Source organism: Diabrotica virgifera, chromosome 3 (genome assembly GCF_917563875.1).
Source record: "Diabrotica virgifera virgifera chromosome 3, PGI_DIABVI_V3a".
Classification (NCBI taxonomy): Eukaryota; Metazoa; Arthropoda; class Insecta; order Coleoptera; family Chrysomelidae; genus Diabrotica; species Diabrotica virgifera.
Window position 1 is genome coordinate 142,905,394 of NC_065445.1, and position 60,948 is coordinate 142,966,341.

Genomic DNA, 60,948 nt, shown 5'->3' on the forward strand with positions numbered 1-60,948 from the left:
ATTTTATTAGTCGAGTTCACTCCCGGCACTATTCAAATTCACTCCCGAGCGATTTTACAATAAAGTATGATTAACGGATATTATTTTTCTGAAATTTAAACATTGTTGCCAAATAGTGTACTTTTATCTACCCCCGTAAGATATATGTGTTTCCGCACCGTTTTTAACTAATATTTGTGGGACAGTCCAACTATTGAATTTTTCTATACCAACTTTGACCCAGGTGAAACATGCATCCCTTAAGTTCAGTGTCTGCAAAAGAGATTTCAGTGTCGAGATTTTCAATCAGATACCTACTTATATTAAACTTCAAAATATAGATACCTATCGTTTTGAAAGTGTACGATGGAAAAGTGATATGGGAAAAATCTTTATAGATAATATGTAATTTGAAAGAACTCCAAATTACCGCTTTACCAATTTTGAATTAATAAAAAAAAATTGTGTTAGATGTCAAATTTAAATTGTTAAATAGCAACTGTAGGTATACATGTAATTTTCATAAATCTATTTTATTTTAAATTGAAATTTTTTAATTTTGAAATCTTGTATTTATCGTTTATTTAATTTTTTTTTCAGAATTTCTTAAAATAAAAATATTAACGAGTAAACAGTTTATTTTAGAAATTAAAACAAAGCTATTTGATGAAAAAATGATATCAAATATGTTGTAAAAAAGTAAGGGGGGCAGTTATACCAATTTCATCTTTACGAGTACTCTAATGTATGTATTCAATGAAACTTACTGACCAAATATTAACAAGAACATAACAATGAAGCTCTGTTTTCTTGAATTATCACAAAGTTGCATTTTTAAAAATCATCCCAATTAGATGTGTTTGATGATTTGTCAACAATGTTCAGATTTTAAGGTCTAGTACTTATTTATATTAATGACAGCTTAAAATCGCCTGGGAGTGAATTCAAACATTAACCTTTTACGGAGTCAGGTAAAATTCATATTTTGGGAGTGAACTCAACTCGTCCCGTTTGATTCTTGTCCTGCAAAACAATTTAAACAAAAATTATTTTGGTATTAAAAATTACTTAGGTACCGAATCTTAGAGACAATGACGGGCAGGATGATTCGTTTTATTTGCCTAAAAGGGCATTCCGGTATAACGGGAAACGAAATCGTCGATATGCCTGTTAAAGAAGCTTACCATATTATCGGAGATAATAACATTGCAGGAGATACTGATATAAATAGGTATATTTATAAAGATATGAATAGAAAACATAAGTATGTGTAACAGAATATTGCTAATAATTCAAATATCAGAGTCACTATTATTGCATATAAATATACCTAAACAACTTCAGAAAATAATTACTCATCTTTCATCATCATAGCCATTAACATAGCAGATGAGTTGTGGACCATAATAAATGTGCTTCAGTAGATCAGATAGTTTGATTAATGATACTTCTCTACTGGTCGCGGTCGTCTGATACATATAAGTACTGCCTGAGTATACTGTTTGTTGAGAAACTGTTTCATATCTGCCCATCGCTATGCAGATATGCCGCTTTGGTATTGACTCTGAGGCCTTCCTTGGACCACCAACTGCTCCATTTTGTAATCGCTTCGATGGCTATGACCAAGAACTTTCGTGCGCCGAGCCGTCCATGGAATCCGAACCAGTCGTCTCCATGTCCACATTTCAAAGCGTCTATGCGTCCGTCGTCTATCTGTTTCTTGGACTGTCTATGTCTCGCATGCATAAATGAGGCCATGAGAGCCAGAGTGGCCTAACTGATTTGAATATTACTTTACATAATCAAAGAATATGATCAGAAGCTAACAATATCCGATTGTTTTAGCAATTGAGGCGTTCTTTGAAAAAACCCCAGTTGTCATTATTTACAACATTGGAGATATTTAAAAAAAAAGTTATTTAATTGAACCGTATTAAGTTTACGGAAATTCTCAAATTAGTGATTTATTATTTTGATTATTACACACAGTTTACAATATAAATAACATTATTTTTTCCTTTTGCTTATTTATGAAGGACATTTATTCATTTGACATATGGGGTTTTTGCAGGAATTTTTCATTAATTTATAGGAAAAACGATATTTATAGTAATAAACCAATATAAAAAATGAACGAAAAATGGTGTTTACTTATAAAATCACACAACACAACTATTCGAAGGAACTTTAACCTATAAAAACCTACTGACAGCCAAGCGATAAAGTTTCCCGCAAAAACACCAATAGTCATTAACAACTATGGTTTTGAAGGGAATTGCGCTTGACATATGGGGTTTATGCGGAATCGCCTATATTTTGATCGCTTATATTTTGGACTACTGTGATTTTAATGGAAGTTTCTTACGCAAGGACCGTAGGTAATTAGTCCTTCAATCCATAGATGGCATAAGTCCATTTCCGAAAAAAAAATGACAACTGGGGTTTTTGCAAAGAACGCCTCAATTGTATGTTGACCAAGAATCATTATTGGTCAACATTGATAGCTTCTGATCATTTTCTTTTATTATGTAAAGTAATGTCCAAATCAGTTAGACCACTCTGGCTCTCATGGCCTCAAATGTAAAATATAATATAAAATATGGAGAAGGCCACTGTTGAAACGAGTCTCTTCTTGTTTGTTTTAAGTGCCGATAACGTCATACCCCGTTTACTGCACTCATTGCTGGTTGTATGTGTCTTCGAATTTCGGGTTTACAGCTGCCTGTATTGTTAACTAAAGCTCCAAGATATATCATAGAAGAGACTACCGCACCCCGCAATAGTTTGGGTTTCAGGAAAATGTTGGCGATCAATAACCATGAGTCCAAGCACTTTCTACCTCTATTTTTTTTTAAGTTAGTAATTTCTTCTAGAGTAGAGGCTAGAAGTATAAATATGTAAGATGAAGTTAGTTTTCAATCCTAATAGCAAAATTAATAATATTGAAAATATTAAAAATATTACTAAAAGATTTTTAAATTGAAAACTTATTGGTACATTTCCCTGGTGACACCTCCAAGGCTTCTACAATTTGCAAGCCAAATGGATGCTGCAGTGAAGACAAAGGGAAGGAATTCTACACTATGCAATTCACATCCCCCGTCTGCAGCTCGGTAAAGTTCCAACGGAAAATGCACCTGGTTACTCTACGGAGTAATACGACTATAAAATAAAAATGTATACCATTTTTATTCAGTTGCAATGCGAAGGCAAAACAATCTTACTTTTCAATTAGAATACGGAGCGCAGTCCAGTCCTCTGAATCGCGATTTTCGGCTCTTATTGGAGCCTCATCGGAAAGAACGTAGGCACTGTTCTCCATACCCCAATTGACTAGCGTCGAGAGTGTTTCCCACCCATTGCAACCGAAGTGAAGGTATTAGGTGACTAGCGTCATCTGGCAATTGAAAGATGAAGTTAGTTTTCAATCCTAATAGCAAAATTAATAATATTAAAAATATTACTAAAACATTTTTAAATTGAAAACTTATTGGTAAATTTCCCTGGTGACACCTCCAAGGCTTCTACAATTTGCAAGCCAAATGGATGCTGCAGTGAAGACAAAGGGAAGGAATTCTACACTATGCAATTCACATCCCCCACATATTTTTAATATTTTCAATATTATTAATTTTGCTATTAGGATTGAAAACTAACTTCATCTTTCAATTGCCAGATGACGCTAGTCACCTAATACCTTCACTTCGGTTGCAATGGGTGGGAAAAACTCTCGACGCTAGTCAATTGGGGTATGGAGAACAGTGCCTACGTTCTTTCCGATGAGGCTCCAATAAGAGCCGAAAATCGCGATTCAGAGGACTGGACTGGGCTCCGTATTCTAATTGAAAAGTAAGATTGTTTTGCCTTCGCATTGCATCTGAATAAAAATGGTATATTTTTATTTTATAAATATGTAGTTTCGTCTGCGAAATGCATGTTAGATAGGCTTGACACCGCCTAGGTTTACTCCTCTCTCCCAACCATTCAAAACTCTGAATAGATGTTAAATAATAATGGAGATAAAACGCATCCTTGGCGCGCCCTTCTCCAAAGTGCATTTGTCTATTTGAATACATGCCAAGTTATCTTGATACAGTGAGTAAGGTGAGTCAAGTGTTTAGGTACACCCATTGTCGTCAGTATGGTCCATAGTTTGTCCCAACTAACATCAAAGGCTTTTGTATAATCAATAAAACATATTACAACTATCGATATCTGATATTATCTGGCTTTTTTATGATTCTTACATTAAGGATTTGTTCTCTATTATTTCTTCACAAATCCAGTCTCCTCAGGTGCTATTATTGCCAACTTATGAAGTTTTCTATAGTCCGTCTCACCTTGACTTTACAGTATAAGGACCATAAGCAATGCAACACCTTATGAGAGTTTTTATCGGGGTGATGCCGTTTTATCAAAAAGAATTTGCAATCGAACATTAGAGAGAGTAAATTAAAACAGTTTTAGAAAGGCAATCTACAATTTTAGGATTCATATGCGTAATAACTATTGTATATCGAATAAACTTAAACGCATATGAATCCCAAAATTGTAGATTGTCTTTCTAAAGCAGTTTTACTTTAATCTCTCTAATGTTCGATTGCAAATTCTTTTCGATAAAATCTACATCAACGCGCTAAAAACTCTCATAAGGACTGCATTGCCTATGTTCCTTATACTGTAAAGTCAAGGTGAGACGGACTATAGATGACGTTGCAGGATGTAGAGGGATCACCTTACTGGTGTGTGATATTAGAGCTTCAATCATTTGTTGGACCTTTCTTATGTGGATGTATGATTACGGTCTTTCTTCAATGTTCAGGGCTAAACGCCTGTGTACCTACCAGTTTTCATTAGATACAGAATCGATGTAATATTCTCACTCCACATACCGGAAGATGCTTTAAGACATGAAATGATAAGACATGATAATGAAATCATAGTCTGCTGCTTTGTTTAGCTTAAGTCTTTTCAGAGTAAATTCAACAGAGAGTGATATATCCCTGTTGAAGGACAGTGGAGACCTGACATTCAAGTACATACGAGGTGTGCACAGTCATCTGATCCGTATCGGCGTATCTTCTTTATGTGCCATGCTCGATTATATCGGGCGCTGGCTATAAAATTGGCTATAGTAATTTTGTTAACGGCAGCACGAAAAATGGATAGAGGATTTGGTAAAACCTCTCAGGTTTCTAAGCCATGAGGATCTTCTTGCGTCTACCCTGTCTTGTATTATTAAATGCGTATATTATATATCTCGCTGAGTGTCGCATAACATGGCCTAAATATTCAAGTTTGCGATTTTTAACTGTTCTGATAACTTCGGTAACTTTTCCCATCCGATGCAAAACAACTTCGTTACGAAATCGATCCAGCAGCGGGACTCCGTGCAATATAGTATTCTACATGTAGAAAAGTTTCTGTCGCTTTGGCAAAGAATACACGTAAATAGAAGAGTACTGCCATGTAACTTTTCAGCATAGGATTTGTGTTCCCACTGAGTAGAAGCTATGGCGGATTAACCACGTAACAACGACTACGGAGCTTGCGCGATCTCCTCACCACCACAGCCGCAACAGCCCTCGTCAACAAGCCTGCTTCTAAAATATGGGAGAGTGGAGCAACTTTCTTTAGATAGGTACATATTTTCTTACCTAAATGCCATGTGGTCGTGTGCGTACAATAATTGCCTTAAATCCCTTAAATTTTTGTATTTTATAAAATTATAGATCAAAAACTACTGATGCAACTAAATTTTTTGTAAAAATTAAAATATTATTATTTTTACATTTAATAACTGAATTTTTTTGAACTACATAAACAATATTGTGATTCAAATTTTCAATTTAAATGTATACAAATCTACAAATAATAATATAATTAAAACTAAAGGTTCCAAACTAAGGCCAGAAGACAAACCAAAAGAACTCTCCTCTTATAAAATATTAATAAAATTAATTAATACTCAGTCACTGGTAGAGAAGTTTCAAAAAAAATTCTGAGGTGTTTCGATGAAAAAACAATTCCCGATCTCGTTATTATGGTAGAAATGCTTTTTAGCACATACACTAAAACATTCGTCTTTTACAATTTGAAAATTCGAAATTAAAAAGTATTATTTTGGATTTTCATATTTTAAAAATCAGTACGTATAAACATTTACTAAAATTAAAACTGCGAGCACATCGGTGCAGTTTCTGACTGTAGTGACTGTAGAGACGATGAGAACAAATATTAATTAATTTAGTTCTTGCTGATTGAAACCTTCACTTATTAGATCGTACGTCGATGTAAATAATATAAAATTATAGTAATAGACGAAATAGAAATTTTCAAAATTTGGTAAAAAGTATCATTGAATACTTTTTTGGACAGGACAATTATTCAATGAAATAATTTCGAAAATGTTTTAAAAAGTTTAACAAAAAAGTCTTGACAAAGTTGAAATTTTTGGTCGAATGTTTTTGAAATTTTTTTAAAAAGTTTCGTGGATAATTTTTTTGGACAGGAATAATTTTATATATACAGCGTGTCTACTTAAGTTGGAAACATATGGGAAACTTTTTTGTTATTCATTTTACGAAAAAAAGTTATTCTTTATAAAAAGTTCTGCATGCTCTAAAACCTAAGATTCACTCATCAGATATCAAATTTTGTCATTATTATACGAGGTATGTCAAAAAATATGAACTTCGTTTAAGAGTAAAGTACCTTTATTTGTTTCAATATCGAAAATTCTTATTATGAAAAGTTGTTTGGAAATAAAAACTAAGATCAAATATGCAATTACATGCTTCTAATTGGAAAAAAGTATTTTCCAAATTTTTCTCATATTTATTGATACTAACTTCGTTTTTATTTATTACACATACGATAACTCTTTTATTACTACTTTTACGAAAAAAAGGTATTCTTTATAAAAAGCTCTGTATGTCCTAAGACCGAAAATGCAACCATCAGATATTACATTTTATTAATTTTATACGAGGTATATATTCACTCAAGAGTAAAGTACCTTTATTTTTCACAATATTGAAAACGGTTATTAAAAAAGTTGTTTAGAATTAAAAACTATGTTTCAATATGCAATTAAATCCTTCTAATTGAAATATTGTGAAATATAAAGGTACTATAATCTTGAGCTAATTTCATATTTTTTGACACACCTCGTATAAAATTAATAAAAGTCGATATATCATGGTTGTGTCTTAGATTTTAGACCATGCAAAGCTTTTTATGAAGAATAACTTTTTTTCGTAAAATGAATAATAAACGAGTTATCATATTTGTAATAATTAAACACGATGTTGGGTATCCATAAATTTGAGAAATTTTTTTTTCCATTAGAAGCATGTAATTGCATATTTGATCTTAGTTTTTAATTCCAAACAACTTTTTATCACAAGAATTTTCGATATTGAGAGAAATAAAGGTACTTTACCCTTGACCGAAATTCATATTTTTTGACATACCTCGTATAATATTGAGAAAATTTGATATCTGATTATTGAATCTTAAGTTTTGGGGCATGCAGAACTTTTTATAAAGAATAACTTTTTTTTGTAAAATTAATAATAAAAAAGTTTCCCATATGTTTCCAACTTAAGTAGACACGCTGTATATGCAATAAAGAATAAATACCTTTAATATTGAAGTTTTCATACTTTTATAAATTTTTAAATTATAAATGTAACAATTTAATATATTAAAAATAAAATTTTATTGTGAAAAACAGTTTGCAAACCAATCGCATCAAAATTTTATTTGATCTGGATGCAAAGTTTAATTGCTCCGTTCGTATTCATTTCCCGCAATCCTAATAATAGTTTGCGCTGCCGTACCATTGGCTATGGTTTGAGTTTATGCAGTCGTCCCAGTGATGTCTCCCATATCACTGAGTCGTCCTCTACACGAGTATTTTGAAGTCCTCTAAACGTGACGATTTGTCCCAATTAAACGATTGTTCTATTACCGTCTACATTCTTTGAGAATACGATAATAGATTACTACAATAGAATACTATAATGCACGTAGTCGAGATGCAGTTTCTTGAGAAGTGTATCCGTTTAAGCCTAACCTTCGACACCATACAAAAGAGTAGAGAACATCTAACTAATCTAGTTTTCAAACTCAAAGTAATATAATATTGTTTCCACATAACAGTTTCTTCATCTTCAAGAATGCAGCTCTGGTGTTCTCTATACGTATTCTAATTTCTTTGCTCATATCCCAGTCCTCATTTAGATTACAACCAAGGTAGATGATACTGTTAGTTCTCCCCAGTATCGGCGTTTAAACACTTACAATACGCCCTCCAAATATCTATAACCTTGTACAAAGTTCGTTAGGGATATTATTAAATAAAACTATTTACCTTTACAATACATTTATTTCCAAATATTTACTGAGTAAGGTAATTCACTTGTACAAAATAAAAAAGACTGTTTAAAAATCCTATCCTATCTACGCTACATTTCCAATTTCAAAATATTATATCTAACCATAGATTTACACATTTTTAAATATTGTTCTACGCTCTTCTACTTAAAATTAAATTAGACACGCTACAGTTTTTTCTCAAATTAATCTTGTTAACTTCTTTCGAATTACTGAAGGACACTCAAAACAATATTTTCCCTCTGGCGCTGCATACCAGACACCTGCCTGTGTCTTCAAAGTCTTTTTATATAATTATATTCCATATTATGACTTAAACGAGTGTAGAAAACTGATTTTTGGAAATGTCGCGGGCTTCTTTCTGGAGTCATCGGTTGACGGCTTAAAAGCAAGAATAAATGACGGATAAGAATATAACACAATAATGAAGGAAACAAATAAGTAATTTTAGTACGATGCAATGCAATATTTTTAGAGTTTTAATATTATGCAGTAATAGTATAAAGAACTAATACATTAACTCGCTTTTTATCAAAACTAAAACAAAGATCTATGTTGTGATGGGTGAAGTCGAGTTCGCTCCGCTTCGTTCAGGTATATTTTAGAAGGGTACGAATTGGCTCCCGCATGAATGCGGGTAGGCTCTCATATAATCGCGGAAACATTAGACATTGTTGCCAAATCGTGTAATATTTATACTGCTTAGGAAATTTACATAGTGATATAGACTTTTTATAGGAAAATTATACTTTTAGACAAATAGTTTTAGAGTTTGTTTTAGTTCAACATTGGCATATGTGGCAATTTTAACACAAATTATCGGTGTCGGCCGGTATGCGCTCGACCGTTTTGCGCTCTTACCTGAAATCGGCCGGTTTGCGCTCTACACTCTAATACCCGAAAGTTAAGTTAGGACCGAAGGGTTAGGTCTTCCTCCTTTCCCATAGATATTTCTAGGAAGGTACCTGTTTCTAACAAAAAGAGAAAATTTGAAAGAAGTGACAACGCTGGGTGATATTTTCGACATGTTTAGGTAAAATAAATTTTGTCTATGGGAGCCAATTCGGACTCTACCTTTTTTAGTTCAGGTAAAATTCTTACCATTGGGAGCGAACTCTACCCCGTCCGTTGTGATAATTGGAGATTAAAAATCTCTTTTTAAATTGTACGTTTGTAAACGATTCACAAAATTCAAACTTACTGTTTAAAACAATAGGGCTTTTCAACGATTATCATTTGTTTCGAGCTTCTGTCATATGTTGTATAATCTGTTTAATATTATACACAGATATCACATGTGACAGAAGCTCGAAAAAATGACAATCGTTGAAAAGCCCCATCAATTCATACGTTCACCAGCTCTCAACAGCTGATTCTAAGCGCAAAGCGACTTAATGGTTGTAACTAGCGGCTTGCAACCAGCATACAATAACCTTTTTGTAGCATTTGTCTCAACATTTCATTTCATGTTTGACGTTTCTACGAATCTAGACTCAATAATTACATAAATACTACTATAAATAAATATTATCCTTCAGTACCAATCTGTACTTCCACTGTAAATCCATTTTTTAGATCAATCGAAACTTTTAATTTAAAACTTTTAAAAATTAAAACTCAATACTTGATTGATGGATTCGACCGTTACTTGATGGAAGTTCATTTTATCTAACAATAAAACACTGAAAACGTTTGTTTTCTATACCTCCACAAAATTTATTATAACTAAGTGACTACAGCTGTTTCGGCAGAGTGCCTTTCTCAAGTGATATAGTTTACAATGTGTTTGCCTTTTTAAGTCTTCAACTGAAGAGGTTGAGGAGTGGGGAGCTGTTTGTCTCGAGTTGGTCATTCAGAATTATATCTGTATTTTTCAGTTTATTAATTTCCATACATTCTAAAAAAGATAGCTTAAGGCCTTTATTTTGAATATGCAGAATTTGAAACTCTTCATTGAAAGAATGATTATGATCTAGAAGGTGAAGTGCGTATGTAGAAGTGTCTGTTTTTCTATTGTTGAATGCCCTTTTGTGTTCTGCTATCCGTTTGTCAAAAGTTCTGCCAGTTTGACCGATGTACGTTTTCGGACAGTCACCACAAGTTAGTTTGTACACACCACTCTGTAGTTGCTTTCTCTTTCGGCTTTTATTGTTCTTAATATATTTGCTTAAGTTGTTGTTAGTTCTGAAAGCTGGTGTTATTCCTTTCTTTTTTTATGTATCTGGCTATTTTTGTTGTTATCTTGCCAGTATATGTGAGAGAGCAGAAGGTACTGGGTTCTTTCTGTGGTGGTGGATACACTAATTTCAGGGCTTTCTTATGGAGTTTTTGGTTTAAAATTTTGTTAACTGTTTGTTCGTTATAGCCGTTGTTTACTGCTATTTGTTTAATGATGTTTAGTTCTATCTCGAAAATATTTTTTGTCATGGGAATTTATGTCAGTCTATGTATCATGCTATGGTAGGCTGCTAATTTGTGTTGTGTAGGGTGGGATGATGAATTGTGTATAGTTGTGTCAGTATGGGTAGGTTTATGATATACGGAGAACTCATGTTTGTTGTGTAGTCTGCAAATCGTTACATCTAGAAAGTTTATGGAGTTATTCTGTTCTGTTTCTATTGTAAACTCAATATTATTATGAAGTGAATTAATATATGATAGAAATTGGTCAAGTTGTCTGTTAGTTCCTGTAAAGCATACTAGTATATCATCCACGTATCTCCACCAATATAAGAACTGTTTAAATACGGGATGTTTAGAAATTGTTGTTTCAAGTTGGTTCATAAATATATCTGATAGCAATGGGCTTAGAGGATTACCCATAATAAGTCCTGCACTGTTGTTTGTGTATATTTGATTATTGAATTCAAAATAGTCTTGATTTATGCAAATTTCAAGAAGGTGTAAAATTTCAGATGCAATGATCGGATTTGTACTATTATGGTCTAAAATATTCTTCTACTAAAACAAAAGTTTCTGTAGGAGGAACACTAGAAAAAAGATTTTTTACGTCAAATGAAATTAGTCTGGAGTTGTTGGGCAATTGAAAGTGTTGTATTTTATTAACTAGTTCTAGTGTATTTTTTACGGTGAGTTTAGGTGAAAATTTAGTGTATTCTGTAATAATATCTGACAGTTTTTTTGAAAGTTTATATGACGGAGCTGTATAAAAAGAAACTACAGGTCTTATTGGGTGGTCAGGTTTGTGTAGTTTAATAAAAGAGTATAATGTAGGAGGTTGTGGGTTCATAATGTTAAGGTATTTCTGTTCTGTTGGATTTAGTATTGATTTTGAATTTTCAATGGCTAGTTTAATTTGTTTTCGGTATTTTTCTGTGAGGTCTTTGTTTAGTTTTGTACTGTTTTGGTTAGTTAAAAATTCTATTGTTTTGTTATTATAGTCTCGTTTGTCGATAGCAATAGTAGTGTTACCTTTGTCTGCTTTTGTAAATATTATGTCATGTTTTATTGATTTATTTTTAATTGAAACGGCTATTTGGTTTTCTTTGAAACAGCAATTATTAGTTTCACTACATACATCGGTAATAGATTTTGCAATGATGCTTTTTTTATGTTTTTGGCAGTTTTGTTTAACGCTACTTCACATTCTACACCTAAATATTCTAAATTTTTTTGATTATTATGTTGAGGCTTCTTCAGTTGAAGACTTAAAAAGGCAAACACATTGTAAACTATATCACTTGAGAAAGGCACTCTGCCGAAACAGCTGTAGTCACTTAGTTATAATAAATTTTGTGGAGGTATAGAAAACAAACGTTTTCAGTGTTTTATTGTTAGACTCAATACTTGGTTTATTTTATTGGCTTTAGTATCTTTTTCTGCATGTGCTTTGTCCGTTCCAAACTTCTGACTTTGTTTACGGCAGATCTGAATAGTTCGGCGGTAATCCGAAGCAGTGCCGCAAGTTTTTGAGGCACATGTGTCTCCTCCTCTCTGGACTCCTTCTGCTGTTTATTTTCCCTTGGATAATTAGCAGAAGTATTCCATATTTACTGTGCCTTATAAAGTGGCCCAAGTATTCCAACTTTCTTTTCTTTATAGTTACTCCTACCTCTCTCCTTACCTATCCGGCGTAGTACCTCCTGAGAAGTCGGATTTTGAGAGGCAGGGTGAGGCTGTTAGAGGTGAAAAAAAGGTTGACTTTAGTACAAATGAAAATTTCTTTATGAAAGTTGTGTTAGATCCATCTGAAAAAGTGGTAAGATACATGTCCATCTAGCTCCGATCCCTGGTTGTATTGTGGGAACCAGCAGAAACAGTTCCAGTAAATGCAAGTTATTTAAATTATTTGCATTTACCTACTTTAAAAAATACATTCTTTGTAGAACTCTGCAAATTATATTATTATATGTACAGTACGTAAATCGTTCAGCTAGACATAGGGAATATACATTGAGAGAATTGTGGCAACTGCGCTAACCTGTGTTAGCTGAAGCTTCTGTTTGAGTACGAGTTTTGGGCTTTTTGGTGCAATAGAGCTGTTAGAACGAATAGAATAAGTGAGTTTTGCAGCAAGGCTGTCCATAAATAAATCAAAAACAAAGTTTATGATTACTGAGTTAAAAATTTAATTTTTACTTTACTTTAATTTTTAAAATATTTTTTATTTAAAAACTAATTTCAAAACTAAACAGTTTTCCCATTTCCTTAAACCAAAAATATTCAGCTACTACATTGTCATATTTTGACGTTTATTTGTGTCAGTCGAAATGAGTTATCAATTTTGAGGTTAATGCTCCTTAATGCTAACAACCATATTATGGTCATCGAGAGAGCTCAGTTGCCACAATTATCTCAATATACTGCAATGTATGGATTTATGTATCTAAATATATACAATGTATGTTCCCTATGTCCAGCTGTACGATTTACGTACTGTATAATTAGACTACCATCAAATGCATAATAGAATGTAAGTTTCAATAAGACAGCTCTTTAAGTGATTAATTAAACCAAACATAAAATAAACAATTATTGTAATTTTTAACTGACTGTTTCATCTGATTGAATTTTTATTTGAATATACAATGCCAATCGTTTTTGTGACTTACTGCGATCCGAAGTCTCACCGTCCGATGGCGACATATCGCAAGAGTTTGACCCAATATTTGTTTTTGGAAGCGAATCGCGTAGCGAAATCAAAGGGCGCTTGTTGTCAGCCACGCTCAGGTGCCCCAAAACCGGCTAGCATGAAGAATAACGTGACAAAATCCACGATTTCGTATTAGCAGACCGTCGATTGAAAGTGCGCGAGCTATCATCATCATCTTGGTGCTACAGCCCTTAGAGGGCCTCGACCTTCTCAAGCTTTCTACGCCATTCTGTTCTGTCCCTTGCTTGCATTTTCCAGTTGCCGACTCCGATCTTCTCGGCATCTTGTGTTACCCCGTCCATCCACCTCAGCTTTGGTCTACCCCGTCTTCTCATTCCCACGGGTTGCGCTGTTAGAATCTTTTTTATCATGTTCGATTCAGGGGCCCGGGCTACATGTCCTGCCCACTGCAGCGCGAGCTGTATCCTACATGAAATTTTCTTCTTCTTCTTTATAAGCAATTGGCTGATTGATACTTCTATGGAAGGTTGCCATATCTTTTGCGCTGTCATCTGATACTTCTTCTAGCGATTGGTGATTTATCGCTTGTTATTTTGACCACAAGGTTCTCCCCCATTTTGCGTATGTGGTTATTCAATTATATTTCTCTATTCAGTGTCCATTCGTTTATACACTCTGTGTTAAATTTTATTCTAATGCCTTCAGTCCTCTTTCGATCTCTCATCGTATTTCCTGTAATTCTGTTCAATACTCTTATCTCTGTCGTTTTCAGTAGTCTTTGTATTGTGACTGTGCCGGGATCATATCATTATCTATTTTATCAAAGCTCGAGGAAAATAATGTATTACCTTTGTAAGCTATTTATATTTCAAATATACTTTCCAAATGAAAATAAAAATTAGGTAAACATAAAAATAATGCAATTAGTTTTGGTTACCAACCTAAACAAGTACAAATATTTAAAATAAAATAAGAAAAATGGCGACATTTTACAAATATTAATACTGATTTCACGTATAGCATGATAAATTATGGTTTAAGAAATTTAAGATATAATTAATAATGTTCTCATTTTGTCTACTATAGATTGTACCCAAGTAGCAATTTGTCGACGCGACAACGTTGTCTACCGCGTGGCAACGTTTTCTTACAATGTTGTTACTACCTAGAAGACGACCCTATTCTGCACTGATTTGGTGGACGATTTTTGAGTTGTCTTGACGTTGCCTAGGCAACCTCCTGTTTAAGCAACATCGTTTCGTAAGCGTTGCATAAGACGACTGAAGCGACTATAAAAAGCACCTGCGCGTGCAATGGTTGCTCAAGGAGTCAGACTAGTTATGTTTTTTTACCTATATTTTTAACACCTGTATGGTGAATGCGAATACCAAAAAGTAAACTGTTTTGACATCGTATTAAGTATTTAAATTTATATAAATACATAAAGGACTTATTACCTGATGTGAAATTTATAAACGCATCTCAGATTACCGTCAAATATGGATATTTCACCTTTAAAAAACACACGCGCTCCTTTTTTTTATGACATTTTTGACAAAAAATATGCAAATTTAAAAAATCAAATTTTAATATAAAAGTCAAAATTTATGTTAAAGATGTTCTGTATAAATTTAATGTATTGATGGTGCTTTTAAAGGTATCAGAAAATGCCTGCATTTTTTATATTCTGTGTTTTCATTTTCTTTCCATCCCAAAAATCTCAAATAAAACCAAAATGGCGCATTAAACAATATTACCAATATTACTAAAAAATACCTTATTACCAACATTAGACGGATAAGACAACTTAGAAGTCCAATCGCCAACCAAACCCGGCCGCGCCGACTATCAAAACCATTTTAGAACGCACCCTCTTATTGGGTGACAGAAGTCATGTGACCAGTGTCAAAAGTGTATCATTCTCCTTAACAGCGTTGCCACATTTAGTAGATTTATACTTTTTTGGTAGATTTTTGATTTTTTTAAAAATTCTAGTAGGCAATATTTTTTAGTAGATTTTTGGTATATTTCAACAGAATTTGATCCATTTTTTTCGAATCATGAGGAAACTATAATAGGTATTTTTGAAAAATGTAAACGCAGAATGAAATACTGCATTATTTAGAAAAACCAAAACGTTTCTTTTGAACGAGATATTTGGAATTAAAAGTCACACTAATTTTTTTCTTTTTTTACCCCTGTAACTTATTAAAATAAACATTATAGAAGTTTTCAGGGACTTTCGGTCCTCGGTAATAACGTAATCTTTCTTTCTGCGTTTAAATTTTTCAAAAATACTTATTAGTTTTCTAAGGATTCGCAAAAAATGAAAACATTTAATATACATTGAACATTTTAACAGACGACATTTTGCGCCTATCCCCTTAAGTTAGCTGTTGTTTTTATTATAAAAAATCCCAAATATATCCCAAAAATCCTTAAGTATATTTCAGTTTTTGATTTAGTAGATTTTATCTAAAAAATGGTAATTACCAGTTGGTGGTTTGGAATAATTAGGTTTCCAATTTAGTGGAATTCCTCTTGGGACATTTAGGACGGATGTGCATATCACTGTATTACTGTATTTACATGGCCTAAAAAGAATCTACTGTGTATCTTTTTAGAACTTTTTGTGAATCTTTTGTGAAAACAAAACTAGTGAAAGAGTAAAAACTGACCTGGCAACCCTGTCTGCCAAAGCTGATACAAAGATTAAGGTTATCAAATCTCAAATCTGCTGATAAAACAATGGAATGGAAACCAGCTATAAAAAAAAACAAATAAACAGGTTGTTAAATAAATCGAAAATTTCCATCAAAATAAAATATATAATAATAAGAAAAAATAAGGTTATAAAGGAAATTCTTTTTCTCCTCTGGAAGTTGCTGCAAACGTGTCACACCTCTAGAACAACACCTAGGGTCGTGACGTGACAGACAACTACTCAACTACAGAGTCCACTACAGAGGCGGCCAGGGTGTAAATTAGTTTAGCATTATAACATTTTTAAGTCGTTGCGATTGTTGAAAAAACTGAACTGTGATATGTAGTTGTCACAATGGTAATAAATTAGTTGCCCGTATAACTACAGGTTGTAACAATGTCAGTCGGGGTAGGGGACGTTGGCCGAAACAACTGAAAATACTCTTGGGCAACGTTGTATACAGTGCATTTGTTTGTACTGACAACCAATGCGTCGAAAAATTGCTACTTGGGTATCTACATGTCGGGGATTAATACTTACTCTAATTTATTTAATTTTTCAATCAATGGATTGTAAACAAATTTCAAAACTCAATTCAAAAAATAATACTAAATAGGGAAATTCAAACGCAAGAAATAAAAAGAAGTTTTCCACCTACGTCTACCGAAAGTATACTTTTCCGGACCTGATTGTAGGGAGCAAAGTTGTACTTTTCTTCCCTAGGGAGGAAAATATTTTTCCTCCCTAGGGAGGAAAAGTAAAAGTGACGTCATGGTATTTCATTCATGAAATATAACTTATTAAAGCCCTGTACAATATCTATTTTCTATTACGTAAGTATCTATACATTTTAACGTTTATTTATAAAACATCTGTATTTTGCAGAATGGTAAATAACCGTAAATTGTTATTTTGATTTAACAATGTTTACATTAATAATTTGACTTATATTTGACAGTTGACAGTTATATTGTACCTAATTGTTAGTTTTAGTTTTAATACATTTTGTTGGTTAGTTACATAAATGAACTAAGTAAAAATGAAAAATGACTTGTTATTAATTTGAGTAAGGTGGAAAAATCATATGTATAACATGGGAGTAAAGTGCCTTTTCCTCCCTTGAATGATTACTGCCCTCCGCTACGCGTCGGACAGTAAACTTCATTCTCGGGAGGAAAAGTAGCACTTTCCTCCCTTGTTATACAAATAGCTATTACCGAATGCATGGGCAGCATTCGGCAAACTGAACTATATACTCAAAAATCAGAAAATTTAACTAGATCTTAGATCTAAAGTTTTTGATGCATGCATTATTCCGATATTAACATATGGGGCACAAACATGGACAGTCACAAAAAAGAATATTAATATACTAAGCATGGACGTATAAATAAAATTTTTATACGTCCATGATACTAAGTCACTCAACACGCGATGGAAAGAGCAATGCTAGGCATATCACTTAAGGACAGGAAAACAAACACGCTGGACATGTAGCTAGGAGCGATCTAAACAAATGGCACAGAATAATTCTAACCTAGAGACCATACCCACACAAAACACCCAGACTCAGACCTCCTATGAGATGGACAGATGATCTGAAACGGACTGCCGGAAAAAATTGGCTACAAGTAGCGTACAATAAAAAACAATGGAAAGGAAGACTTAAGAGGCTTATGTTCAGATGTGGACGTGAATGGCTAGACGAAGAAGAAGAGATTCAAAAAGTATTAATTTTTTTTTGAAGTTTTTTATGTCCCACAAATATTATTCTTTCATAAATCCTGTAAATTTTAAGTAAAAATACTTAAGTGTACTCTAAGTAAAAATATAGACATTTATAAAACTTCTTTTAAGAGATACATAAGAAGATGGTATAGCTGGACTCCTTCACAAGTTGGTATTTTAGGTAATGAAACTACTGATACTGCTGAAAAGAAAGCAATTACAACCAAATCAGACATCAAATCCGTTCAACTAGCATCTGATTCAAAACCACTTTTCAGGTCCCACATCAAAAAGTCCTGGCAAAACTAATGGAAGAGATCAACCTCGAAACTATACAAACTACAACCCACCGTCGAAACCTTTCAGCTACCTAACCTAAGTAGAAGAGTCAAATTAATCGTGTTGGTCACACACGGCTGACACATGGACACCTCATGGCTTCTGAGAAATCACCTGTCTGTGAATAGTGTAATGACTCATTCAGTCGTGTGATGGATGACCGAAGTTAACTTTAACGTTTGAGTTAAAGTTAAGATAACTCTCAGGAATAACGATGCCCATAACTATTTAGGTAAAATTCGGTGTGATGTATCGGTCAGAGTTATGAGATAGTTATTTGATCAACGTTATTTTAGAAATACAATAGTACAATTTGAAGTGAGCGCGAGAGATAGCTCGGAACATACTGCAGGATGGGTAGATGACCGTAAAAGTAAATCCCCATCGTCGGCCACCGTCGATGACCGAACAGCAAATAGCTGTTCGGGTTCGGTGGTGTTTCAAACAGGTTGCCAGATTGGTGTATTTTCCCACAATTTTGGGGTAATTTGAAAGCGTGGAAATTTTTGTAAGCAGAAATTGTAGTGAGATTTTTTGGGGGCGCAAAATTATGGAGTATTTTAAGGGGTCATGGTAAATTAAATTTGCGAATCTACATAGAACTGCGTATATTATACCGGTGATTATACTCCCATAAAATGAAGACCATAGGAACTATTAATTATTTCCAGGGCCCTCGTTGATAAGTAGTATAATTTTGGTGTACTGTTCTCTTCATTTGACTACTAATTTATTAAAATGCGGCAAAAATTTAAATGTGGGGTATTTGAGCTTCAATTTGAGGGAATTTCACTAATTTCAGTTTCTAAGTGGGGGATTTATAAAATATCATCTGGCAACTCTGGATAGAAAGCTCAGTAGATACTTAAAATAAAATTTCAACTAATATCTCTCGATTTGATTTTTGTATCATTTTTAAAATTGTATTACCCTTCTATTCTTATTTATTAAATTATTAGCTTCTAAATTCACTTGATTTCTGTCTAAAAACAAGTCAAAAGATGAACCTAACCTTACATATCCTTACATAACTACAAAGTTATCTCATAACTTGAAGTTTAACGTCGCGTTATAAAGTGACAGTTGATATACCAGATAACTCAAGAACTGTCAAGAAATAACGCAAGTAGTTAAGTATGATACATCACACCAATTCGAGGATTATAACATAAATACAGGATAACTTTACGTTAACGATAACTTCGGTCATCCATCACACCGCTGATTAACTGTTCAACATATATTCTTGCACAGTGTATCGAGTATGAGCAAGAACAAAGAAAATAGTCTACAAGGTCTTACGAATGTGCTCCTCCACCAATTAGAACATCTTTAGAGTGTGCTATAGTGGGGGAGCATTAGACGCTAAATTTGCAGTTATTAAAGCGTCATGGGGACCTGAAGCGTCATTGGATTGTGAAGATGAGGTCGTAACACCAAAAAAGTTAAGTTTTTCATTTTAGTGCGGATTTTCCATTTTTTAATTTAATTTTCAATTTCCAAAAATTGTTTTTTCCGATTATAGCGCCATCTATCCCCCATTATATTTCATCGTAAGGAATCCAAATCTTCAATAAAAAATGAGGGTTCCTATTTAAGATTTTAAAGTTACCCCCTACCCGGGTCATGTTTGGTATCATTCCATAGATTTTTGAAAAATATTGAACACGTATTTTTCAGTGTTTCGATCTGATGTTTTAGTCCAGAAAGCCACTGCGCATCCGCTAGGGAAAATATTCCGATTCGGATTTTTTGCACAATCTTATTCAAAAAGGACCCCTTTTAACAAATTTGCATGTTGCCAGGACCAAACGTGGGTCAAAAATTTTTTAAACGTTTTTTTTTTGTTTTTTCCTAAATTTTTTTTGCATGGAACAAAGTTTTTTTAGGTTTTTTGGATCATTCCAAACAGAAAAGGTCTTTAGTGACTTTTCTCTAAAGTTGATAGTTTTTGACAAATAAGCGATTAAAAATTGAAAAATTTCGAAATCGGCCATTTTTAACCTTCAAAAACTATGTGAAAAACTTAAAATTTGAATGTTGCCAAGGTAGGTAGATATTCTTTAACCCTTAAGTACCCCGTCTCTCAGACGGCATCGCTTGTCGAAAGTGGGATATTTCCCTTCCTAGAAAATTTTGAAGGTCACCCGTTTATGACTTTTCAAGTTTGGTTGTTCTTTAGTAATATTGAATTCGGCAATTTGCTGGAGGTTGTTATTCGAAAGATATTTATGGTAGGGGAGCAAAGTATGCTAAATGTGCAGTCACTCGAGCGCTTTGGAGACCTATTGGGTTGTGAAGAGTAGGTCCTAAAACCAAAAAAAGTTAAGTAACATTTTCCATTTTAGTGGGCGCTTGCCATTTTTTAATTTAATTTTCCATTTTTAACAATCGTTTTTTCCGATTATAACGCCATCTATGCAAATTCGAAAAAATGTTTCGAATAAAAGTTACTTATTTTTTCGTAAGGAATCCAAATCTGCAATAAAAAATGGGGGCTCCTATTTAAGATTTTAAAGTAACCCCCACCCAACCTCCGTGGGGGGTCGTGTTTGGTGCCATTCGATAGATTTTTTAAAAATATTAAATAAGTGTATTTTACAGTTTTTCGATCTGATGTTCATTTTGCGAAATATCGCGGGATTCGTATTTAAAATATTAAATTTACCCCCCACCCCTCTCCGTGGGAAGTCGTGTTTGATATCACTCGATAGATTTTTAAAAAATGTTGAGCACATATTTTTTAGTTTTTCAATCTGCCATTCATTTCGCGAAATATTCGCTTTTTTCTTGTGAAACTTTGGAACTCGCCCATTTCCTTACGCCCGACTCAAATCGTCAGATTTTTGAAATATATACTGTTTTGCATGTACTTAACTTACCTTATCTTAATCTGACAATTCCGAGTTTTTTTTAAGGATAGATTTTTTTTTTCGGGCCCACCTTAACGAACTCCCCTGTGTTAAGAGCCAATATATGGTAGAGGTACATATGCAGGGTACCAGGTTTCTCCCCATATGATAATCTGACGCGCTCGAGTAACTGCAAAAATCCCCGCTTGGGCTCCCCTACCATTAGGCTCAAAGTGTGATTTCCGTCTAATAGACGGGGTGTTAGTGTTTGTGTCCAGTTCGTCATTACACATAATGTGCCCCAGTTCGTCAAAAAACATCAAATAAGGGAATAAAGACCCTGAGGAAACTCTTTTGAAATGGTTTGATGAGGTAGAAGACGACATAAGCGAAGTGAAATCAATTTGTGATGAAAATGTGGCCACTAACTACCATTGCTACACTGTACTAACTATAGTACCTGTCAGTTTTTTTTTGTTTTAACATTTTTTAAAAACCTTTTTATTTGTGTGGGTTAAGGGACATTCAGACATATTGGGTAATAGTATTGCGGATTCAATAGCTAAAAATCCACTAAAGCACCCTCATATATTGATTGAAGAACTTAACACATGTGATCTTTTTGCATATGTTAAACAGCATAATTAAATGTAAATGGGATAGACGTTGGATTCAGTTGGGTGAAAGTACAGGCACTAATTTGTTTAAATTACAACCAACAGTAGCTGTTAACCAATTTTACAAAGTTGTTGCACTAAGTAGAAATACAGTATCGACCATCCTAAGATTAAAAGTAGATCATGGATGTTTTCCGAAGCATCTACATAAAATCGGAGTTCTCCCAACAGGCAGATGTGACTGTGGAACTAGCATAGCTAATCTTAGTCACATATTTTTTAACTGTCCCTTACATCTTAATTCAAGTATGTGGCTGCTACAAGAATTGCTGAAAGCAGGTTTAACTACTCCCCTAGATTTAAATGTACTATTAAGTGAAGATAATATTAAAATTTTTAAACTAATTATGACATTTCTTCAAAAAATTTAATTAAAAGTGTGAATATAAAACTAATCGTTTGAATGGATAGGTATTTCCTTTGTATTATGTAATGTATGAATGAGATATTTCCTGTAATTAATTATATTATTTTGTAACCTATGTATGTTCGAAAAAAAATATATATATAAAAAAAAGATTAAAAAAAATAAAAAAAAAGATAAATATATACAGGGTGCGGCAAAAGTCAGTTCCCCGATTTGCACAATCGAAAAATATCGGAAAATGAAAATGCAAAACGTTTAATTAAGTCGTAAATTTGGGTTACAAAGGTGCATATAAAAATCTAAGCTTTATTTTCGAACTGGTGTCCATCTTCCTCGATACAACGTTCACAACGGCTCGCAACGCTACGGCATGTTCGGTTGAGGATTGCCTTGTTCTGACGGAGGTGTTCAAATTCTTCCTCAATAATTTTGTCTTCAACTGTGGGAGAGTTTGCGGTCGCCTAGCATACACACTATTCTTCAGCAGACCCCATAAAAAGAAATCGCAAAAGAAAAACGCGTTCTTATTTCGTGTATTTGCCGCCCGCCTGCATGTTTAACTCGTTACTAACAACGCACCGACACACACAACGAACAGCAACACGTGACAGGCAGATGAACGAAACTCAAGGTTAACCCTACAAACAGTATGGGACACCTAGCTGTTATGCGAGGCCGATTGTTAGCATGTACTTATAGCGCTTATGCACGAAACTACATAGCGGGAACTGACTTTTGCCGCACCCTGTATATAAAAAAAAATAAAAAAATATTTAAAAAAATCACTAAGAGGTTCTAAATCTCCGAAAGGATGAATCGGATTTAGTTCCTACCGTAGTGAAGGAAAAAAAATTAGCATAGTTGTATTTATTAACATAGTAAGTAGACATTGTTATTTGTAAGCTTTATTTTTTTATTATTCTTTATTTTTAAGTGTATACTGGACAATTTTGTACTTATGAACGAATAATAATTTTATATAGTATTTTTAATACAAAAGCGATATTACGTAGGTCATAACGTAGTTAGTGTATACGCCATTGATTTAAGATGTTAGTACTTAAGGGTTAAACATCGATTGATGAAATCCCGAAGAGTTTTTTGCAATACAGTATTCAAAACTCCTTTGTTTTTTAATTCCTAATCACGCGTCCGCGACACTATTTTCCACCGTTGCATGTGTATACAGTATGGTGCAAATGAAAGGAATAAATTCGTTATTTCGTAAACCGGCGACTTTAAGGAAAAAACCAGAAACAGGTCGATTTTTATTTTTAAGTTATGATATTGTGGCATATTTGGTATACTAGTGACTTCATCCGTCTGGGCGTGATGACGTAATCGATGATTTTTTGAAATGAGAATAGGGGTCGTGTGGTAGCTCATTTGAAAGGTTCTTCAATTTTCTATTCAGTAATGTAAACATTTACATAATTATTTATACAGGTTGTTTAAAAAATTTTTATTAAATTAAATTGTTTGACAAAAAAAAAGAACTACATAGAAGGACACCCTGTCTAAATAATTATATAAATGTTTATATTACTGAATAGAGAATTGAAGAACCTTTCAAATGAGCTAGCACACGACCTCTATTCTCATTTAAAAAAATCATCGATTACGTCATCACGCCCAGATGGATGACGTCACTAGTATACCATATATGCCACAATATCATAACTTAAAAATAAAAATCGTCCTGTTTCGGGATTTTTTCTTAAGTCGCCGGTTTACGAAATAACGAATTTATTCCTTTCATTTGCACCATACTGTCGGTGGAAAATAGTGTCGCGCACGCTTGATTAGCAATTAAAAAACGAAGGAGTTTTGAATACTGTATTGCGAAAAACTCTTCGGGATTTCATCAATCGATGTTTCAAGAATATTATTGTTTATTATTATTATTATTTAATCGATATTAAACCTACCTTGGCAACATTCAAATTTTCAGTTTTTCACATAGTTTTTGAGGGTTAAAAATGGCCGATTTCGCAATTTTTCAATTTTTAATCGCTTATATGTCAAAAACTATCAACTTTAGAGAAATGTCACTAAAGACATTTTCTGTTTGGAATGATCCAAAAAACCTAAAAAAAACTTTGTTCCATGCAAAAAAAAATAATTTTAGGAAAAAAACGAAAGAAAAACGTTTAAAAAATTTTTTACCCACTGTTGGTTCTGGCAACATGCAAATTTGTTAAAAGGGGTCCTTTTTGAGTAAGATTGTGCAAAAAATCCGAATCGGAATATTTTTCCTAGCGGATGCGCAGTGGCTTTCTGGACTATTTATTTCGCGTGATTATAAAATATTTATATTTTTTTGTGAAACTTTGTGACTCACCCATTTCCTTATGCCCCGCTCAAAACGTCAGATTTTTTTACACTGTTCTTCATGTATGTACTTAACTTACCTTTTCTTAATATGAATATTTCGAGTTTTCTAAGGATAGATTTTTTTACGGACTGCCCCCAACGCACGCCCCTCTATTGAGAGTTCATATATATGGTAGGGGCACATTTACCTTGTACACATTTTTTCCCCATGTGATTTTCAGACGCGCTCGAGTAACGCACAAAATCTCCGCTTGGGCTCCCCTACCCTTAGATATCCGTCGAGAAACGAATTTGTATTACAAAATTTAATTTTCTCTTTATAATGTAATGTAAAGTTTATAGTTACAAAATTGATCCAGTGTCAATAACCTTGTAGTTGAGACACAATATACTAAATAGAAAAAAAGGGTAGCAGTTTTATAAAAACGTAGTTAAGTCCCAATTTGTCTCAGGTAGTGGGGGAGGATCTTTACACCCAACCTCATTGATTGCTTCCTTTTAACTGTAGAATGAATGAGTATGGGTGTGACTGCGAATTGATGAAAGCACAAATGCTTGGAGTTGCTCGTAGGTATCCTTTTGCTGGTTCATGTTTGATTGGGGGCACCCCGGTCGCCCCACCCGCACATGGGCTGCACGGGACGGTCGTCTTCACCGACCGGTCTTTGTGCGTGGCGGAGCAGCTGGGTGGCCACTTAACCTACGGAGTGCAGGCAGAGGGTGCCCGGGAAGAGTTATAAGTAAGGTCGACGGGTCAGACATGCTCGCCAAGAGCGGTTCCAGACCTGTCGGCTGGAGGAAGAGGAAGTGAGTTTTTGAAGATTCTCACCTCTCAAAAAAAAGTTAAGTCCCAATAATAAATTATTTACTGCTTCTTATCACATTACTATAGTTTTGCATAAGGAATAATAACACAATGTACATTGTTTGATAATATCATCTTAAGATGGTTAGAGTAAAAGCAGTGCTTTGTGTTTTATAATATAGAAGTAGTAAATTGGAGATTTATATTTCAACAAAATTACGATATTCTGTGAAAAATTATAAAATATCTTACACATCTATGTATATTGCCAACATTACTCAAAAACACAAGGTTCAGATACTCCAATAAAATCCACATTAAATATATGTCGCCAGGTTTCCTACTCACAAATAAATAAAAACTACCAAACTAAAAAGATCTACTTTTTCTACCAACCCGGCGTTGTATTCGCCAATCTCCGGATCCTTCGGGTATTCCTGTCTTGATCTCTTATCTTTTTCTCCATTTCGGCATCTGTTAAAGTTTCCAAAAACGGCGCCCATTGATCTGACTCGCTGGGAGTTCTGAACGGAACTTCAACTGTCGGAAGCGGAGCTTCACTGAAAGCGTAAGTCCTCTGATGCCACGAGAGTTGACCACGGATAGAGTATGCTATGGCTGTTACGAATTCCCCTCCTAGACCCAGCTCGGAACATAATTTGAGAGCGAACTCTTCGGCGTTATTTTGTTTTTCACTCATATCCCATTCCACCTAAAAAATAACATGAATACACATGTAATGTTTCAGCAACATAAAAATTGTTTATTTTATTCTACTTCTTGTATTTCCAACTATATTTAAAATGGCAAAAGTTATTCAAAGCTCCAAAAAGAATGACCCTTACGATATTTCAAATTATAGACCAGTGTCTGTCCTTATGAGGGACATGTGATAGAAGGCAAAAATACTCATTATTACAACTTATTATGCAAGGTAAAATCCGAGGAAAGCGAAATGTGGGAAGATGAAGAACATCCTGGCTTAAGAACTTAAGGTAATTGTTCGAATACAGTAGTGCAAAGCTATTTAGAGCGGCAGTCAACAGGGTCCACATTGCCATGATGATTTCCAACCTTCGATAGAAGATGGAACTTAAAGAAGAAGATCTGTCCTTAGCGTAATTTCCAAAGTAATAGAGAAAGTTGTATACAAGAGAATTTTAAATTTTATAGAAGAATACAATTTATTAACTCCAAACCAACACGGATTTAGACAAAAAAAGTCGACACTCACAGCCGCATGCAGCTTATTTGAGCGTATTTATGATGAATTAGATAGTAGAAAACACGTGGCAGGACTATTTTTGAAGTTATACTTCTTTACCGGCGATAGAGAGTGATTTTTTTTATATGTTAAAACCTATCAGCCCGGCGCATGCGCATTATAACTTTGTTCTGATTGGATGTTCAAATGACATGTCAAAAATTATCCGATATGGCAGCTGTGGTTTGGAGGTAAAGGTAAAGGTAAACAAATGTATAATATATTAGTTTTATTGTTGTGAGGACAGAAACAAAAAAGTTTATAATATTGTAGTGACTTTTAAACAGTTTTTAAAAGCAACAGGTACGTAATAATTGTTAATGTAGCACGAGTATAAACCTACCTATTTGATCTGCCAAAATACATAGTATGTAATACTTTTATTTATATAATTTGATTACCATCAAAATTTCTATCAATATTCACCTAATATATTGTTTTTTTACTCTATGTTTTGTTGTATTTTTTCAATTCTAAATCATTTCAATTCAAAATTAAAATAATTTGATCAATTTTCAAAATATCAAAATATCACAAGTTTAATCCGTTTAGTTAGTCGATCTTCGTAAATAATGACATATAGTGTCCGTGGCTAAGCGGAGAAGGCCAATGAATTCCAATACCAACCGCTCTTATCAGCGCTGGTTCGAGTCCCAATAGAAACTTTCTTTTTTGTTTTTTTTAATACATTTTATGATTGTAAGTATATTTATTATATAATTGTATTTTCAGAAAATACGTATTTAGTTAAAAAAAAATTCGACAATTAATGTTCAGACATCATTTGTGGCTTGTTTAATGTGTTTGTGTGTGTTTTATTCTTTTATTATTTTAATTTTTGGCACTGTTCTAATAAAAATGTTTGAGAAGTAGTAAGTATAAATTAGTTTAATATTTAAACAAAATATAAATGAAAAGTATATTAATTTCGTTTAAATCATATAATAGAAGTATAACTTCTTACGTGCGTACAAAGTACACACATTCTTTTTTTGATTTATCACAAACTTTTGACTGCTCAGACATAACATTTATTCCCAATAAATTATATAATGTTGGTTTTAGAGGGATATTTCTAGTATGGGTATTAAATTTCTTAAGTGACAGGAAGAGTGTTGTTAAAATTAAAGAATCAAGCGCAGATCCATACACTACAAAGGGGTACCACAGAGATCCTTGCTTGGACCATTATTATTTCTAATTTTTATTACCAGATCACATAAGGGCACTTATGATAAATATCAATATGTGCCGATGATACCTCGTTAATAGTCTCCGCACGTACAGTTGAGAAATTAAAAATGGTAATGAAGACTGTTGTTGACTGCTTTATATGCTGGTGTAATACTAACGGAATAATATTAAATATTGACAAGACAGAAATCATTTATTTTCAGTCATACAACTTATCTACCGATGACTATATCTTAACTATCCATGAGAGAAACAATAAATTATCTTCCACTTACTTTTCAAAGTTTTTGGGTGTTTGCATTTATTGTAGTAATCTCAAATGGTCAGAGCAAGTGAATTCAGTGAACATGAAATTAAATAAAGCTTTTTATGCTATATCTAGAATTAAAGAAACACTACCCATTTCGGCATTAATGAACGTTTATTATAGCTTTGCTTGCAACCACATGTGCTATAATGTAATTTTGTGGGGAACTCAATAGATAGTAACAAAGAGTTCATTATCCAATAAAAAATTTACGTAAAATTTTTAGTTGGGTAAAATGCTTCAGGATTTTATTAATGGATATTCGAAGAATATTTGTGACCTTTGACAACATCAAAATTTTCCTTTTTTCATATTGTTTTTCGGAGTTGAAAATTGCACTTTTTGCGTTTTTTCATAACTTAAATCGTTTATAACTCGAAAACGGCATCTTAGAGAAACGTCAGTAAAAACTTTTTTTTGTTCAGAATGATCCAAAAGCCGCAAAAAAACTTTTTCCGGAGCGAAAAGACTGACGGATTTCGATAGAACTTCAAGGCACGATTTTATCCTCTGTGCCTTTGAGAGTACTGAAAGGTGAAATCAAGGAGAGTAAAATATGTATGTGAAAACTGCGGTTTCCTAGGAAAATCTGGTAAAAATTAAATTTTCTTTTGTAAAGAAAATTCATAAGGGCTACTGGTGTCCTAAGGGTGTTAATTATGACATACATGTAATGTTAGGTAAGTGTCCGTAAAAAGGCTTAACAACAGGTCGTGGAAAGGAAAAATTTGACCTTTTAAAAGTTGCGAAAAATTCGATTTTCAGAAAAAAGAACGGTTAACTCTAAATGCCCCTTCTCTTTTTGGTTATCTCATATCACATTTTCAGTACACAAAAGGCATTAGGGATAAAATCCTGGTTGAACTTCCCTTTTATTTTTTTTGTACAAAAATATTCTCTGAGGAATATCTTTCCATGGGTCTAAGCCACACCTATCTACTCGACTTTATAAACCTAACTATTTCTTCCCCTATTAATTTGAAAAGTAATTCTAATTCTCCACGAAAGACCTTCCTTCAGCCATATGTAGACTTTTCAATTCATTTTCTTTAAAAATTAGAAGGGAGGACTCATCTGCATTTTTTATTCACCAGGATTCATTAGCAAGGGGACAACTGATCTTATTAAAGTATTGAACACATTAATTTCAGTTCCTCTGATCAGCAGTACGGACTTCAGTAGCTTTACATTGGCAAAGTTAAACTTATTCCCCGCAATAATTATTTCTGATCTCCTGGTTTACTTTGTTATACGAGACAAACTACGATCCTAGATACTTAAATCTTAATTTCTTAGAACATATTTCCAAAATTAATATTTCCAGCTTCGTCTAACTACATCACACATTCTAAGTATTTGGTATTTTACTAGTAGCCCGATCAAAGAACACAAAACTTTAACGAAAACCTCAAAGAAAATAAAGGAAAGATGAAAATTTGGGAATACGTAGTTGAAAGTGTCTATTATTATATAAGAAGAAGTTTACAATTCTACATCCCCTCCATTTTACAAAACCGGAGAGGAATACCCTCCAAAAAAGAACTTACTTTTTATTAGCTACAACTCTGCTTACACTAGGTCTAAAGACTTCATTCATACACCATTTCTTTCACTTTTTTATAAGCCATATTTTTGCTAAGATTTTTTTCGATAAAATACCTACTTTTTTAGTTATTTGCGAAAAACCGTCCAAAAACATATTTTTCTTTGTTAAAAATGAACATAATAATATTCACTCGCAAATAACTCGAAAAGTATTGACTTAGTGAAAAAACTCTATAGGACAAAAGTTGTTTAGAATTAGGCATTTTAAAGAATTCCGTACTTATTTTGAATGTATATTTTTCACCCCCGAGATTATATATTTCTGTAAAATGGAGGGTATGTAGAATTGTAAACTTTTTCTTAATATTAGACAATAGATTATTACATATTATTATATTATTAATAAGACAATTTCAACTACCTATTCCCAAATGTTCATCCTTCCTTTATTTTTTTTTGGTCAGATTGTTCTTTGATCGGGCTATAGTTTATTTTAGTCCATTTTTTTACGGTATTTGCTCTAAATTTTAAAGAACCGCTTGTATTGACATGAAATTTGGCATACGTATAGCTTGCATGTTAAAGAAAAAAAGTGATATTGTGCCGATGTGTGCTTTTGCCCTGGGGCTGACTTTCACCCCCTCTTGGGGATGAAAAAATATATGTCCTAATTAAGTCCGGAAATGGGTAAACTGACTAATTTTAAGTAACTTTTGTTCTATAGAGCTTTTTCGCCAAGTCAAGACTTTTCGAGTTATTTGCTAGTGAATATGTTCATTTTTCAACAAAATAACCACATTTTTAGACGGTTTTTCACAAATAACTCAAAACGTAAGTATTTTGTCGAAAAAAACGTTCTTACCAAAAATATAGCCTATATAAAATTACAAAAAATGGTGTACGCGTTAGGTCTCTGGATCTCGTAGAACCAGAGTTATAACCAATGAAAAATAGATTCATATTCACCAAATTTCAAATGGAATATTTCGACGTGAAATATCCAAAAAATTAAGCACTTTTTGGGGAAAACCCATTATAACTTTTTTAAAGTGTTTAAAAAAAGCTTTATTTATGTTTTTACAAAAAGTTTCTAGCATTAAATTTAAGCGAGTTACGCTCAAAATAAAGTTGGTCACTTTTGTTTTGGCAAAAAAAAATCGGGAAGACCACCCCCTAATTAGCAACTTAAATGAAATAAATAATTACCGCTCCACAAATTATTTTACTTTTATGTTGTGTCTATATGATCTGTAAGTTTTATCGATTCAAAGTGCTTATTTTTGAAAAAATTTGGTTTCAAAGTACTTAAAATTTTTAAAAATTTTAATTTTAAAAAATATGCTTTTTTTTTTCAAAATAACTTAAAAATTGTTAGAGATACCAAAAATCTCGAAAAACAAAAAAAGTCAGCATTGCTTTTCTGAATATCATGTATTTTTTTGTTTTTCTGTTAGACAAAAATTGATTAAGATTTGGTGTTTCCAAATTTGCATACATTCGTGATCAGTGACTCGTTAAACCCCTTTTAACTACAGCCCTTTCAAAAATAAGGACTTTGAACCGATGAAACATACAGATCATATAAACAATACATACACGCGTCAAGAAAATTGTGAAGTCGTAACGATTAAGTTCATTTAAGATACTAATTAGGGGGCGATTTTCTCGATTTTTTTACCAAAATCAAAAGGGGCTAACTTTATTTTGAGCGTAACTTGTTTACTTTTGATGCTAGAAATTTTTTTTATAAAACAAAAATGAAGCTTTTTTTAAACACTTTAAATAAGTTGTAATGAGTTTTTCCCCAAATGTGCTTCATTTTTGGTTATTTCACGTTAAAGTATTGCATTTGGAATTTGACGAATATGAACCTATTTTTCATTGGCTATAACTCTGCTTCTACTAGGTATAGAGACGTGATATATATACCATTTTTTTTTTAATTTTTACAGGCTATATTTTTGCTAAGAATGTTTTTTTGACAAAATACTTACTATTTGAGTTATTTGCGAAACACCGTCTAAAAGCGTGGTTATTTTGTTGAAAAAATGAACATTTTCACTGCCAAATAACTCCAAAAGTATTGACTTAGTGAAAAAACTCTATAGAACAAAAGTTACTTAAAATTAGCCAGTTTATCCATTTCCCGACTTACTTTGGAAGAATATTTTTTCACCCCCAAGAGGGGGTGAAAACCACCCCCATGGCAAAAGCACATATCGGCACAATATCACTTTTTTTCTTTGACTTGTTAGCTATGTGTATGCCAAATTTCATGTCAATCCAAGCGGTTCTTTAAAATTTAGAGGTTTTGCAATATTTTACCGTTAAAGAACGGACTATTTGAACAAATTTAAATTAGGATTAGGTACAACAAAAATTTTTTCATATATTTTGGTCAGCTGATCTTTTTTAGTTTGAAAATAAAAATATAAATATTTACCTGATCAACTAATGAAGTATTTCCTACATGTATGTTCAGCTTGATAATTACTCTCTGGTCACAATTCTCTTCCAGTATACTTGGCGGTTCGTTTGGAAAAGCTTCCAGCTGCTGTCTGATTGCTTGAGCTATGGCAGGCACAAACGTCAATGGGTTTAAATCGAGATCATCACAAAGGACTTCCGCAAATTGTTCGGGAGAAATCAAACTCTCTAAAATCAACACAAAAATGTACTTTTGTAATAGCTTATTGAAAAAAATATTAGAGCTAACTCATCTTTAGCAGTAGCAATGAGAATAATGTTACTCAAAGATGACATTCAATGAAACCTAAGTCTTGCACTGTGTCTTATTTGAATGATTCACTTCTAGGTTCATCTCGATGTTTCGCTGCAACTTTGTGTAACTTCTTCAGGAAAAAGATGGATAAGTACCTCTAATCTCGTTCATAATTGGTCTTCTTTACGTTTGTGCTGGGCATCCTAGTTTTATTTTTTCTTGAGGGTTCGACTCTATGGCAGTCTTTGCAATACAGGAGCTATTTTTATGAAATTTGGATGATCCAATCCCACTTCCTAGACTTCATTTAATTATCTAACGGCTTCTGTTCGGTCAAGTATATACACTGCGATGGAAAAAAATCGATCCACTAAAAATTTGGTTTCGAAATTTTTCGAAAAATTTTTGAAGTTTCGAAATTTCTAAACCTGTTGTCCGATTTAAGTGATTTTTTTACCACGTTATAGCCTTATTCATTGACAATATGGCTGTAATAATATTGTTGCTAGACAGTCAAACCGTCATTGTATACTGAGTGTACGAATCAAACTGTGTGTTCTTCTCAAAGTTCGCATCACCTTGTGGACTATTCTAGTACTTATAAAATACTGAAATTAAAACCTAACTATAGCCTCAGGTTTTCTTAACATTTTGTCTTTCGATTCATTCGCTTATGTTGGATAATAAAAAAGTTAGGTACTTTAACAACTGGCCATGTTCGTCATCAGTACAGGGTTTTTTTGAAATAAGTGCGGCAAACTTTAAGGGGTAATTTTACACATGAAAATAATGACAGTTTGCTTTATAATCATAATGTCCGCAAACGCTTCGTTTCCGAGATACGGGATGTTCAATATTTTTTTACAAACTGACAATTTATTTATTGCTTTAAAACCAGTTGAGATATGCAAATCAAATTTGGTGGGTTTTAAGACGTAGTTATTGCACATTTTTTGACATACAATTAAGAATTTTATATTCATCATTGGCGTGCGTACGGGTAATATTATGGCTCATAATACCCGTTTGCGCGGCAATGGTGAAAATAAAATTCTTAATTGTATGTCAAAAAATGTGCAATAACTTCGTCTTAACACACATCAAAAATGATTTGCATATCTCAACTGGTTTTAAGGGGGAGGGGGGGTATGGTTTGAAATATTTTAATTTTTTTTATTATTTCAAATAAAAATGCATACATTCAAGAATACTCTCTGAAAATTTCAGATTGATCCTTCGACCTTCGACCCGCTTTGCCGCGGCTTCGCGCCAGCACACTTGACCGTAGTGAGAAACGTTAAACAACTGTTCGCCTTCCCTTTTGTAGATTACTCCGCAATTCAAAAAACATATTTCAATGTTCATCACTTTAAGATTTGGCAGACAAATAAGAAGATGAAGATGCAGTTGTCAAAACTTTAAACGCATTTTTCTCAAAACTGCTTTTTCAAATGCGGTGGACATTGTAACTGAAAAACTACTTGATCGATCTACCTGAAATTTTGCATAAATTTTCGTTAGACATTTCGTGAGGTGACAACGTCGAGATATTTTTCGTTTTGTGCTTATTTTTTGTTCAACAATATTAAATCTGTTGTGCTTTCACAAAATTTTTATCAAAAATTTCGTATTTTTGACTTCTGAGTGATACCAAAAATTCAAAAATCATTATAAATAAAAAAACTCGACGTTGTAACCTGGTGAAACTCATATGCTAATTAAATCTTTTTGAATTTTTTGTTTCGTATGATCCAGTGATGAGTTCTAATGTCCACCATCGCAAAATCCATTATTTTTTGAGCTGCCTGTCAAAATTTGTCACCAATGGCTTATTTTTCAATATTTTGGATTGAATTTTTTCTTAAATATTCTTTGAATTGTACTTAATATATTTGTTTAATTTAAAAATAAAATAATTCTACCATAGCTTCGAAAAAAATTCACAAAAATGTGCTTGATATGTTGATTTCAAACCATATTCCTCCCCCCTTAAAGCAATAAATAAACCGTCAGTTTGTAAAAAAATATTAAACATCCCGTATCTCGGAATCGAAGCGTTTGCGGACATTATGATTATAAAGCAAATTGTGATTATTTTCTCATGTAAAATTACCCCCTAAAGTAGAAACCCTCCACACTTATTTAGAAACACCCTGTACTGATGACGAACATGGCCAGTTGTTAAAATACCTAACTTTTTCATTATCCAATATAAGCGAATGAATCGAAAGACAAAATGTTAAGAAAACCTGAGGCTATAGTTAGGTTTTAATTTCAGTATTTTATAAATGCTAGAATAGTCCACAGGGTGATGCGAACTTTGAGAAAAAGACACAGTTTGATTCGTACACCCGGTATACAATGACAGTTTGACTGTCTAGCAACAATATTATTACAGCGATATTGTCAATGAATAAGGCTATAACCTGGTAAAAAAATCACTTAAATCCAACAACAGGTTTAGAAAATTTGAAACTTCAAAAATGACCAAATTTTTAGTGGATCGTTTTTTTGCACCGCAGTGTATAATGATATCTACTTTTTAATGCAAGTTTGTCTTGCATGAGTGTATTTTAGTGTTATAAAAATCATGACTTTTAGGTAATTGTGTTAATTATCCATGGTGGGGGGTGGGGGGGGGGGGGGTTAGACAAGGATACCCAATGTCTTTTGCCTAACTTTTTAATACAGTCTTAGAACATGCTTTCAAGAGTTTGGATTGGATGACAAAGGAAATAAAAATAGATGGAGAATACCTAAACAACTTCCGTTTGGCCGATGATAAAGTCATAGTAGCTGAGGATCTAGGTATGGCAAGAGAGATGGTACAGGAACTCGTTGTGGCTACAGAAAATGTAGGTTTAAATATAAACATCTCGAAAACAAAAATAATGACAAGTTTGGTACCCAACCAGAACATCAGTATTGGTGGGAAAGAAATAGAACTCGTAGATAGACATAAATACCTGGGACATGGAATTACGATTGGCAGGGATAACCAGACTCATCGACTGAAGAGAAGAATCGTCATGGGTGGGCAGCATTTGGAAAACTGAGAGAAACTTTTAAAAGTGAGTTGCCCACATGCCTAAAGAGAACGGTATTTGATCAGTGCGTCCTCCCAGTCTTAACATAAGGATCAGAAACACTTACCATAACTAAAGCCTCGGCTACCAAACTAAGAGTCGCGCAGAGAAGAATGGAGCGGTCAATGTTAGGAATAACTCTGCGAGACAAAATCAAAAACTAAGAAATCAGGGTGACTGACGTCATCGAAAGGCTAGCCAGGTTGAAGTGGAGATGGGCAGGACACATAGCCAGAATGACTGATGGCCGATGGACAAAGAGGTTATTGGAATGGAGACCAAGAGAATCGTCTTTCGACCGCCTACAAGATGGACTGACGACTTAAGAAAGCTAAATAAAAACTGGATGAGAGCGGCGCAGGATAGATGGGGTTGCAAACGAGGGGAGGAGGCCTACGTTCAGCAGTGGACATTTGAGGCTGGATGGATGAATGAATGTTAATTATTCAGATGATTTTTGCTATATATGTGGCGAATAATAATAGAAAACAGAGAGTTTATGAAAATGCATACATGGTCCCCTTTAGTACCTATTCATTTAGGAGATCAAGTTAAAAGTTGGTCATTGTATATTGTGTGGAAAACGTGTATTGAGCATCTACACCAGTGGATAAAAGTATGAAGAAAATGTTTGAAATTTAGGAGTCAAATGGTACCAAAGGGAGGGAACCAAAAATCATTGTATTATTTCTTTTTTTGATTAACTATTTAGATGGGAAATAAGCCACAATTAAATTGAAAAAAATAATTGTATTAACGTTTCGAAGCCCAAATCGGGTTTCGTTGTCAAAATACAAAATACTACTAGAATAAACAAGAATGTTGTTGCTAAGTAAAAAAAAATCTTCTAATAATTTATTTAATCTGACTCATTTATATTGGCAATTCAGACGTATATTATACATTTTAAAGTAGAAGACTTTAAAATGATATCGCCAATATTTATGAGTTGCGTTCCTGGGACGACTTTACTAAAAGATAGTTCATTCGATTATATGAAATTTTTCTTGTCTAATGAATGTTACTGGTAACAGTATGATATTTAGTAACTTGCCTATATTACCAGATAAGTTGAAATTTCTTCAGACAAACTATTTAAATATTTCAAAGGAGTCTTCCGAGTTGCTTAATCATAGACTAAAGACAAAAATCTTGTTTCTCTAGGACAAAAGTTACGCATTATTATAACACATGAAAAAGACCTTAGGACCAATTTATTTTCAAAAAGGGTGTTCTAGGTATTTTGCAACGACAGAAAAAGAAAAGACTGTTAGAAAAGATGTCATCAAGCGATTAGTGACTTTTTATGGATAGTTTCAAAAGAAGTCTGGGATGTCCAAGAAACCTATTAACAAGACATGAAACATAAAAATATGTAGTTCATAAAATAAATCATAACAAGTGCCTAATTTTCAAATATCATAATATATATTTTGAGTTTTTTTTTTGTTTGTAACTCAACTTAATACATATTGTTGAGTCCAGGGTTCTTTACCCGTGCGTCATCATTTACTAAACGCAACAGCAAGTGTCAGAAAGTGACTACTGCTCTGATCACGTGTTATATACCTAGTATAAAATTTGACGTTATCAAATAAATAGAATGTCAAAATGCAGGTTTTGCTTTAAAATTTTGGTGCATAATTACAGCTACATTTGAAGTAGCTTAATAGATTCTTTTTTTTTTCTTCCTTATTGGCTTTGGATTACTTGATCCATTCAGCCACGATAGATAATAAATTACTGTTTGCTACAATATTACAAATATAATATATTGCATTACATAATACATTAGGTACATGTTCGCACATATAATACTTATGCACGCACATACATACATACATATGTAGAAGTGGAAACATTTAATTGACCAGTAGGTATACTCCTCATTCATGGCCCTAACCAACTTAAATTAATTTACAAATAATTAAATCGACAAAAAAAAACTACATGCTAATACTAAATACTAATACTAAATGCTAATAAATATATGTTTTTTTTACACAGCGATAAGGCTTCAACCCGGATCAACCCCGCGGAGGTTTACACCCTCTTTGTGTTTTTAATTTTTTTTTTCTCTTTTTTATTTTTTTATAATTTATTATACTTTTTTTATTTATTTATTTAATTTTTTTTTTAATAAGATTTAATTTTTTTTATACATTTTTTTTGTATACATATTTTTTTGTATATTTTTTTTTTATTTTTTCAATATAAACTTTTATACAATTCTATTCTTATTACCTCCCTGCAAAATCTACTTAATGAACTTTCACATGGAGACAATATTACATAATAAGGATAAACATAAAAAAACAATAATTATTGTTTAATAAATAAATAAATATTGTATAATAAGATTCTTTTAATATCATTGATTACAGGAGTTTGTTAAAAGTACTGAGGAATTACTTAATGAAAATATAAAACCGTTTTGGAGGTTGGTTAATTCTATGCGGAGTAATTTTGATATTCCTGGTTGTATGAAGTTGAATGATTCTGTCTATGGTGAGCCTCAGTCAATTGTTCATGCTTTTGCCACCTTCTTCAGCACTGCCTATAATACTTTCACATCTTACACTGATGACTGGGTTGATCCAGCTGATAGCAATCGCTGCCTTATTCATTCTTTTACTGTTAAAATAACTAAAGTTTTGGACTGCTTGGATAATCTTGATACTAGTAAAGGCCCTGGCCCTGATATGATATCGAACTTGTTTTTAAGGAATTGTTCATTTTCTTTGTGTAGACCATTATGGCTTATTTTTAACAGATCCTTGGCAGAGGGCCATTTTCCATCACAGTTATAAGAAAGCCTATGTGAAACCCATTCACAAATCTGGCGATAAGTCATTTGTTTGTAATTATCGTTCAATAACAATTCTTTCTGCCATTCCTAAAATTTTTGAAGCCCTGGTAACTGATTTCTTGACGGATAATTTGAAAAATCAACTACATACTGCTCAACATGGTTTTCTGCCTGGCCGTTCTATTTCGACCAACCTTCTTCTTTACACGGATCATATTGTAAATGCTTTCGTGGACGGTTTGCAGGTGGATTCCATTTATACTGATCTGTCCAAAGCGTTCGACAAGGTAGATATTGCCTTTTATTGCATAAACTGGAATGTTTTGGTGTGAGTGGTAAACTTCTTTGCTGGTTGAAAACTTACTTGCGGGACAGGTCTTTATGTGTCAAACTGAATGGTTTCACTTCTAATGAGTATTTTCCACTCTCAGGAGTGCCTCAGGGGTCCCACTTGGGACCTTTATCGTTTGCAGTTTTTATTGACAATGCTATTAAATCATTGACTGACTGCGAAGTGTTGGCATATGCCGATGACATAAAGTTGTTTTGTTCTGTTCGGGATTACTCTGATTGGACGAAAAGTATTATTTATTATTGGATAGACAGTTCCGCCCTTGCTCAATGACGGGAAAAAACAAGCATCAAAAATACACAACATATATTTGTCAGATTGTCATTAAAATTATTAGATTGATTGTCATAATATAAAATCACATTTTTTAACAATTTGTAATTAATTTTTTAGCTGAATACAAGAAGTTTTTAATATAATATATTACAGTCCATTCTATCAGAAGTTTGTCCATAACATTTGGTACCTTCGAGCCCGAGAAGCATAAAATTGTGTCCGATCGAACCCGATGATTGAGACAATGGTCTAATAGATCCAGATGGGTATGAAGATTATTGGTTTTTGAAGAATTTATGATTCAGCCAGATTGGATCCGCTCTGCCGATTGAATTAAATGTGAGGTTTTTCCATTTATTATCTTGATTGTTCTTTGTTTATCCTTCATGTTTATTTCCTTTCAACAAAGTGCCAATAAATTATTAGATTTTTGAGGATTTTGGGGTTCAATTAAAAATTTTGATTTTGCGCATTGAATAGTTGATTTATAACCTATAATTTTATTTAGCTAAAAAATAATTACTTATTAGATTGATTTGTACACCTTTGTGTGTATGCAAATATGTATTTGAGTTGATTTGGAGTATTAGTTTGTGGAATGCTATACGATTTCTGATTATTATTAGTAGATATTGCTATTATTATTGGATTTATTTAAATATAAATGATTATAGGACCATAGCCAATATTCGGCTAAGTTTGATTATTAGATAAAAGACAGATTTAGATTTGACTTTTATTAGTTGATTGATTAGCGTTGATTTTTGAGTTCGTACAGTTAAATAATATTATTTGCTACGTATTTTGATTAATATAAAGCTAAAAATGCCTATGAAAGCTTCTGATTTTCGTCAATTATATCGCAAAAGAGATATAATTGAACAAAGATTAAACAATTTTATTAAATTTATAGAGTCGATGACAAATATCGCGATTAATGATTTAAGCGAAGACCATTTTTCGCAAATAGAATGGAATACTGAAAGAACTGAAAGTTTAGTTACGGAATTTGATGAAATCCAAATGTCAATTGAATTAAATTGTCAGGATCAAGATATTCAGCAAGAGTATGCGAAAAGACAACGATTAGATACTATATTTTCAAAAACTTTGTCTAAAGCAAGAACGATTTTAAAAAGAAAATGTTCCGATTCATCCAGTTCAGAGTCGAAAAGGTTAGATATAAATCATGAATATAGTGGATTAGAAGGTGTCAAATTACCTCCTATTCAGTTACCTGTCTTTCATGGAGACTATTTGACGTGGATTGAGTTTAAAGATACTTTTGAAGGGTTAATTCATAATAATAAAGTATTGGCAGATATTCAAAAATATCATTATTTACGTGCGAGTTTAAAAGGTGATGCATTGAAAATTATACAAAGTTTAGATTTTTCTGCACAAAATTACAATTCTGCATGGCAGACTCTATGCAACAGATTTGACAACTCTCGGATGTTAGTAAACAATCATTTAAAAGCTCTTTTTGAGATTGAAAATTTAAATAAAGAATCTGCATTAGGTCTTAGAAGCATGATAGATTCAGTTAAAAAGCATTTATTCGCTTTAAAATCACTTCAACTACCGACTGAACATTGGGATGCTATTATGGTGTATTTGGTAAGTGGTAAATTGGATAAATTTAGTTCTAGGGAATGGGAAAAAAGAAAAATAGATAATTCTTTGCCAAGTTTAAACGAATTTCTTGAATTCTTGAAGAATCGTGCTGATTTTTTGGAAACTATAGAGTTAAGCAATGTGACAAAACCGGATTATAAATCTAATTACCAAGATAAACGCTCTAGATCTCTGCTAACTAGTAAAAGCAGAAGTTGTAATTTTTGTAAACAAAATCATTTGATTTACCTATGTGAAGAATTTCTTAAACTTTCAGTAGCCCAAAGATGGGATAAAATAAAACAATTAAATTTATGCCGAAATTGTTTATGTACCGGACATTCCTACAAACAATGTAAATCGTTCGGTTGTAAGATATGTAAAGCCAAACACAGTTCTCTTTTACATGAAAATAAACCATCTGATATTCATGTTAAAGAAAACAGTTCAATTAATTTCAACCCGAACAATGATTCCGAGAATGAACCAAATAAAGTTAAGTTGTCAACTAATACTTCAGAAAATAATGTTAATAGAAATGAGATTGTTTTAAAAAATAATTGTTCAAATAATGATTATGTACTGTTGAGTACTGCTAAAGTTAGAGTATATGATAGATACGGAAATACTCATATCGCACGAGTAATCCTAGATTCAGGGAGCCAATCATGTTTTATTACAGAGGATTTTCTAAGTAAACTCGATTTAGACACAAATAGAGCAAATATTTGTGTTTCAGAAATTAATAATTCCGTTTCATCTTTAAATAAAAAATGTCAATTAAAAATTGGTTCTATATTAAACAATTTTAAGTCAAATTTACATTGCATAGTGGTGCAACAGATTACTGAGAATTTGCCAACTTATACTTTTAATGTCTCAAATTTCTCAATACCCCCTAATATAACTTTGGCAGATGATTCATTTAATGTAAGCAGTAAGGTAGATATGTTACTTGATGCTAGTTTGTTTTGGGATATAATGTTAGATGGTCGCATAGATCTTGGAAAGAATTTACCCTCCCTCCAAAATACTGTTTTTGGTTATATTGTGGTTGGTAAAGTTCCATATCCAACAAAAAATCATATTGATGATTTACAATTAGAGAAATTTTGGTCTGTTGAAGAGCCAAAGTCTCATATTTCTTATTCAAAGGATGATGTTTATGTTGAAAATCATTTTAAAAATTCATTTTCTCGATCAGAAACTGGTCAATTTATTGTTAAAATTCCCTGGAAGGAACATCCTTCTGTCCTAGGCGATTCTAAACAATTGGCTGTTAAAAGATTATTGTATTTAGAGGATAGATTTAAGAAATGTCCCGAACTTAAAAATGGTTATTTAAATTTCATGAAAGAATATTTAGATTTAGATCACATGTCAATTGATTATAATTTAGATGCGGAAGGCACCACAGAACCTAATTATTTTTTACCACATCATGGTGTTATCAAAAATGAAAGCCTGACAACCAAACTCCGTGTTGTTTTTAATGGTTCTGCCCCATCGACTAATGGGAAGTCATTGAATGATATCCAATATTCAGGACCAGCAATTCAAAATAATATTTTGAGTATTTTGATTAGATTTAGACAACATGCAGTTGTTGTTGTTTCCGACATCAGCAAAATGTATAGGATGATACTTGTTCATCCCGATGACAGAAGAATGCAAAAAATTGTCTGGAGGAATAGTCCTTCTCAGCCAATTTCAATTTATAATTTAAAAACCGTAACATATGGCACTACCAGTGCGCCATATCTAGCCATTAGGTGTATCCAGCAATTGTCATTTGATAATAAAATCAAGTTTCCTGAAGCAAGTGAAATTATTCTGAGAGATTTTTATGTTGACGATCTCATTACTGGATTTTCAAGTGAGGCTGAAGCTATTAAAAGATGTGATGAAGTGGTCAAAATATTGAAGTCAGCTTGTTTTAATTTAAGGAAATGGTCTTCAAACAGCCAATTGGTATTAGATCACTTTAAAGATTATTCCGATCCTTTAAAAGTACTTAATTTAGGAGATCACGAGTGTATTAAAACTCTTGGTATTCAATGGTCTAGTAAGTTAGATATTTTCAGTTTTCATGTTGAAAACCCTGATCTTTTATCAAAAATAACGAAGCGCACAATGCTTTCTGCAATCGCAAAAATTTATGATCCCTTAGGTTTAGCCAGTTGTTGTATAATCCTAGTAAAAATTATGATTCAATCTCTTTGGTCGTTAAAACTTGATTGGGATTCCGAAGTCCCCTCTGATTTGTGTGATAAATGGAAAAAGTTCCAGTCTAAGTTATGTCACTTAAATGATTTAAGAATTCCACGGTGCGTTCTGAGTAATAAACCTAAAATAATAGAATTACATGGATTTAGTGATGCTTCACAATACGCATATTGTGCAACAATTTATACTCGATGCATTGATTCACAAGGTTCTATAAATGTTCATTTGTTATGTGCTAAGACTAAGGTCGCCCCAGTCAAAATATTGACTATTCCTCGATTAGAATTGTGTGGTAGCTTATTATTGGTCCAACTTATGAAATCTGTTTCAGATTCTGTTACTTTTCAGTACACTCCATATTATTGGTGTGATTCACAAATTGTTTTGCATTGGCTCAATAATGACCCAGCAAACCTTCAAGTTTTTGTTGGAAACCGTGTTGCAGAAATTCAAAGATGTACTACAATTGAAAATTGGAATTATGTTAGCTCGTCTGAGAATCCTGCAGATATTGGTAGTAGAGGAATTTTGCCAGACCAATTAGCTCACTGTAAGCTCTGGTTTAATGGCCCTCAATTTTTATCAACAGATTTTGATAAAACTAAGTTCTATGATTTACTTGATATATCAAACCTTCCTGAAATGAGAAAGAAATCTAAGGCATTAGTTTCTATAAAAAATGATTTTAATTCACTTTTTTATAAATACTCGAATCTGAACAAATTAATTAGAATTATGGCTTATTGTAGAAGATTTGTTAATAATTCAAAGTCAAAGTCTAATAGTAGAAGGTATGGCCCGATTTCAGCAATCGAATTTACTGATTCAGAGGTTTTTCTTGTTAGATTAGCTCAGACAGAAAGTTTTGTTGAAGAAATTTCATTATTAAATAACGGTAAAGACCTTTCGTCAAAGAGTAGATTATTACCTTTAACGCCTTTTCTAGATGAAACTGGATTATTGAGAGTAGGAGGACGTCTTAGAAAATCTTCTAGGAATTATGATGGGAAACATCCCTTACTATTAGATAAGATTCATGTTTTAAGCAAACTAATATTGAGACATCAGCATGTGCAACTTCAACATGCAGGTCCACAACTCTTGTTAGCGACAGTTCGTCAAAAATTTTGGATAATTGCGGGAATGTCCCTAGCTAAAACAGTTGTAAGGAATTGCATTAGATGCTATCGGTTTAAACCCAAACCTGGTTCTACGATTATGGCTGATTTGCCAGAACATCGTGTTAATATATCACAACCTTTTTTCATAACTGGATTAGATTACGCAGGGCCAGTTACATTAAAGGATAGAAAAGGTCGCGGATGTAAAACGTATAAAGCGTACATATGTTTATTTATTTGCTTCGCCACGAAAGCAGTACATTTAGAATTAATTAGTTCTTTGACATCTGAAGCTTTCATGGCAGGCCTTAGAAGATTTGTTTTTAGACGCGGTAAACCCGGGCATCTGTATTCAGATAACGGTACAAGTTTTGTAGGTGCCAAAAATGAACTAAAAATTTTGTATGATTTCATTAGAAAATCAGAGGATGAAATTGTCACCTCTTGCGCAGCTCAGAATATTATATGGCATTTCATTCCTCCTAGTACTCCAAATTTCGGGGGATTATGGGAAAGTAATATAAAAGGGGTAAAATATCATTTATCTCGTATTATTGGTCAAACCCTTCTAACTTATGAAGAATTCTGTACATTTTTAATTCAGATTGAAGGCACTTTGAATTCACGTCCTTTATATGCTCTATCATCTGATCCTAACGATTACACTCCTTTAACTCCCTCACATTTTTTAATCGGAAGACCGATGACCGCTGTCCCTGATCATACGTTTCAAGGAGAGATAAAAATAAACCAATTGTCCAGATTCCAACTGATTCAGAAATTGTTGCAAGACTTTTGGAAGCAATGGTCAAAGATTTACCTGAATGATCTCCAACAACGTCATAAATGGAGAAGTAGTACTTCCACCATTCAAGTCGGATCTTTAGTGCTCTTAAAATCTGACAATTTGCCCACTTGTCAGTGGCAGTTAGGAAGAATAGTGTCTGTTCACCCTGGTGATGATGGTGAAATTCGAGTGGTAACTGTTAAAACCGCTCATGGACTTTATAAACGAGGAATAACTAAAATTTGTCCATTACCATTAGCTGAGACTTGTTTCTAGTGTTCCTCATTAACTTAGGTGATTTGTGTTTGAACGGTCTTGGAGCTGTTCAAGGCGGGGAGTATGGACGAAAAGTATTATTTATTATTGGATAGACAGTTCCGCCCTTGCTCAATGACGGGAAAAAACAAGCATCAAAAATACACAACATATATTTGTCAGATTGTCATTAAAATTATTAGATTGATTGTCATAATATAAAATCACATTTTTTAACAATTTGTAATTAATTTTTTAGCTGAATACAAGAAGTTTTTAATATAATATATTACAGTCCATTCTATCAGAAGTTTGTCCATAACACTGATTGTGCTAGGCTACAGAAATCTCTCGACTTATTTGCGAATTGGTGTGATAATAACAGATTAGTCCATCCAACAGGTTATCCAGGTTCATCGATCAGTGGAAATGATAGATTTTGATTACAATTTGGATGGTTTTTTGATTGAGAGAGTCACTAGCATCAAGGATCTTGGTGTCATTTTTCAGAGACATCCTTTAATTTGCATATTGATTTTATTTGTAATAAGGCTCTCAGGCACTAGGGTTTATTAAGAGGCATACAAGGGATTTTCATAACATTTCTTCGCTGAGAATTTTATACTGTTCTCTGGTCCGATCTCAACTTGAAAATTCCACTATAATCTGGTCTCCCCTTGTCCAATCCTCTGTTCAAAAGTTGGAGAGAGTGCAAAGACGATTCTTTATGCACTGTCCCTTTAAATTACACAGACCTTATTCATATTCTGATATGATGAGATACTTAGAACTGGATCCTTTGTCTACTAGACGAGTTAATTTCGATCTCATCTTCGTTTTTAAATTGGTTAACGGAATTATACATTCACCTGAACTGTTTCAATTGGTTTGTTTCCACATTCCTTCCCGTGTCCTTCGTGAATGTAATTTGTAATCATTCTGTGAATATAGGTCTGGTCAGACTTATTGCTCATGCTAATCGGTTGCCTCATGAGACAGATTTTTTTAACTTGTCCTTAAGTGCCTTTAAACAATCTCTGAAGCGTTAAATTTAATTGTAATTCTATATACATATTTATTTTATGATTTTGTATTTTATTTAGTATTTGTTTGTAATTTTTATAAATGTTGCTTAATTGTATATTTTTTGTCAATGGGCTTGCCCCGTTTATTAACAATAAACAATATTAATAAATAAATATTCAATTTATAAAAAAACTCAATAACATATTTTCCTTTTGCCATTTTATTCACTTTGGCGGAAACTTAAACACTTCCTTCACTGTATGAATGATGTTAGCCTTGTATGTTGTAAAATAAATGTAATAAACCATAAAATTTCAAACTGCAATATAAAATTAGTTGTTAAAAAAACTGTTTGTGTACTACAAAAACTTCAAAATGCAAAAATTCGACAAAATTCAACAGACTGACAGCCACAAAAATAAACACACCAGAAACGTCACAAATGGTACTCAAAATTTGAAAACATCCCCAAACGTCTTTTTTTGTACCTATCCCTTTTCAATGTACTGAGTCTAGAGCGTTCATAAAAATAACATGTGTTTAGTTTCATGAGTGGAAGAGAATGGTGCTAGATAAAAAGTATGTGTTTTATCTCACCAGGTATTAATGACGCGCGTGTAAAGATTCGTGGACTCAATTGTAAAAACAATAAACACCTTTTTCTATTTTAAATATTTGCCTACCATTTTTATTCCATGTAAAAGTATCTCTGAGTTTTTGTCCTTCAATTTCCATATCAAGTCTAATAGGAACAAGTATTTCTTGCTGACAAGAATTTTCAATGTTTACTTGTGGATCTGTGTCATCAAAACATAATGGGAATGTCCTCACCTAATAGATTCAAAATTAGTCACATTAATATATTTTTTAAAAGGATAATATTTACGAATTTGTTTTATTTAGAAAGTCTTATAGGCCTATGCCAAACCTAACATTACAATACACATGATTTGCTTGTGCAGCCTGGAAGTTGCATAAGCTGAGCTCAAATGAGTCTTAAAACCAAGAATGATAAGTGGTTAAAGAATAACACTGGCTGTTACCTGCCTGCACTAGTACCAAAAAGGAACGCTATTATTATTATATACCTTTTTTGATGCTACTCTGTTCCTATTAATAGGAGTAGCTTGAGGAACTGCATCTAAATGACTGGAATTTGGCAAAGATGGCACCCATTGCAAATTTTTCTTCGATTTACTTTCTCTAGGCATTGGTGGTTCTGAAGTATGGACAGATACGGCTTTATATCTGAAAATAGATCATTTTAGGCAATTATTTATTAGTACTCTTAGATTTAAATTACTTTTCGTCATTCCCTTCGATGATATCATCTACTTCAGCTGCTCTCAGTAGTGATACGCTACTAGCTAGAACATGTTGACTTAGACCAAGTTCAATTAACCTTTTCCGTTCTTCATTTGTAATTGATCTCCTGAACATTCCAGGATATTTCTTATAGAGAGAACCTCGAAAGAGGCGTAGATAGTTTCCCACCTGAATATTATACATAGTAAATTATAACAAACATATATACCACATGAAAAAGTTTATAAAACATGAATTTCTTCTCGAGGCCTTCGAGATGTGGTGTTATAAAAGTATTTTAAGAACATGTTATGAGGAATCAACAGAGATATGGCTTGTTGCAACTAATTCACAGCAAGGGATTTGGAAAGACAGGACCAGGGAGAAGAAGAATATTTTGACTTCTGAGTTAAAGTTTAAATCTTGAGAAAGTGATACACAAAGGTGTTTCAATACATCTACAACCAGACTATTCTGAGTAGCAGGGAGCAAAGTTAGGATAGCCATGCTGATCGCCAACATCCAGAATGGAAGATGAATTGTTTAACAAATGAATTTAGTTAAAATAATAGCATCAGAGCAATAAAAAAAATTGCTATGGCTTTAAATGGAATAAAAGCTAAGGGAATCTAATTGAATCAGTCATTTCGAAAACAACACATGTCACAACATGTAAATTTTTCAGGAAACATAAAAATCTTTCCATTAAGATGCAAAATGTCGCTTGTCAAAATTTTCAATGTGTTTTAATGTATTCATTTTTTTCGAATCCTGAAAAAACTAATAAGTATTTTTGAAAAATGTAAATGAAGAATGAAAGATTACGTTATTACCGAGGGCGAAAGTCCATTAGAATAAATAAGAGGTTTCTTTTGAATGAAATATTTGCAATTAAAAATCACACTAAATTTTCTCTTTTACTTTCATCCCTGTAACTTAAAATAAAAATTATAGAAGTTTTCAGGGACTTTCGACCCTCAGTAATAATTTAATGGATTAGTAATCTTTTATTCTGCGTTTAAATTTTGTGAAATCTTATAAATATGACAGACTCAGATGATACATATTCAGAGGGAGGAAAAAGAAAAGCAGGAACTTGGGATGATGTATCAAAAAATTACAAAAAAAAACCTATAGATCACCAAAAAAACGGGATGGTTCAAACCCAGAAATGCTAGCCCAAATGGTGGATTTGCTACAAGGACTGGTTGAGGATACAAAGGAAATAAAAAATCAACAGAAAAAGCAGGCGGAAACCATGAATATGCTAACTGAAAAACTAAAAGAGCTCAAAGAAGAACAAAAGGAGTATAGAAGAAAAATGGGAGAACTAAAAGTAGCTAATGAAAAAGCGATTAAAGAGATAAATCAGCTGCAAAACCAATTACGTAATACGAATATAAGATTACAAAAATTAGAAGGAGAAAAAGAAAAACGAGAAAGAAACATTGTGATTCAAGGACTTCCAATTGACACGGATAATTCCAATATACTAAAGAATAAAGTAGAAAGTTTCATAGACAAGGAAATGGGAGTTAAAGTAAGGGGTAAACGATGCAAGAAAGCTGGGAGACAGCATGTCTAGTAGAGTTGGATAATAAATACGAAAAGTCAAAAGTAATGCAAAATAAAATGAAGCTTAACCAGCTAAGGGACAAAATATATGTAAATGATGATCTAACAAAAGACGAAAGGGAAATACAAGCCAAAATTAGAATAATGGATAGAGAGCAGCGAAACAAAGGAAAAATCACAAAAATAGGGTACCAGAGATTAATAGTAAACAATGAACTATGGAAATGGAACCAAGAAAGCGGGCAATTGGAAAAAAATAAAAGAAGACATCTCAAAAAACTAGAATCAGATGCAGTCAAGATGAATCGACAAAGACGACACCGCAGGGAACACAGACACGAAAAAAGGAAAGCAAAAAACAAATTGATAAAATAACAGAAGAAATGGTAAAAGCAGCAACTTGGAATATAAGAGGATCCTATTAGGAAGGAAAGCTGAAGCATTTAATAAACGAAGTTAGGAAATGTAAGTTTGATCTAGTAGCTCTACAAGAGACAAAACAATTGGGGCAGGGTAGCCAGGAAATGGACGACTATATATTTTTCAATAGCTGAGGCAGTAACAGATTGCTGGGTACAGGTTTTGTAATAAGTAAAAAATTGAAAGAATTTGTTTCGAACAACCTGTCCGAAAGCAATTTCGGACAGGTTGTGCACTCTCAGATTAAAAGGTAAAGACCAAAAAATAACACTTGTTAATATGCATGCACCCTCGGAGGAAAAAAGAATAGATCTGAAAGAGCAATTTTATAGCAAATTAGATGAAGTATATGAGGCTATACCCAGGTATGATATGAAGACGTTAATGCCAAAATAGCCAGAGAAGAAATATTAATGCCCACTACAGGCAAGCACAGTTTACATCCAGAGACTAACGAAAATGGATATTTCCTGGTAGATTTTGCCAAAGAAAAGGGACTTATAATAAAAAAGTATGTACCACCAACGAAAGGACATTTATAAGGGAACATGGAAATCTCCAGATGGCCGTACAGTCAACCAGATCGACCATGTTTTAATTGAAAAAAACGAAGAACACTGCATAACAAAGGTGAGAACATATGGAGGACTCGATATGGACTCAGACTCAGATATTTGGTCAAAATATGGATGAAACAGTACCAACTCTTCGAAACAAAAAGAGATTAAAATACAAAAGAAACAAAACAGATTACAGACAGAATGTGAGCAAACGTTGTATGAACAAATTATTAACAACAAATTAGAGAGCATAGTGCATGAAAGGAATGCAGAATGCATGTGGGGAACATTAAAAGATGTAATTAAAGAAGCAGCAAATATTTCCAGCACCAATGACAACACAAAGAAAAAACAAAAAGGATGGTTTGATGAAGAATGTGAACAATCAGTGGAAGAACGGGCCAAGCTACGATTAAAAATGATAACTCAAGGAACAAGAGAAGCGCAGGAAAATTACACTAAACAAAGAAATAGAACCAAAAAATACTATGAGAAAAAAAAAAAGAAACATTATGAAGCTAAACTGAAAAATATAGAGGAAAGCTACAAAAATAATCAAATTAGGAACCTGTACCAAGGGATAAAAAATGTGAAACGAGGGCACCAACCGAAAACTGTACATTATAAAGACAAAAATGGAGAAATGATTATGGGTGAATCAGAGATATTAGAACGCTGGAAGCAGTACTTTGATGAGCTTCTAAATGGACCTGAGGAGACAGACGATAATAACGAGGAAACAGAGGATCTAGTAAATGAAATACAAAATCAACAGAGTGAAGAGCAGGCTCCTACTATAAGCGAAATTCAGAATATCATCGATAAGTTAAAAATGAACAAAAGCCCAGGAAGCGACGGCATAACGGCTGAAATGATTAAATTTGGAGGAAATCAATTAGTAGATAAAATCCATAAAGTAATTAATAATACAGGGTGCGCCAAACCTCTGGTTTTCTGTGATTACGGCTAAACTATGAGATATACAAAAAAATGTTTATAACAAAACTAATGTGTATCAAAGAGGTCTATAATTTAAAATTATTTTCAATTATACAGGGTGAGTCAGAACGACGGTATGAACCAAAGTTGTATTTTATTAAATGAAACACCCTGTATATTAAATCATTTTTTAAAATATTATTTAAAAATATGAAAAATTTGTATAAGGTCTTATAGGCCAAAAGTTAATAATTTTCGAAATATTTGCTTTTTTATTGAGAAAAATGGTAATATTTATAGGTTTGTGGATTATGTTTCCAAGGAAATAAAAATTTAAGTGATAGGTCAAAGTTTTTAAAATAGTGTTATTTTTAAATAATTTAATATTTTTTACTTTTAGCCATAAAATATACAGTATTATCACTATTTGCAAATACAAAATTTTCTCATTTTTTTTAATGGGACACCCTGTATATTAGTTTTGCGTTTTGTACTAAATATTACAACCTTTCTTTTGGTATCAGGTTGTATGTACCTAGCATGTTTCGTTTTGTAGATATTTTAAAAAAAACTATAGATTTTACGTTTTTGCGGATTTTTTATTTAAAAATTTTTTTGCAAAAAAAATAATTATAATCGGGTTTTAGAAACATACACTAAAATATAAAATATGAAAATAAAAACGTAATTAAAGATTAAAATAAATCGTATGCTAGTACAATTCAATTGAATTTAATAACTTTAAATTATTTTACAAAAAATATTTTACCATATTAATGAATGCATAAATTAGTTACTAAATTAAATAAACAACCAAATTTTAAATCAACCGTAGTAATTTTTCTACCGCAGCAACTTTCCTGTATCAAATTAATTGTTAGTTATACTGTATTTACGAGTAAGATCAGTTGATAACTTTTTAATTTACCTACATCTTGAGAATATATAAAGTATGCTTTGAAACAAATGAACGTTATGGAAGTATATTAAGAAGTAAATAGTATCTATGTACCTACTCGTGTCACAAAAGCTGGTAATAATTTCTAATGGTTTTGCCCAAAACAAACGTCATATCTAAAAATTTTTCGGTTAAAAAATTAAAATTTATAATATAAAAAATTGTTACAAAAATTTCAACTACAAAAGTATTACCAGCTTTTGTGACACCAGTAAATACTATTTATATTAATAAATAATTTTTCTGATACATTTAACATTCATTTGTTTCAAAGCATACTTTATAATAATTTTTATATTCTCAGATGTATGTAAGTAAATTTAAAAGGTAAATTAAAAGTTTAACTAAATACAATTTAACTAACAATTAATTTGGTACAGGAAACTTGCTGTGGTAGAAAAATTACTACGGTTGATTTAAAATTTGGTTGTTTATTTAATTTAGTAACTAATTTATGCATTCATTAATATTGTAAAATATTTTTTGTAAAATAATTTAAAGTTATTAAATTCAATTGAATTGTACTAGCATACGATTTATTTTTATCTTTAATTACGTTTTTATTTTCATTATTTATATTTTAGTGTATGTTTCTAAAACCAGATTATAATTATTTTTTTTTGCAAAAAAGTATTTAAATAAAAAATCCGCAAAAACGTAAAATTTATAGTTTTTTTAAAATATCTACAAAACGAAACATGCTAGGTACATACAACCTCATACCAAAAGAAAGGTTGTAATATTTACTACAAAATGCAAAACTAATATACAGGGTGTCCTATTTAAAAAAAATGAGAAAATTTTGTATTTGCAAATAGTGATCACACTGTATATTTTATGGCTAAAAGTAAAAAATATTAAATTATTTAAAAATAACACTATATTTTAAAAACTTTGACCTATCACTTAAATTTTTATTTCCTTGGAAACATAATCCACAACCCTATAAATATTACCATTTTTCTCAATAAAAATGTAAATATTTCGAAAATTATTAACTTTAGGCCTATAAGACCTTATACAAATTTTTCATATTTTTAAATAATATATTCAAAAATGATTTAATATACAGGGTGTTCCATTTAAAAAAATACAACTTTAGTTCATACCGTCGTTCTGACTCACCCTGTATAATCAAAAATAATTTTAGATTATAGACCTCTTTGATACACATTAGTTTTGTTATAAACATTTTTTTGTATATCTCATAGTTTAGCCGTAATCAAAGAAGACCAGAGGTTTGGCGCACCCTGTATATGGGAACAAGAAATACTACCTGAGGAATGGACAGAAGCACTACTGTGTCCTATTCATAAAAAAGAATGTGTGTGTACTTTGTACGCACGTAAGAAGTTACACTTCTATTATATGATTTAAACGAAATTAATATACTTTTTACTAAACTAATTTATACTTACTACTTCTCAAACATTTTTATTAAAACAGTGCCAAAAATTAAAATAATAAAAGAATAAAACACACACAAACACATTAAAAATGCCACAAATGATTTCTGAACATTAATTGTCGGAAAAATTTTTAACTAAATACGTATTTTCTGAAAATAAAATTATATAATAAATATATGTACTTACAATCATAAAATGTATAAAAAAAAATAAAAGTTTTTATTGGGATTCCAACCAGCTATCAGCGCGGTTGGTATATTGGGTTCATTCGCCTTAAACGCTTCGCCACGGAGGCAATGTGTCATTATGTGTGAAGATCGACTAACTAAACGGATTAAGCTTTTGACATTTTTGAATTAAATTAAATTATTTTGATTCTGAATTGAAATGATTTAGAATTGAAAAAATACAACAAAACATAGAGTAAGAAAACAATATATTAGGTGAACATTGATAGAAATTTTGATGGTAATCAAATTATGTAAATAAAAGTATTACATACTATGTATTTTGGTAGGTTCAAATAGGTAGGTACCTATGATACATTTACAATTATTACGTACCTGTTGCTTTTAAAAACTATTTCAATGTCACTACAATTATAAACTTTTTTGTTTCTGTCCTCACAACAATAAAGCTAATATATTATACATTTGTTTACCTTCATATTGAACAATTATTTATTATTGACAGATCATTTCAACACCCAATCAGAGCCCGTATAATGACTAATACGATACTGTCGGTGTGCACATGCACGCAGATCAATATAAATTCACCCTCAATCTCAATCGCACCTAAAGAAGTATAACTTCAAAAAGGAAATATGGCCGATTGTCAGAATTATCGAGGCATAGCGCTGCTAAACATAACATATAAAATATTGGCTATGCATATTAAAAACAGATTAACAGCGAAGGTTGATAAAAGCATAGGAGAATATCAATGTGGGTTCAGAAAAGGCAGAAGTACTGTGGAACAGGTCTTCACATACGAGAAATACAGGCTGAAAGTTACGAATATAATAAAGACACCATGGTTCTTTTCATTGCCTTTAAACAGGCTTTCAATCGAGTGAAAAGAAGCGAATTATTCACAGCATTACAAGATATGGACGTTTCTTCAAAGCTTATTAGAATTATAAAATTAACTCTCCAAAGAACACTGAATAAAGTCAAGATAAACAATACTATACTTAATTCGCTCTATCGAGATTCACTTTGACACTGACGTTAGTAATTTCTTTTTTGAAAAGTTCAGTTGTCAGAAGTGACTGGAAATTACTACAGAACCAACGCACCTGCTCATATCCAATATTATTAATAGTAAACAGACATAAAAATAACATAAACCTTACGCCAATCAATAATTATTTATTTACACCATTATAATGCACTGATAACAAATGAGAAAATTATTTATTGTACAAAATAAAAATATTTTGTAGAAATAAACTTCACAAAATTGTATGAGATTAGTAGACACTCCCATTATTTCTAATAATTCTTCTTTTTTAATGAAATATTAAGTTGATTTGAGTTGATTTTAGCAGTTAATAGTGTGAGGTAGGAATTTTTGTGTTGTATGTTTCCTATTCCGAATGTGTCAAAAAAATCTTGCGAGAGCGAATGTAGTATATAACAGAAAGCTTTGAGGTCAAACAAGGAGTGCGGCAGGGTGATTAATTATCGTCTATAATGTTTAGCATATTACTAGAAAAGGTTATACAGGAAGCAAACATTAACAGAACGCGTCTGATCTACCACAAAAAACATCAGTGCTTGGCATTCGCAGACGATTTGGTAATCTTGGCTAGGAGCAAAATAGAACTTATAGAAACAGTCATAAAACTCGAGGAGAGGGCAGCAACCAAAGGATTGTATATAAATGAAGCAAAAACAAAGTATATGGAATGGACAAATAAGCAATTTGTTCAGGGGCAATACATAACAATGACAACATTGAAGGGAACATAGTATAAATTCGAAGAAGTTGAGAGATTTGAGTACTTAGGAACTGTCTTCACAAGAGATCCTAACTGTGAAGAAGAAATACAAAAGAGAATTATGTCGGACAACTGTGCTATATTTGCTCTTAATGGGTTGTTAAGAAGTAAAAATATATCACGAAGAGCAAAACTAAGAACATACAAGACCGTAATAAGGCTGATAGTAATGTATGCTTCTGAAACATGAGTCACAACAAAAAAACAACAAGAGTTGTTATTAGTTTGGGAGAGGAAAATACTGCGCAAAATCTTCGGTGGGAAAAACTTAAATGGACAATGGGTAAGAAGAACAAAAGGAACTAACTGAGCTCTATCAAGATCCTAACATACTAGCAGTAATTAAGGCGCAAAGACTTAGATGGTTGGGCCATGTGCAGAGGATGATTCCATCCTAGAATTCCCAGAATGGTACTATCTAGTCCGACTAGTGCATTGGCAGGGAAAGGGCGAAGAGGAAGACAGAGGTCACGATGGAGTAATGGAGTTAGAGAAGATATGAGAAGAATTAATGTAAGGAACTGGGAAAGAAAAGTGACTGACAAAAGGGAGTGGAAAAGAATAGTACATCAAGCCATGGGCCTACTAGGCTCGTAGTGCTTCCATATTATTATTATTATTATAGCCCAAAAGAATTATCAGAAGAAAAAATAATATTAAGGTTATGTTATTAAAAGGTAAACAATTGTATTTAGTAAATAAAATTAATTATTAAAATGCACTATTACAAGCAAAATACAATTAATTAAATTTACTTTTATATAATTATTGCATATCATATCAATATTGTGAAGCATAATAATTTTTCTTCTTCATTGACAGTAGATATGAAATATACGTCAATTTGACAATTTCAATTAACAATGAATTATTTAAGAAAGTTGCAAGATTTCTCCGCTATTTGCGCATGATCATTTCTCGTATCCCCTCCATGTACTTGAAACCACCAAGTGGCGAATACGAAGAGGTCGCTATTTACTCATCTGGTAAAATTATGCAAGTGCATCCTTTTTTAAACGAGAAGTAGGGACTTTTTCAAACAGATGGCAGTAATAACTCACTTTCAGAAAATTATGGAGTTACGCAGTTTACAGATTAGGAGGACGATATATTATGTAAGTATGTATTTTACATTGTCAAAAAACTAAACAACATTTTATATTTTTTAATCTCATAAATGTTGAGATGGATAAGGGCATACGTTGATATGGATAAGAATATTAGGTTGTTTTTGAACTGACTGAAAAACATACCAACCTGCCATATAATATTTTAAACAGTAACTTGCATTGTATTTGCGCAGAATGGTAGATTTCAATATTTAAATCATCAGGGCCTTGAAAAGTTTACCCCAAATATGGACTTGAGTTGTTTTAGAAATGTTATTCAATTAATAAAATTATTTTAGAATGTTGTGACATTTTTTGAATAAATTATTAGATTTTTTAAACCTATTGAAAAATTACTGGATATTATTTTATAATGAAATTTGAAAAATGAAATAGACCATTACAAGCTTATAAAATGATTTACTTACAACTATAAGTCAAAAAAAGCCAAACTGCCAAATTTAAGTATGACACTTTTTAAACTACTGACACAAAATTGATTGACACAGAATTGTTGTTTTAGATAGCATGCTCTACTTAAAAACAAGACAAGAAACAAAAGAGCATGTAAAAAAGAGGGGAAAAGAAATGTAAACATGGGTAAGAACTAAAATAATTTGAATACAGGTAATACACACCACGAAATCTATGTAGAAAGATTATTGTCAGATATATTATGATACTACGTTGTTAAAGTTTAATCAAAAACAGAAAACAATTTATGAGTTGTTGATAAATTAAATCGTTGTAACAACCTAGTAGGCCGGGCATTTACACAAACATTTAAGGTGAAGATTTACAACTTGCCTCGGAACCAACACAATAGTAGTCTCCATTTTCTTCGAGCTGAAAACTTATTGGTTTATCTCCGTAGGTTCTTAAAGCCATGATTTAGAAAAATGTTCAAGAATTCAAGAAATTTCAAACAAAACAACTACTCCATCAATTATCAATTTACCAGTGAATTTGTGACTTAAGACTTATGTCACGTGTCACTGTGTCAGTTGTCAATTTTATAAATCGTCTCTAAAACTGCTATGAAGTTAGATTAGATTAGATTACATATGCGTACCAAAAATTTTTTTTTAAAGGTAAAAAGAAAGTGTAATATTTGATTAATTGACGTGAAGTAAAAACTCCCTGGTGTAGTTGGTATAAAATTTAATTAAGAATTGAAATTCTAAAAATCCAAAAGGATTACATTCATTGTTCAGAACGAACGTTTTCGGACTTATCAGTCCATCATCAGTGAACTCCGTGTCCTTGAAAAATAGCCATAACCAACCAGTCTTGTGGCTATTTTGCAAATAGCAATCAATGTCTTGCAAAATTGCATCCAACCAATGTTTGGTATTGTAGCTATTTTGCAAGAACACGGAGTTCACTGATGGTGGACCCGAAAACGTTCGTTCTGAACAATGAATGTAATCCTTTTGGATTTTTAGAATTTTAATTCTTAAATAAATTTTATACCAACTACACCAGGGAGTTTTTACTTCACGTTAAGTTATTTAACTAGATGGTATACAGCCAATTTTCGGGAACTATCCCGTTTTATTGATGTAATTTGACTTAAATTTTTCGAAAAACAAAGTTATAATGTTTATTCTATTTGAACACAATAATGTCATACACTTTATTTAAAAATACAATTCTCCACGACTTAACTCGCGGCATTTTTTTAAGCTTTTGGTTACGTGCATATTATACCAGGGTAGAAAAATAAATATGGGCGATTTCAGGGTAAAAATCAATACAGGTATTTGAAGGTGCTAAATGGTAGGATGGATATAGTTAATTAAAAATACACGCAGAGGTACTCGTAAATCGACCTCATTTTTTATAAAAAAAAAGGTCAAAGTCAGAAAATATGGTTTTTTGCCTATAGCATTTTTAGTATCATATTTACAGCAAAAGTGTGATTTGAATTTTTATAAGTTAAAATCCATAAAGAATTAACCGAGATAATTGCAAAAAAACACGTTTTTGCACTATTTTGTAACTGTTAATCACTTTTACCAAAAACGCCGTAAGGAACTTATTGTACCTTGATGACGAGGAAATTAAGTGCCTTTTTAGCCCATTAAATGAACGGAAAATTCGGCGATACCGTGTAATTTCCAGGGGCAACTCCGAATTTCATGAAAATTTGGATTTAGGTTCTACTTACCCTCCACTTCAAAGTTGAAATTGTGCCGTTGGTTGCTTTTACTTGGGGGGTGACAGTCACCCGTTCTCGGGGGTGAAAAAACATACGTTTAAGATAAGACCGAAAATGGATAAATTGACTGATTTTAAGCAACTTTTGTTCTATAGAGTTTTTTACGTAAGTCAATACTTTTCGAGTTATTTGCCATTGAAAATGTTGATTTTTCGACAAAAAACTACGTTTTCAGACGGTTTTTCGCAAATAACTCAAAAAGTAAATATTTTATCGAAAAAAATATCCTTAGCAAAAGTGTAGCTTATACAAAACCCAAAAAAATGGTGTATCAGTAAAGTCTATCAATCAAATAAAAACAAATTTGTAGCTCATGAAAAATGCGTTCTTATTCGTCTAATTCCAAATCGAATATTTCCAGGTGAAATCACCGAAAAATTAAGCACTTTTGGGGAAAAACCTATTTAAACTTTTTTAAAGTGTTAATAAAAAGCTTTGTTTTAATTGTTAACAAAAGTTTTAGCATTAAAAATAAGCGAGTTACGCTCAAAATAAAGTTGGTCTCCTTTTTTTTTTGTAAAAAATCATGAAAATCTCGCCGTGTTTAGCTCCCCAAATGAAATTAATCGCTACCGCTTTACAAAAAATTTACTTACCTATCTATTTTTAATATGATCTGTCAGTCTCACCGGTTTAAAGTGTTTATTTTTGAAAGGGTTATAATTGAGAAAGCTTGAATGGGTCACTAATCACGAGTGTATGCAAATTTTGAACAGCCATATCTTAACCAATTTTTGTCTTACGGAGAAACAAAATGAAACTAGCATATTATAATAGCAAAACCTACATTTTTTTACTCTTTAAGATTTTTCTCATCACTAATACTTTTTAAGTTATTTTGAAAAAATGAAATTTTTCAAAAATTTTCAGAAAATTTTTTTTACTATAAAACCAAATGTTTTCAAAAATAAGCACTTCAAACCAATCAAACTTACAGATCATATAAACAATACACATACAGTTAAAATAGATGGTAAAGCCAAACAATTAATTTTATTTAGGGTGCTAAATAAAGCGGGGTTTTCACGATTTTTTTTACCAAAAAAAAGGGGCCAACTTTTTTTTCAGTGTAACTCGTTTATTTTTGATGCTGTAAACTTTTGTAAAAAACAAATAATAAGCTTTTTTTCGATACTTTAAAAATGTTAATAAGGTTTTCCCGAAAAACGCTTTTTTCTTCGGTGATTTCGCGTTGAATTATTCGATTTGGAATTAGACGAATAAGAACGTATTTTTCATGACTACAACTTTGCTTCTACTCAATTTGTAGACTTTACTGGTACACCATTTTTTTCATTTTTTATAGACTATTTTTGCTAAAAGTATTTTTTTCGATAAAATATTTACTTTTTGAGTTATTTGGGAAAAACGGTCTGAAAACGTAGTTTTTTTGTTGAAAAATCAACATTTTAAATCGCGAATAACTCAAAAAGTATTGACTTACGTAAAAAACTTTATAGAACAAAAGGTGCTTAAAATAAGTCAATTTATCTGTTTCCGGCCTTATTTTAAACACGCGTTTTTCTCCCCCGAGAAGGGGTAAATGTCACCCCCCAAGTAAAAGCAACCAACGGCACAAATTCAACTTTGAAGTGGAGGGTAAGTAGAACCTAAATCCAAATTTTCATGCAATTCGGAGTTGCCCCTGGAAATTAAACTCCAAATCGGTCATTTATTGGGCTATTTATAGTGTACAAATTTTCAAGAATATCTATTTGTTAGTTTACGAGTTATGTTAAATGTTTATCCCAGACATCGAATGTTTAAACAATAATTGTTGCTCTAGGAGTATTTTCAGAGCTTTTAGGCAAAGTGCAATGAGTTCTTAAAGACTCAAAGTACTAAGAGAGTTAAAAAAGAATATATTTGTTTTTTAAATGTTGTTAAACAAGTCGCTAAAAAATGTTGAGTTTTTTTCCTTATAAACCATTAGAATATCTTTGTTATTTTTTCTGATAAATAATTATAATTGAGTGCATCAAAAAGCTGGTAAAAAAACACACATTAAAAAAGAAAGACCAACTTCCTAGGACCAATAATAGTGAAGTTATTCTTTTTCTTTTGAAAAATCACATCTCTTTTGTTTATAAATATTAAGAGTTAAATTTTTTACAGAATGATATATCTTGAATGAATATCTTCTATTTAAAACGAGTAATAACCCTTTAAAGTGAAGTTACACACGCTGACTGAGCTGGGACCGAGTGATGGGGAAGATTGTCGGAATCCAGTTTCGCGCGTCGAGATTTTGCTATAGAAAGTTCAATTTGGAGCGCTTGAAAAATTTTACATTATCTCAGCTTCCAGAGAACGTAGAGCCTTCATTTTTTTTTAAATTGGAGTAACTCGACGAAAGAATAGCAACTAGCTAATTTTCATTTACCGGAAAAATCGGAAAATTCTGGAAAATTCACTTCTCTATTTAACATTCATTTACAACGTTATCACATATAATTTCATAAATATTGTCATAAAATATTATAAATTTGTGAATCAATATTAAAATATAATTATAGTATATATCTATTTATATACAGGGTGGTTCATTTTATTGGCCTCGGTGTCTGTACGGAAAACGACTTGATTAAAAAAAAATTTCTT

General features: G+C 32.3%; 1 protein-coding gene across 3 annotated transcripts; it reads right to left on the minus strand.

The window, feature by feature from the left end:
* Positions 1-8,351: 8,351 nt before the first annotated feature.
* LOC114333437 (SWI/SNF-related matrix-associated actin-dependent regulator of chromatin subfamily B member 1-A) lies at positions 8,352-57,110 on the minus strand. 3 transcript variants are annotated; one of them, XM_028283305.2, is made up of 7 exons: positions 56,934-57,110; positions 47,150-47,340; positions 46,935-47,094; positions 46,530-46,677; positions 32,013-32,224; positions 25,656-25,971; positions 8,352-8,760 (listed from the first exon to the last, which is right to left on the minus strand). In XM_028283305.2, exons 1-7 carry the CDS (start codon positions 57,012-57,014, stop codon positions 8,747-8,749), a joined length of 1,122 nt encoding a protein of 373 aa, XP_028139106.1. In that variant the 5' UTR covers positions 57,015-57,110; the 3' UTR covers positions 8,352-8,746. The 3 variants fall into 3 exon arrangements, with proteins under 3 accessions (XP_028139106.1, XP_028139108.1, XP_028139107.1); XM_028283307.2 differs by lacking the exon at positions 56,934-57,110 and adding an exon at positions 56,555-56,574; XM_028283306.2 differs by lacking the exon at positions 8,352-8,760 and having other exon boundaries at positions 25,648-25,971.
* Between the last annotated feature and the right edge of the window lie 3,838 nt (positions 57,111-60,948).

Bases quoted from the DNA above. Each gene is read 5' to 3' on its own strand.
- LOC114333437 (XM_028283305.2), bottom strand. From the start codon at position 57,014: ATGGCTTTAAGAACCTACGGAGATAAACCAATAAGTTTTCAGCTCGAA. The intron at 47,341-56,933 runs GCAAGTTGTAAA...TATAATATTCAG, and splicing joins ACTATTGTGTTGGTTCCGAG to GTGGGAAACTATCTACGCCT. The intron at 25,972-32,012 runs GTAAATATTTAT...GTTATTTTTTAG, and splicing joins ATACTTCATTAGTTGATCAG to GTGGAATGGGATATGAGTGA.